The following is a 70,641-nucleotide window of genomic DNA, read 5'->3' on the forward strand; positions in this document are numbered from 1 at the left end:
GATTAGCGTGTCCTGACAAATGTACTTTGAATAGGACATGTTCCCCACAGATTCACATGTGTTAAATGTATGATACCCAAATGTTGGCACTGTTTGAGAAAGTTTTGGCACCTCTAGGCCGCTTCGGTGGCTGGAGGATGGGAGTGGGCCTTGAGGCTTAATAGCCTGATTGCCAGTGTCATGTGACTATGAGGCCTCCCATTCCTGCCACCATGATGGACTCTATCCCTCGAGACCCCTAAGCTGAAATAAGCCCCTCCTCCCTTATGCTGCATTCCTGAGGGTGTTTTACTACAGCAACAAGAAAGTAACCAAGACAACAGAGAATGAAATACACCCTCACTGATAAGAACATGAAAATAGAGTTTTATTTTAACAAAAAAATTTAACTTCACATTAAGACCTTAGATAAATATGCTTAAAAATACTAACAGTGCTTATTAGCTCTACAGCAAATTCAACCTTTTATCTGGCTAGATGTGGTGGGACATGCCCATGTTCCCAGCACTCCGGAGGCTGAGGCAGAGTGACTTTGAGTTCAAGGTTAGGATGCTCTCTACTCAGTAAAAACAACACTGTGTTCCTGTTTCTTGGATTGTGTCTCTTGCAGTTTTTCTCTGAGTCAGAGTTATGGGTGTGGCACTAAGAACTTGATAGGTTGGTGAATTGTCAGCAAAACTGATGATCTGGGATTGGGGTTGTCCCCTCTTTGTCAGACGGTGCAAATGGCTCCAGCTGCCACGGGAGAAGTCTTAAATGCCCTCATGAGGACAGAGCAAAGAGAGGAATATAACTGCCTGCTTGTTCCCTGCTGCCGACTAAGGAAAGGCACTTCTTGGGGTGGTCTCGGTGGTCCAAACTTCCCCATCAGCTTTGTAGAAGCGTCCCTTCTCCCCCCACCTTGTCCATCCTGGGAGAAGAATGGAGTGGCTCTTGCTTTGTTCTCCACAGAGTCTTTGGAGGGGGCAGTGAGTCTGGAAACCATGGTGGGCCCAGGCCCTGCACCTTTACACGGAGGGCAGAGGCCTTTGAGGTGTAGCAGAAGGCAAGGTAAGATGGAGGAGGTGCTAGCCTCAAGGACTCAGATGGTTCAGTGGCTCCTCCGTCTGCTGCAGCAGTGGCCGTTCTGTGACTCCTTTTCAAGGTCCTGAAGTAGGTCTTTCCGGAGCTGCCTGTGGTACAGACAGAGCAAGGTTGCCTGATGGAGCAACTATTACTTGAACCAACCCATTGCCCCAGGAAGCCTTCCCTACGGGGAGTCATCATCATCATCTCTCTCTCTCCAAGGTGTTTCCCGCAACCCCAGTTCCCTGTCTGTATGTGAGGGGTGATTTTTCTTTGTTGTTCATGTCCCAAATCCTCATAGGTTGGAGTTCTGGGTGGCTCCGGGCTGAGCCTCCCTGCCTAGCTGGGTCACCTGGGGTGGCATGGGGTTTTGGTTTCCTCACCAGCAAATGGGGATCTGGAGGAGGATTCCACCAGAAAATATGTCACATATTCAACTGCCCATGACACAGGACATCAGCGCTCACTTACAAAGCCTCAGGACCGATTTGTTCCACGCATGCCTGCTTTGGTAGATTGTTTCCTGTTTCCTGTTTCTCATGTTGAAAAACTGGGCTTTCTGACTCCCAAGGAAAGAGGAGTCACGTTCCCAAGACAGGTCCTGGGGCCACTTGACATTCCAATCCCCAGGCTCTTCCGGGTCCCTCCCAGCTGGAAGTTTTGGCAGAAGGCTGGGGATAGGAGGAAGGGGAATGGCTACCTTGACATGGTCAACCTGTTCCCAGCTTGGAATTGTAGGTCCTCAACCTCCTGCCGCAGGGTGGTGTTTTTCAGTGCTAAGATCAGATTTTTTTCTTTCTGTAACAAACCAAGGAGCTTGGAATGGAGTGGCTCACTCACTCTTGGCACAGTGGGCACCGTCACCTCTCCCCTGGGCACTGCTTTATGGAGCAAGAAGTTAACTGGAAACAAGGTCAGAGTTAAGATGGACTGTCCACTTGGCTTTTGCAACTGAAGAATGTTAAAAAACAAAACAAAACAAAAAAAAACCAACCTACTACTGGTAAGATGGCTCAGTCAGGCCTGGAGAGAGGGCACAGTGGCTAAGAATGCTGGCTGCTTACACAGAGGACCCCAGGTTGGTTCCCAGCACCCACATGGTGTCTCATAACTGTCTGTAACTCCGGTTCATTGGTCCCAATACCCTCTTTTTAGCCTCTGTGTACATGTAGTGCACAGACATACATAAAGGCAAAATAACACACATAAAATAAAAATAAATCTTAAATAATTTTTTAAAAAGGTTTTTAAAAAAAGGTAGCTGGGGGCAAATGGGGCAAAAGGAGCAAAGAGTGTTTCCTGCCAAGGTGGGCAACCCCAGTACAATCCTACCAACCAGCACGGTGAAAGGAGAAACTACTCCTGCAAGTTGTCATCTGACTTCCTCTATGTCTATGGAAAACACCCACCCACACATACATACACACACAAAATCAATCAATCAATCAATCAATCAATCAATCAATCAATCAACCAACCAACCAACCAAACAACCAATCAACCAACCAAATAAAAACCCAAACAAACCAAATCCACAGTTTGACGGATTCTAAGGGTAAGGCTGCCCCAGGGTTCTGAGACCTCAGTTCTGAGTTGTCAAAGGGCCTTAACTCTCCAGTTCCACCTTTACCAAGGCTAGCCTCCCTGTCTGCCTGCAGGGGGACAGCTGCCACTGAGGAGCCAGGCTGCTGGGGCCCAGGGCTGCCCTACTTACAGCAACCTGAGGGCCCAAGAAAAGACAGGAGTCAGGTGATCCAAGAGTCACTGCCTGACTCCTACAGGAGGGGCAGAGCCAAGCTGGCAGGAGTGGGATGGAGGGATGGGGGTGGGGGATAAACCAGAACCGGAAACGCCCAGAAAGCAGCAGCAGCAACAAGCCGTGGGCCCAGCACTGACCAGCATCTCCAGGAGGAACAGCTGCTTCTCAAGTTCGTGAATTCGTTCATTCTTCATCTCAATAACATGGTGTAAACTCTCCAGCTCTTGCTCCCAGAATGGGCCAGGACTCCCATAATCCTAGAGAAGGACACCAAAGGGCCCCATCAATCAGCACGGAGGGACATGAGTCCTCCCTGTTCCCCATCCTCCCAGAAGCTCACTGCATCAGTCTTGTGTGATTTCACGGCCACGATGCATTTATTTTCTTGGCTCCCCTTCTAGGGGCACTCTTTGAGGCACGTGCCTGGTGGGTACACAGCTGTAGTTTGGTAGGCAGCTGACATGCTACCTGTGTCAGGTTGGTTAGTTGCCCCAAGTTCTCTCTGGACTCAGAGCTGTATGCTCCACCATCTGTCTGCCTCTCTCAGTGTGAATTGAGGACCCTCTTGTTTCTGGGCTCTTGTAAAGGGGAAATTGTCAGGTTTGAGGTTTGTTCTCTAGGGTTGCCTGCCCATGCCCTTTCCATAGCATCAAGGATAAAGGTCTGCAAGTGTTCTGTACCTACCTGGATGTGGTTTCTATAGAGTCGGCTAAGGATGGACCCGTCCACCTTGTTCATCTTGGCTTGCGTGGCCTCCTGTGGTGAGACATGACTTGCACAGGTGTTCTGGGGAAGGGAGCAGGAAGGAGATAGCAAAGATAGCCTGTCAAGGTGATTTTCACTATACCAATAAAAACCAGGAGGGCTAAGGTTCTTCATTGTGATTCTGGCCTACGCCATATACTGCACAGCAGAGCAGGCTGAAACCATTGCATCTAAGGCTTGAAACACTCCAGGGCTACTTCTCGCTGTAGAGCTTTTAACGGCACCTGTGATGGTTGATACTGATTGATAATTTTACAAGAGCTAGAGTCAGCAGGAGACAAACCTCTGAGCATATTGAAGAACTTTTAATGACACCCGTGATGGTTAATACTGATTGATAACTACAAGTTCTAGAGTCGTCAGGAGACAAACCTCTGAGCATGCCTTTGAGAATGTTTCTAGATCAGGTTAACTGGGGTGGGAAGAGCCACTTTTTTTTTTTTTTTAAATCTGGGTGGCACCACGCCATGGCCCAGGGCCATGCACTGAATATAGAGGACAGAGCAAGCTGAACACCAGTGTCTGTCACTCTCTGCTTCCTAACTGGGTGCAACTCGACCCGCTGCCACATCTTCCCACCACAACGGAATGACTCAAACCGTAAGCCAACATGAACTCTTCCTTCCCAAAGAAACTTCTTGTCAGGTATTTGATCAAAGTTAACTACAACTGATCCCCAAACTCTTGGGATGACATCCTGGTTATTTAAGACCAATGTCAACCTACATTCAAAGCCCAGCCATGTCCTGCTCTACCTGCCTATGCAGTGGCTCAGCATCACACCCAACCCCAATCTCAGGACATGTTATTTCTGTGCCTTTCCCCTGACAGAGATCTCCTCAGCCATTCCCCTTGTGGCAGAGTCCAACCTCTTCTTATGATCCTAGGCTCAGTCCCACCCTCTGGGGCTTGCTTCCCCCGGCCTTCCTACACCCCGGCATCTTGGACGTCCTTAGGCAACCTGTTTCCCACCCCTTCCTCCATGACTTTGAGCAAGTTGCTTGAGTCTGCTTAGGACTTGCATCCCATGATTCTTCACTGAAGCAATCCCAAGCACCTTCCGGGCTTAGACCTCCTCCCTCTGAACGCCTGCAGTCCGTGCCATCTCTGAGATCCCCCTGACAGTCCTTGGTAAGTGCTCCACTTTCCTCTCTGTTGCTCTGGGATAAAACATCCCAACGCAAAGCAACTTAGGGGCAAAGAGGATTCATTTCAGCTTCAAATTCCAGGTGACTCTCCATCATTTTGGGGAAGTCTACTTCCCCACAGGAAGGAACTTTAAACAGCTAGTCACAGCACAATCACAGTCAATAAACAAACAAATAGAGAAATTAGTGTGTACATGGTCACTTGCTGGCTTGGTTGTGCTCAGTGTGCTCTCCCCACCCTGGCAGAGTTCAGGACCCTCTGAATCCCCTGGGGGTTGGGTGTTGCCCACATCAGGCTGATCTTCTAGGTTAGCTTAATTGAGATAATACCCTACAGGACAATTCCATGCAGATGATTACTCATTAAGACTTTCTTCCCAGGCTACTCTAAGTTATGTCAAGTTAACAAAGAACAAAAAAGCTGATGGGTTGGGGATATGGCTCAACACTGCCTTCTCTTCTAGAGGATCTCAGCTCAGTTCCCAGCACGCACACGATGGCTCACAACTGCCTGTCTACAGCTCTTTCCAGACATACAAGTGGTGCATAGACATACATACAGAAAAAAAATACACATAAAATGACATAATAATAAAATCAATTAATTAATACCTCCCCCCAAAAAAACAAAGCAGAAAACCACCATAGAAAAGGAGGCCAATCTTAATTGCAAGCCAAGGGCCCTTAACCAACTCTCTGGTCACTATATCAAAGGACCAGGGTACATGGAAATCTAGCACTTCAGCCCCCTATCATCTAGGCATCATTTTTTTGGCTGCTTTGGGGGTCCACATGGCTTCCTTGTCATTTCTCCACCTCCCACAACCAAATGGCCAGGCCCGTCTCACCTGCAACGAGGCTTTGGCCTCTTGGATGCAATCACTAAGAGAGACTTTCTCCTGTGCATTCGATGTCTGCGGGACTGTGAAGAAAGGAGAGTTTTATAAAACACTTTTCCCCCAAGCCTCTGTCGAGTTCCTTAAAGTATGGAAGGTTCTGATGATCACGTGGGGCCCAGGAGCTGAGCTATAGTCTTCTTCATCCTTCTCTCTCCCACTCTGGCTCATGAGCTGTGCTGGTTAGAGTCTATTGTTAACTGGATACAGTCTAGAGTCACTTAAAAGGAGGGAACTTCATCTGAGGAGTCGGCAGGGTCACACTGGCCTGTGGGTATATCTGTGGAGCACTGACTTCTAATTGATGTGGGAGGGTTCAGCCCACTGTGGTAGGGCAGATGACCTGGGCCATGTAAGAAATTAGCTAAGCATGGGTAAGTGAGAGCCAGTGAGCTCGCAATTGACATTCTTCCATAGATTCTGTCTCCAGGTTCCTGCCATGAGTTCCTGCTCTGACTTCTCTCAATGATGGGAGTGTGACCTAGACGGTTAAGCATTTGTAGGGCTTAACAAATCCCTGGGTAACAGAAACATCTTCTCCTGGGAGAGAGTGAGCCCCACCAGAACAGGAGGGTACTATATCCCTGAAGCTTAGATGCAAGGCATGATGGGATCCTGCTACAGCATGCTAGGAGACAGGTGTTCAGCTGAGGCTGGGTCATGGAATCACAAAAAGGACAGAGCACCTGTGGCAGGAATCCCCAAAGTCCTGCCTCCTCTTCTTCAAGATGGAGAGACTGTTAGAGGATGACAGCAAGTGGCTCAAAGTCCATCACCCTCAGCAGTGAGTGGAGTCAAGAAGCTACACCAGGTTGTCTGTAAGGGCAGGATCCAGAGGAAAGAGACCAGGCTTTCTCAGAGGGGCAGTGCAGAGTGCTGAAGATCGGCCCATCCCACAATGGGTCTGGTGAGACTTACCGTAACTCTACATTCCCCCAGACCCAATTGGAACCCAGTCATATTTGACCGATCACTCAAAAACAGCCAGTCAATGACTAGCCAGATATGTGCAACAGGAGTGATGGAAGAGTGATAGCCAAAGGCCAGGGTCATAGAGAGCAGCATCATAGGAGAGAGAGCTCACAGCCAGATGTGGTGGCTCACATCTGTAATCCCAGTAGTTGGAAGGCTGAGATAGGGGGATTACCAGAAGTTCAAAGCTAGCCCAGGTTATAGAGTGAGACCTTGTCACAAACAAAACAAAACAAAACAAAATGAAACAAAACCAAAATACCAACCAAACCAAACCAAACCAACCAACCACTACCACCACCACCACCACCACCACCACTACCACCACCACCACCACCAAAAACCGAAACTGGGTAGTAACATACATCTTTTATCCCAGACTTGGGATGCTGAGGCAGGAAGTTCTCAGGGAGTTTGAGGCCAGCCTGGTTTACATAGCAAGTTCCAGGCCAGCTAAGGCTACATAGTGAGATCTGTCTCAAACAATGATAACAACCATCAGCAACAAAAATGCCAACCAGATCTTTATTTGCTTGGGTTAAGTAACGTGTCACTATGATGATCTGAGTTTGATACCCAAGACCCATGTGGAAGGAGGAGAGAACTGACTCAAACAAGGAGTCCTCTGAACTTCACACACGTGCTATGGTATGCACTCAACTATATACTCATACACACATATACACACACAAATAAATAAAATACACTTTATGAAAAAAAAAAAACAGAAAAATAGGAAGAAATTCGGACTACTGGGAAGATTGAATTGGCACGCTCCTGGGCTTCTCAGTGGGTCACTCAGCATCTATATATTTATTGTACTAAATATCATTAAACCAATGCCCACAGATTTTCCCATGTAGGTAGAGAAGGCGGCTTTCAGACAGAAACTGGACAGACGCTGAGCTTGCTGTTTAGCTGCTCTCTGGGGGCTCAAAGTCTATTGCCAAACATTCTGTACCAACGCTACAAGGTTTCAAGGTTTCAAAACTCGTTCAGACCTCTGTCCTAGTTACTATGTTTCTGGGAAGAAGGATTAAATGCTGCGGGAGAAACAAATCTTTATAAAAAGATCACTTTTAAGGACCAAATCTAGATTTCTAGACTTCCAAGAACTAAGCAAACACACTGGTGTTATTGTCTAAACCTGCTTTTTTGTTGTTGTTTTTGAAAACATTGTAGCCCATGCTGGCTTTAAGTTCCTAGTCATCCTTCAGCTTCAGCTTCCTGAGTGTTGGATGATAGGCAGCCTTCATTTTTGTAGCTATACATGGTAGCATGTTTGCTTCAGTGTTAAATGAAAAACAAACAAACAAACAAACAAAAACAAACAAACAAACCAAAAAACACAGGGGGCTGGCGAGATGGCTCAGTGGTTAAGAGCAGTCAGTGCTCTTCCGAAGGTACCGAGTTCAAATCCCAGCAACTACATGGAGGCTCACAACCATCTGTAATGAGTTCTGGTACATCTGAAGACAGCTATAGTATACTTATATATAATAAATAAATCTTTTTTTAATGAAAAACAAAACAAAACAAAAAACAAAACAAACAAACAAACAAAAAAAAAAAACCAAGGGCTAGAGGGAAGCTCAGGGTCAAGAGCATCTGCTGCCCTTACAAAGGGACCAGAGTTCAGTGCGCACAGCTCATAATCTCCTGTAATTCCAACGGCAGGGAATCTAATGCCCTCTTCTGGCCTCTGAGAGTACTGCATATACATGCACATACACAAATATTTTGAAGAACAAGATATAAAATTTATACATGAATGCTGTATGATCATGACAGATTACAAAGGAAGCAATTTGAAGCCAGGTACGGTGGCTCATGCTTTTAATCTGAGCACTCAGAAGGCAGTGGCAAGTGGATCTCTGTGAGTTCAAGGCTAGCCTGGTGTACAGAGTGACTTCCAGGACTTGTTCAGACCTCTGTCCTAGTTACAATGTTTCCAGTTGCTATGTAGCCAGAGCTACATAACAAGACCCTGTCTTGGAAAAAAAAAACAAAACCAAAAAATAATAATTCTGGAATTATTATTCTGTGTGTTCATTTTCAAGATCTATTTTAATGCTGTTAAAACATACATAACTTTCCCAAAGTATCTATATAAATGCTAACAGTACACAAAAAGATTTCAACCGGTGGTTGGGCTGAAGAGATGGCTCAGTGGTTAAGAGCACTGACTGCTCTTCCAGAGGTCCTGAGTTCAATTCCCAGCAACCACATGGTGGCATACAACCATCTGTAATGGGATCTGGTGCCCTCTTCTGGTGTGTCTGAGGACAGCAACAGTGTACTCTTATAAAATAAATAAATAAATCTTAAGATGTCAACCAGTTAGTAGTTAGGGAAATGTAGATCGAAAATTTAATAAACCAAGCATGGTGTCACACCCCTGTGACCTCAGTACTTAGGAGGCTGAAGCTAGGCTGCTTGGCTTAGTGAGATCCAGTCTCAAAAGCAAACACTTTGGCTGAGTGTGGTAGTACATCCCTTTAATTCCAACACTCAGGAGCCTGAGGCAGGAGGATCATTGCAAACTGTAAGTCAGGCTGGGCAATTAGTAAGTTCCAGGACAGCCAGGGTTACACAGTGAGATTACGTCTCAAACAATTGCAAACAAACAAGAAAACCAGACAGGCACCCACAATGAGATGCCACTTTGTGCTCACAACAGTGATGACAGAAATGGACAAGCAATACACATTGACAAGGTTGGGGAGCCACTGGGACCTTCACACCTTATTGGGAAGAGCATGAAGTAGTACAGTTGCTATGGAAAAGAGTTTGGGAGTTTCTCTGAAGGTTAAATATAGAAATGCCATATTTTCCTTCTACATGTAAAGTGAGGTGAAATTGAAGTAAGTACTTGGGCTAATGGTTCCATTCACAGTGGTTGGAGGTAAAGACAGCTTGAATATCCATGATGAATAAGTAAAGTGTGGTACGTCCATTCAGTCATATTACTCAGCCACAAAAAAGAAATGGAGTCCAGATGTGTGTTGTAACACGGAAGCATCTTGTTGGGTGAAGTAAGCTGGGCTGTCTAATGTCATTTATATGAGTCTGATGCCATGAAATCAGAGAACAGGTTAGCAGTTGCCAAAGGCTGGTGGGAAGATCAGGAGTCACTGCTGCTGGGTGTTTCTTTTGGGGGTAAGGAGAATGTTCTTGCACTGAGTGGTAGTAATGATCACATTTACAATGCATTTAGTGGCTTGTAAGTGCACTAGATGTCACCAGTGTCACACATACCAATGTTGTATGTGTGCTTTACCAATCTGGAAAAATAAGTATGCATGAATTTGGTCATTTCAATTCTAAGCTATTTAAAAACTATTAATGTGACCAAAAAAACCTCCTATTTAATTTTTAAAAACCTAATTGTATGTGTGTGTGTGTCTGTCTGTCTGTCTGTGTGTGGGGGTTATGTACATAACTGCAATACCTGTGGAAACCAAAGAGAGTCCTCATAACTGGAGTTACAGGTGGTTGTAAACTTCCAGATGTGGGTGCTCCGGTCCTCTGGAAGAGCAGTGTATAGTCTCAACCGCAGAGCCATTGCTCCAGCCTTTGCTTAATTTTTTTTTTTTTGAGACCAGTTTTTGCTGTGTCTCTCAGTTGGCTTTTAACTCACCATGTTGCCCTAGACTGGCCTCAAACTTAACAGTTGCCCTCTTACCTTCAGCCTTGTGTGTAATGGGATTACATGGCCATGAGCTATGCCTGACTATCCTAGACATAATTTTTTTTATATTTGTGTGTGTATATGGTGAGTGTATTGTGTACATGTATGTGTGTGTTGAGCACAGACATATGCAGAGGTCAAAGCTGACCCAATGCTGACCTTGTGTATCACTGCACACAGTAAGTTAGTTGGCCAGTGAGATTCTGGGGATTTTCCTGTCCCCACCTCCCATCTCACCATATGAGAACAGAATAGACACACACTGTGGTCCTTCTTTACATGGGTTCTGGGGATCTGAACTCGGGTCCTCTCACTTGTACCACATGTGTTTTACCCACTGAACCATCTCCCCAGCCTCATCCGAGACATAATTTTTAGGCATCATCACTGTATGGCTTGAAGGTGGTTGATAAAAAGTGATTTCATTTGTACAGGTTTTCTAGTTCCTGACTCTCTCCCTTTTTGAGACATGGTTTGGAGTAGCCCAGACTGGGATCCACTTTGTAACACAGATTTGCCTTGAATTCCTGACTCTCCTGTCACTGTCATCTCCCAGCTGCTAGGATTAGAGATGTGTGCCGATATGCCCCACCTACGGTGGGTAGACTTCCAGGAGATGCTTTCAAAAGGAAAGAAAAATGGGTGTGGCGGGATGCTCAAATAAAGGGAAGCAAAGCATGGTGGCAGAATGTTAAAGGCACACCCCAAGGAAAATCCCATCACCCCTCTGAATCCGAGAGGCCCATGAGGAGCCGCCTGGAGCCTCTCCAATCCTCACCTTGCCCAGCCTCCTCATGCCTTCCTTCCAGGATCCTTCCTTCTTTGTCCAGTGCCTCCAGGAGTTCTGTCTGTGTCTCTTCCACCTAGAGTGAAGAGTAGGTCAGGCTTGAGATTGGATGGGTAAAGCACACTGTCTCTCAACAACCCACTACATACAGCCCGGGGCTTCTTGAAACTCAAGGGGGCTCCTGGGTGATTAGCTCCCCACCTCCTCTATGACTGATGGGAAAGATGATGAGCCAGGGCAGAAACCCTCTGAGCCATAGCAAGTCTCAGAAATCCTGTCATCCTTAGGCTCAGATAAGCTACCAGAAGACTGCCTATATAGAAGGGTCTTAGGGGTCTTTTATTGTTGGTGTTCCATCTGCAGGGCAGGACTGGCCTCTCTCTACTGGTCTACATGAAGCACCCCACCCTCTTATTCATGCTGCTTCAAGTTCTAAAGGCTACAGGTTATTTCTGCCTCTTGCTCTCAAGTTCCTGATCTGAGGTCCCATGAGTCAGGTCCCTGGCGTGCCCACAGAGACCAGAAAATAGCAGCAGTCCCCATCTCTCCAGGCTGGCCACTTGCAGCCGGTCTCACTGTCTCACACCCAAGATGTGTGGCAGATCCACTGCACTCTGAGGGCATGATTCAGACAACAGAGTCTATGATAGATGTCCCAGTATAGCCTGTGTGTCCGCGGGGCAGCTCCTTTCCCCTTAGGCACTGGTGCCTGGTCATACGAAAGAGTCCACAGTTAAAGGTTCTGCAGGTCAGGGGTGGGACCAGCAACATCTAGACAGCTATGTTATCAAAACACACTACAGCCCCACAGATGCACATATCTGACTCACCCTCGTAGAAGAAGTGGGTTTCTGGTAAATTCATCTAAGCAAACGGTATTTTGGTGCATTCAAGGGGGCTCCTGGAGGACTTGAGTCCCTGTCTTCCTGGCATTATCTGAGGCAACACCCTCATTGTCTACAGTTTCCTGAAGCTTGTCTGCCTAAACCATCAGAGCCCAACAGATATTCTTTTAAAAGAATCTTCATGGGACTGGAGAGATGGATCAATGGCTGAGAGTCCTCCCTGCTCTTCCAGAGGACCTGAGTTCTGTTTCCAACACCCAACCCTGGTAGCCCACATGCTCCTGTATCTCCACTGTAGAGGAGCTGGTACCCTCTTCTGGGCCTCTACAGACAGCTATGCATGCATGTGCGTGCAGGTGAGTATGCACACGAAAGTAAATCCTATTTTATTTTATTTTTTTGGTGTGTATGGGTTGCATGGAGGTCAGAGGTGTCAGCCCTTACCTGTCACCTGGTTTGAGACAGGGCCTTATCTCTGCTGCATCCTCTGGGCTGGCTAGCCTACAAGATTCCAGAATTTCTTCTGTCCCTGCCCCCCATCTCACTATAGGAGTGTGGGATTACAGATGGTGTGCCACTAAGTGTGTCTTTACATGGGTTCTGAACTCAGGTCCTCACGATTGCACGGCAGATGCCTTTATCCATTGAACCCTTTCCACAGCCTCTTACTTTAAACTTTAAAACATCATTTACTGGGCTACAGAGATGGTTCAGCGGGTAAAGGTTCCTGCCACTAAACCTGACAACCTCAGTGGGATCCCTGGGACCCACATGGTGGAAGGAGAGGCCTGACTCTTGCAGGCTGTGGTCTGATTCCCACACATGCAGTGTGCCACACAGACCTAATGTCATTAAAATAAAATCACTTTAATTTATTTGTGCGCGTGGGTGGGGGTGAGAGTGTGCATATGTGGAGATCAAGCAGCTCGTGGAATTGGTTTTCTTCTCTTACTCCTTGACCTCCGGGAACCGAACTCAGGTTCTTCAGCCTCGGCAGCAGAACCTTCACCTACTGTGCTTTCTCACTGGCTCCCGCTACTCCATTTCAAAGCTACCCCGGGATCCTGGAGAGATGGCTACGTGGTTAAGAGCACTGACTGTTCTTCCAGAAAACCTGGGTTCAATTTCTAGCATCCACTTGACAAGTCCAGGGAATTGACTGGATTCTCTCTTCTGGCCTCTGTGGGTACCCATAAGCATGAGAGCATCTCCCCCACCCGCAATGCCCCAGATGAAAACAAAATAAACATTTATTCTTTTAAAGCCACCCATTTAAAGCCAGACATGTAATCTCAGTACTGGGGCAATAGAGACAGGAAGTCCAGAAATTCAAGGCCAACTTTGATAACACATTGTGATTGAGGGTACATGAGACCCTCTCAAAGCAACAAGAACAAATGAACAGAAGCCATTCAATATAATGAAGCAGTCAGTTTCAAATTGTGCAGGTTCATTTGCAGAGATTCAAAACTTCAGAACTTTGAAGATTAATTCTGGGTATATTTCCTATGTACATTTAAAGACAGCCGGCCGGCTAGGTAATGTTGAGAAAACACTCATACATCTGCCTAAGGTTTCCCCCACTGCTTCCACAGCTAGGGAGGAAACTGAGGCAGAAGGCAGAGGTGGGGGAAGGGCTCGAGAATGAACTGGGAAGGGGGAACAAGAAACGCTGGGCCTGGCTGCTTGAGTTGGCTTTAATCTGAATTTCCTGTACCACTTTGCTCACGATCCATGACCTTGACCCCTGACTAACACAGCCCGGTCATTGCATGAAAATTCCTGTGGGCTTTCTTTCTAGATAATTTTTCAAGCCTTTGTCAGTGCATTAAAGCCTCTGATCTCATACGTGTTATCTATTCTGGACCTAAAAAGCCCTCTGAACATTTCTCAGCATGCCAGACAAGTGTTTTACCAGTGATCTACACCCCAAAAGTGTTTCGTAAAAATCACTTGACACTTTATTTAGCAACTGTGGGCATGTGTGTCTATCGCACATGTGTGAAGGCCAGAGGTCAGCCTGTGGGAGCCAGTTCTCTCCCTTCACTGTGTGAGTCCTAGGTATTGAACTCAGGTCATCAAATGCCCTTAGACCCAGACTGTTTATTTTTATTTATTTGTGTGTGTGTGTGTGTGTGTGTGTGTGCACACGCACCACATGCATATGGGTGCTTCTCGGGGCCAGAAGAGATATTTTATTCCCCAGGAACTGGAGTTACACACAGCTGTTAGCTGGCAAATCATCTCTGTAGCCCCCATACACTTTTTAAAAAGATGTGGTCTCGAGCCAGGCGTGGTGGTGCATGCCTTTAATCCCAGCACTTGGGAGGCAGAGGCGGGCGGATTTCTGAGTTCGAGGCTAGCCTGGTCTACAAAGTGAGTTCCAGGACAGCCAGGGCTATACAGAGAAACCCTGTCTCGAAAAACCAAAAAAAAAAAAAAAAAAAAAAAAAAAGATATGGTCTCATTAGATGCTGAAAACACCTTTGATAAAATCCAACATCCCTTCATGACAAAAATCTTGGAGAAATCCGGGATAAACAGGACATACCTAAACATAATAAAGGCAATATACAGCAAGACAATAGCCAACATCAAATTACATCAAATTAAATGGAGAGAAACTCAAAAGCAATTCTATTAAAATCAGGAACAAGACAAGGCTGTCCACTCTCTCCTTATCTATTCTAGTACCTGAAGTTCTAGCTAGAGCAATAAGACAGATAAAGGAGGTCAGGGGGGATACAAATTGGAAAGGAAGAAGTCAGAGTATCACTTTTGCAGATGATATACCTAATTGACCCCAAAATTTCTACCAGAGAACTCCTAGCTGATAAACACTTTCAGTGAAGTGTCTGGATACAAGATTAACTGACAACAACAACAACAACAACAACAACAACAACAACAACAAGAAGAAGAAGAAGTCAGTAGCTTTCCTATAGACAAAAGACAAACAGGCCGAGAAAGAAATCAGGGCAACAACACCCTTCACAATAGCCACAAATAATACAAAATAATCTTGGTGTAACTCTAACCAAGCAATGGAAAGACCTGTATGACAAGAACTTCAAGTTTTTGAAGAAAGAAATTGGAGAAGGTATCAGAAGTTAGAAAGCTCTCCCATGCTCATGGATCAGTAGGATTAACAAAGGAAAATATGGATTACCAAAGTGGCTGTACTCCCACCAGTTATGAAGGAGTGTTCCCCTTGCTCCACATCCTCGCCAGCATAAGCTGTCTGTCACTTGTAGTTTTGATCTTAGCTATTCTGACAGGAGTAAGATGGAATCTCAGAGTCAGTTTGATTTGCATTTCCCTGATGGCTAAGGATGTTGAACATTTCTTGAAGTGCTTCTCAGCCATTTGAAATTCCTCTGTTGAGAATTCTCTGTTTGGATATGTACCCTATTTTTTAATTGGATTGTTTGGTTTGCTGCTGTCTAGTTTCTTGAGGTCTTTATATATTTAGAAATTAGCCCTCTGCTGGATACGAGGTTGGTAAAGATCTTTTCACATTCTGTTTTGCCTACTGATGGTGTCCTTTGCCTTATAGAAGCTTTTCTGTTTCCTGAGGTCACATTTATTAATTGTTGATCTTAGTGCCTGCACTATTGGTGTTCTCTTTGGAAAGTTGTCTCCTGAGCCAATGCATTCAAGGCTATTCCCCACTTTCCTTTCTATCAGGTTCAGTGTATCTGGTTTTATGGCTGAGGTCTTTGATCCACTTGGACTTGAGTTCTGTGCAGGGTGATAGATATGGATCTATTTACATTCTTCTACATGCAGACATCCAGTTTGACCAGGACCATTTGTTGAAGATACTTTCTTTCTCCACTGTATAACTGGGTTCTTTGTCAAAAATTAGGCATCTATAGGTATATAAATTTACGCGTGGGTCTTCGATTCCATTGATCAACTTGTCTGTGTTTAGGCCAATGCCATGCTGGTTTTATTACTATTGCTCTGTAGTACAACTTGAAATCAGGGGTGGTGATACCTCCTGAAGTTCTTTTATTATACAGAATTGTTTTAGCTATCCTGGGTTTTTTGTTTTTCCATATGAAGCTGAGTATTGTTTTTTCAAAGTCTGTACGGAATTGTGTTCGAATTTTGATGGGGATGGTATTGAATCCGTGGATTGCTTCTGGTAGGCTGGCTTTTCAGAAAATGAGAATCAATCTACCTCAAGACCCAGCTATACCATCCTTGAGAATATACCCAAAGGACACTTTATTCTACTACAAGAACACTTGTTCAACTATATTCATAGCAGCTATATTCATAATAACCAGAAACTGGAAACAATCTAGAAGTCCCTCAACTGAAAAAAGGATAAAGAAAATGTGGTACACCAGGAGTGGTGGTGCACGCCTTTAATCCCAGCACTTGGGAAGCAGAGGCAGGCAGATTTCTGAGTTCGAGGCCAGCCTGGTCTACAGAGTGAGTTCCAGGACAGCCAGGGCTACACAGAGAAACCCTGTCTCAAAAAAAAAAAAAAAAAAAAAGAAAGAAAAAAAAAGAAAAAAAAAGAAAAGAAAATGTGGTACATGTATACAATGGAGTATTACTCAGCTGTTAAAAAAATCATGAAATTTGTAGGCAAAGGGATAGAAGATAGTTCTACAAAAAAAAAAAAAAATCATCCTGAGTGAGGTAACTCAGACTCAGAAAGACAAACATTACCATGTACTCACTGATAAGTGGATATTAGCTGTAAAGGATAAATATACTTACAATCTATAGACCCAGAGAGACTAAGTTACAAGGAAGGCTCTGGGGTGGGGGGATGCATGACTCTCCCTGGGAAGGGGAAATAGAATATATACTGAGAGAGGACCGGATGGGATGGGATGGGGTAGGTAGAGAAGTGGGGACAGGAACAGGAGGAGTTAAGTGAGAAGTTAGAAAGAGAGTACTGGGAGAGACAACTGGGATTTGGGGGGGGGGGTATCTTGAAGATGAGCTTGAAATCCAGTGCAATGGAATTCCCCAGAAATCTATGAGGGCGATCCTAGCTAAGACTCCTAGCAAAGGGGGATACAGAGCTTGAGCCAGCCATCTCCTGTAACCAGGCAAGACTTCCAGTGGAGAGACTGGGACACCAATCCAGCTAAAAAAGCTTCAACCTACAATCTGTCCTGTCTACAAAATGTGCAGTGATAAAAGTGGCACAGAAATTATGGGGATTGTCAACCAGTGACTGGTCCAGCTTGACAAGGACACCAGAAGAAAACCCACAGAACCTGGGCTAATAGGGCTCACAGAGACTGACAACCAGGCAGCCTGCATGGGACTGGCCTAGCCCTCTGCACATATGTTAGTTTTATAGCTTGGTCTTCTTGTGGGACTCCTAACAGTGGGAGCAGGGACTGTCTCTGACTCTTTAGCGTGCTTTGGGACCCTTTCCTGCCTAATGGGTTCCTTCTAAGGCCTCACCCAGCCTTACTTCAAGGGGATTTAATTACTCTTCCTGAACCTTACTGATCTGCCATGTTTGCTTTAGATCCATGGGAGCCTGCCCTTTTCTGAAGAGGAGGAGTGGAAGGGGGTAGAGAAAGGAGGGACTGGGAGGAGGTGGGGACTGCAGTCTGGATGTAATATATGAGAGATGAATATGTTTAAAAAAAAAGATATTGTCTCTTGTAACTCTGAAACTCACAATCCTCCTGCCTCTGCCTCTCAAATCCTTGAATTACGGGTAAACACCACCATGCCCAGCTGTAGTTGTATTTGACATCTGATCTCTTGTCTCAGCCAGAAGAGATTAAACGATGTGGCCACGCCCACATGGCAAAAGGGTTTCACACCAAACACTCACGATATGTCTTCTTCAAATGTGTAGGTGTCACCATGGTGACATGCAGTGAGGCAGGGGAATGGAATGGCTGTGACTTTAAACCATGCCAGGCCCCAGCTTAGACTAAGAGACCTAGAGTGTCTTGAACCAACTACTAAAGATAAGTCAACAGGCCAGAAGTGATGTGTCTGGAAGTGATTCTGGTCTTTCTCTCACAGTTCATCCTCTAGTTCAACATCCCAATCCAGCCATGCTCTGGGTGTAGAAGGGCACTGAATCCCTCAGCACCAGTGACAATGGCCAGTGTGCCCCAGAGCAAATGCCCCGAGAGCATGGGCTCCTTCCCTTTTTTTAATACATGTATTTGTGTGTGTGTGCGTGTGTGGGAGTGCACGCATGCGCACCATAGTGCATGTGTAGAGAACAGAGGACAACTTCGGGGAGTCAGTTTTTCTCTACCAGGGGTCCTCGGAGTCATCAGACTTGGAGGCAAACACCTGTACCCCCTAAACATCCTCACCAGCCTCAAAGGCTCATTTATTTTTTAAAAATTTTAATTAAAATACTTATTTGTTTATCTATTTAATATGTATGAGTGTTTTGCCTGGATGTATGTATTATCCTTATACCATATGTATGCCTGTTGCCTGAGGAGGCCCAGAAGAGAGCATCAGATCCCCCTAGGACTAGAGTTACACAGTTGTGAGCTGCCTTGAGGGTTCTGGGACTTGAACCCATGTCCTCTGGAAGAGTAGTCAGTTCTCTTAACCACTGGACCATCTCTCCGGTTGTCCCAAAGGTTGTCTTCTTGGCAAACGGATTATGAGATGTTTATAAAAAATAGCCAAAGTAGGACAGGTGAGATGGCTTAGTGGGTAAGGAGTTTGCTACCAAACCTAGCAACCTGAATTCAATTCCCAGGACCCATATGATGGAAGAAGAGAACTGATTGCCATACAATGTCCTCCATCCTGCACTTGTGTGTCATGTACATGTACACGCGCGCGCGCGCACACACACACACACACACACACACACACACACACACACACACAGAGTAAATAAATAAACAGGGGCTGGTGAGCTGGCTCAGTGGTTAAGAGCACCGACTGCTCTTCCAAAGGTCCTGAGTTCAAATCCCAGCAACCACATGGTGGCTCATAATCATCCATAACGAAATCTGATGCTCTCTTCTGGAGTATCTGAAGACACATGACAGTGTACTTACATATAATAAATAAATAAATATTTAAAAAATAAACAGTATTGTGAAGCTCTGGTTATGACCTCATGCTATATGAGGCCTCATGGGAGGCATTTCAAATTGGGTTACACCTTGACAGATTGGTGCTGTGGGCCTATAATCCCAGCACTCAAGAGACTAAAGCAGGGGAATCGCAGGTTCCAGGCCAACCTAAGTTACACGGAGAGTTCAAAACAAAAATAGGACCAACCCAGAGCCGGAGAGAGGCTTGCTGGTTAAGAGTACTTGCTGCTCTTCCAGAGGACCAAATTTCAGTTCCCAGTTCCCACATCAAGTAGCTCACAAGTGCCTGTAACTCCAGCACTAGGACAGCCAGGGCTACACAATGAAACTGTCTCAAAACAAAAAACCAAAAACCAAGCCAGGCGGGAGGCAGAGGCAGGCAGATTTCTGAGTTCGAGGCCAGCCTGGTCTACAGAGTGAGTTCCAGGACAGCCAGGGATACACTGAGAAACCCTGTCTCGAAAAACCAAAAAAAAAAAAAGAAACCAAAAAACAAACGAGGGGGAGTGGGGGTGGACATATGCTTCAGTTAGAGCAGCACCACACAGATGAAGACCATGTAGAGTTAGCGATGATGAAGGCTGAGGTTCTTGATGCACCACGCTCTGGGTTTAAACCCTAAACTCAGCACTGTGCTATCACAGGAGCTCCCAGATCTCAGTTCCCTCAGAATGGTAGAAAGCACCTGCACTGTCTAGCTCCACCCGAGAGCTCAGACTCAGGAGGTTCTTGCTTTGTGGCTGAGACACAAGGCAGAGCTGTGGCAGACCTCTCAGCCTGCCTCAAGTCTCCCCTCACTGCACAGTGACACAGTCAGCTCCTCCCCCTCCCCTCCCATCCCCCTCTTTTGCATTCCTGGTGCCCTGGGAATTCAGCCCAGAGCCTTGTACATTGTCAGGCACTTTGCCACTGAGCTACATCACACTTGAGGGCCCTGACATTTTCTTATACTTAAACATTAGTACACAATGCGATTTTTTCTCAGTTATACAGGAGTCAGGATTTGCTGAAGAAAGTAAAATCCTGTGATCCACAGATAAGCCTGGGATACGGCACTGTATATGATATGATATACCTGCCTAAACACATTTGGAGCTGGGATATTATGTATGGTTTCTAATATCTTAATTTCTTAGATACCATGCATATTTATCTCATATTAACTGGTCTGCAAATATATTAATAATAGTGACTTAAATGAAATATCCTGGGTAACTTATTGTGAGGTGTCTAGATTGTTTCTTTCTTCAAAAATTATTTTCTAGGAGCCGAAGAGTGGCTCAGTGGTTTAAAGCACTTGATGCTCTTTCAGAGGACCTGGGTTTGATCTCAGCACCCATATGGTAGCCCATAACCGTTTGTAACTCCATCTCCTGGAGAAGCCAGCATCCTCTTCTGACCTTTTTGGGCACCAGGCAAACATATACATACATATACACACATGCAGGCAAAGCATTCATATACATAAAGTAGATAATATAAAAATTTAAATATATGTATACTAATGCTTGCTTGCACATATGTCTGTGCACCATGCGTGTATCTGGGGCCTAAAGAGGCCAGCACAGAGCATTGGATGCTCTGAAATTGAAGTTACAGATGGTTGTAAGCCACCATGCAAGAATCAAACTTGGGTTCTCTGGAAGAGTGCTCTTACCAGTGAGCTATTTCTTCAGTCCCTTACTTCTATTTTTTTTTATCTTTTTGTTTTGTTTTGTTTTAAAGACAGGGTCTCGTGTAGCGTGTAGCTCAGGCTGGCCTTGAACTTGCTGTGTAGCTGAAGATGAACTTGCATTCTTGATCCTCCTGCCTACACCTCCCAAGTGCTGGGATTGCAGGTGTGAATGGCCATATCCAATTTTCTTCCTTCCTTTCTTCTTACTTTCTTCTTTCCTTTCTAAGACATAGATCCTGGCTGACCTGGAATTCACTGTGTAGACCAGGTTTGCCTCAAACTCACTTTCTACCTGCTTCTGTTGTGTATAAAGTGCTGGAAGTAAAGGTGTATGCCACCACGTCTGACATTATTTCTGTTCTGTTCTGTTCTGTTTTGTTTTTTTCAAGACAGGGTTTCTCTGTATAGCCCTGGCTGTACTGGAACTCACTTTGTAGATCAGGCTGGCCTCGAACTCAGAAATTTGCCTGCCTCTGCCTCCTGAGTGCTGGGGTTAAAGATGTGCGCCACCACGCCCGGCTCTGTTTTTTTTTTTTTTTTTCTAATGTATTTTACTTTTAAGTGTGTGTGTGTGTGTGTGTGTGTGTGTGTGTGTGTGTGTGTGTGTGTGTGTGCCTGTGTCCATGGGTGCCTGAAGAGGATACAGGATCTCCTGGATCTAACTGGAGTTACAGGCAGTTGAGAGTTCAGAAGAGCAGTACATGCTTTCAATCACTGAGCCATCTCTCCAGCTCCTTTATTTCTATTTTTAATGGTCAAATTATGTTTTATGAGTACACTGGTTTATAAAGGCTTGAACAAGCTTGGGGCATGGCTCAATGGTAGAAATTGTATGAGACCCCGGGCTCAACCATTTCTTGGGTGACTTTTCTCATTGTGGTAACTCAAATAACACGGCAAGAAGCAGCATAACCTAGGGACGATAGAGTTCCAGAGCCATAGCCCATTTTGGCAAGGGAGGCACGGTGGCAGGAGTCTGGGATGAATGGTTCCATTGTTTCTGAAATTAGGAAGCAGACATTGGACCATAGGAAACCCGAGAGCCCTTCCAGGTTTGATATGCTGTAGGTGGGGATAAAGTTGTTATCCCACCCACCGTTAATCTTGCCCTGTGTTTGCTTTGAGCAGGAAAGGGGCTAAAGGTGTGACATACTTGGATGTTCAAGCATCATGAAGAGGTATCTCTGGGGTAGAGGATGCGGGTGGTACTTGCTTATCTGGAATCCTTCACAGCACCCTGCCTCCCAGCAGCCCAGGTCAGAACAGTACACAGACAGTCAAACGCCTAGGGCAGTGGCTCTCAACCTTCCTAATACTTTGACCCTTCACTACAGTTCTTCATGTCAAGGCGACCTCCTCCAACCATAAAAATTATTTTTGTTGCTACTTCATAACTCTAATTTTGTTACTGTTAGGAATCGTAATGTAAATATCTGCTTTCTGACAGTCTTAGGCGACTCCTGTGAAAACATTATTTGCACCCAGAGGGGTCCCGACCCACAGGTTGAGAACCCCTGGCCTAGAAGAAGAGGATGCCCCCACAACCGCCACCTCCTATCAGAGTACTCCCTGGTCCCTGCATGCAGGGAGAAGTCATTTTATTAGGAACACAGAGAAGATTATAGGATGCCCAGGGCAGGGCAGTTGCAATTGGAAAATGTAGAAGCCAGCATAAAGGACATGCATGGTTCTCTAATGGCGCTGCTATCACACATCTAAAAGAAGCAGAGCTGGGAGTGTCAGTCAGCCAAGGCTGGAGGCTCTCATGTTCTAGACCAACCTGGATGACATGGTGAAACTGTGCCAAACTCTGGTGGAATATAATCGTGGCCAAGGCACTCACTGAACAGTGGGAGGAGCCCAAGGACCTGGAGGGAAGAGTTGAGGAGTGGGCCATATCCCAGGTCCTAAGAGGTGCTCCATGAATCCCAGGAAGACAGCTCTCAGTGCTGAGGACGGGGCCTTGAGGATGGAAAGCTAAATCCTTGTGAAGTCTGAACATTGGTCGCTCAGCTTTATAGCACTGGATCCCACACTTCTAAGACAGGCTTTGCTTAGTTTCTTTCCTTTTTTCTCTCTTTCCTTCTTTCTTTCCTTCTTCCTTCCTTCCTTCCTTTCTTTCCTTATTTCTTTCTTTTCTTCTTCTCCTTCCTTCCTTCCTTCCTCCTTCCCTCCCTCCCTCCCTCCCTTCCTCCCTTCCTTCCTTTCTCTTCTTTCTTGAGACAGTTTCTCATGTAGACCAGGCTAGCCACCAACTTGCTATATAGTAAAAATGACATTGAATTCTTGATCTTCTTGTCCCCTTCTATCCCCCCAGTGCTATGACCATTGCTGTATGCCACCACGAGCTTCAGCAACTGTAATTTTGAGGCTACCCCAACAGCTTCTTTCCAGGCAGTTTGCAGATTTCTTTTCACTGTATGACCTATGAACACAATGTCAGGTGTAGTCTCTACCACCCAACGGTGCAGAAGCTGGGCTCAAACAGCTCCCCCGTGCAGTTAACTTAAACTTTCGGCATTTTCGACTGTAGTTACAGAATCTATGAGCCGGCAGGAAGCACAGGCTCAAGCGTTACACCCACCGACAGAGGCAAATGTGGGTACATTTACATGAGGCTGGGGCATGTTAGGCTCTTAGGGAAAGATTCTAGCTTCCTGTAAGTTCAACCACAAATTTCAGAAGCAAAATTAAGAACATGTATAAGCTCAGAAGGCACGAGGCCAAAGGTTGTGTCTCAAAGGCAATGATCTTAGGGATTTTTTTTCCTGAGTCAGGTTGTTATACAGTATAACCCAGGCTGCCTTCAAAATCACTATATAGCTGAAGATAACGTTGAACTCTTTTTGTATGTTTTTTGTTTTGAGATAGGGCGTCTCTGACTAGCACTGGATGTTCTAGAACTCATTCTGTGGCCCAGGCTGGCCTCGAACTCAGAGAGTCACCTGCCTCTGCCTCTGCCTCCCATGTGTCACCACATCTATTTCTATGCAGTCCTGTGGATGGAACCCAGGGACCTGTGGGCTCTAAGTAAGCACTTTCTGAGATGAGTTGCAACCCCAGGCCCTAATTCCCGGCATGTTTTCTAGTGGATTCTAGGCTGAAAAGTTTAACTGTACAACGCAGCAATGTGGCTAAACCTCATGAGTCTTTGAGATTACTCTGTGTACGGAAGCTTGCACGGATCCATCCAGAATGAGCTATGAAGCATTATTTTCTGGGTTAAAAACATGAGCTCAGGGGTCATGTGAGGGCCAGTGCTACTGTGATGGCTGGAACTGAGACCATGCGCACGCTGGTGTGATGCGTCCGTGCTGGCTGGGGCAGAAGGTGCAGCGACAGCTGCTGCATGATCAGGCAGGCAGCTCTTCTCACGCTCCCCGACTAGCATGCCTTTGGCAACCCCAGGAAAAAGGTCAAATGTGCCTGGGTCACCCCTGCATGTCACAATTATCCAGTAAAGCTCTCATCACTACCCACCTTCAAGTCCCAGCCAAGAGACCACTGCTTACTCGACTCTTTCCAATCTAGGGACAAAGTCACTGTGCTCCAGGTTAGGAGGAAAACACAGGAAGTTCATAACTAGCAAAGGTGGAGGGCTACGAAGAACCAGTGCACACACACGAACTGGCTAAACAAGAAAGACAATGGCCAGGACCGTAGGCAGCCATTAAAAAAAAAAAAAGTTTCCACAGACTGTTTCACGTGGGAAAATGCCCCTGGTAGAGCACCAGAAGATAGCCATAGGCAACATGGTCTCAGATTTAGGGCTGCAGAGATAGCTAAGTGGTTAAGAGCACTTGCGGGCTTTCCAGAGAACTGGAGTTCATTTCCCAGTATTCATGTCGGACAGCTCACAATCTCCTGTAACTGCAGCTCCCGGGGACCTGATAGACGTGTGCGCAGAGTGCTGGGATTAAAGGCATGTACCGCCACCGCCCAGCTTAAGTTTGCTTTAAAAACAAAACAAAACTATCATATTAATCCTTTGAAAATTTCATCCGCTGTTATTTTGCTGAGGCTGTTTCTTACTGGTGAGCTTAGAAGCGATTTCCAAGTTTCTTCCCACCTTCTTAAACTTTTAAACTTGACATTAAAGTGCAGTGATCAGATTTCCAAAAGGGACTTGTACATATCTGGGGCTTGTATCACCTCTATTAGCCTTACTCAGATGGCCTCTGCTTGAACCCTCTAGAAATGAGGAACTCACTACCCGTATTTATTTATTTGTTTGTTTGTTTGTTTGTTTGTTTATCTATCTATCAATGACTTCCAGACAAGACATGGAAACATGGCTCCTTTTTAGCTTTTTCCTGTGAACAAGATCCTTCATCCCAGCTCAGCAGAGAACAGATCTTAACTCCTTGTTAACAGAGGTTCCAAAGCCAGATCTGGGCTGTATATCCCTGCGCCCGTCCACCTAAGTGACGGCATTTGTCCTGGTTGTCCTCACAAACTCCTTTGCTTCTTCTGGGGAACTGTTAGGCAGTGACATCCTTAAATCACAACTTTAGTTCTATGTCTTGCTGGGTAATGGTGGTGCACGCCTTTAAAACCCAGTGCTTGGGAGGTGGAGGCAGGCAGATCTCTGAATTAGAGGCCAGCCTAGTCTACAGAGTGAGCTCCAGGATAGCCTGGGCTATCCCTGACTTGAAAAGAAATTCTGTCTCATTTTGCCCCATTCAAAGTCACACCGCCTGCCAGTCAGGTCTGTAGTAGACTCAACCTTTCATCAACACAGCAGCCAATACTGTGACTGTCTCACACAGAGCCAGAGAAGCTAAGTCTCTGGTCAGGTCACTCAGGAGCTCTGTGAGCGAAGGCAGACTACAGGAGCTCTGAACCCACTGGGGTGGGAACACACACGTTTTCCAAGTTCTTTAAAACTGCATTTTATGTATCCATTACTTGAAACATTTTTACTATGTGTATTTGAGATGGCTCAGTGGATAAAGGTACCTTTGACAAGACTGACCACCTGAGTTTGATCTCGAGGAAGGAGAGAACCAACTCCTGAATGCTGTTCCCTGACCTCCATACATGAAGAACATGTGTGTATGCACAGACGCATAGACAGTTAGATACACACACACACACAAAAAAAAAACAAAACATGAAAAACATGGATGTACATAGGCCATGAAATAAAGTAGCCAATATTGGTGTGTAGGGGGATGGCCTCACTATGTAGCCCTGGCTAGCCTGAAACTTTCTGTGTAGGCCAAACTGGCCTTAAACTCACTGGAGCAATGACCCTGAGCTTCTGACCCTCCCCCACCTTCCAAGCTCTGGAATAAGAGGCATGCACAGTTTATGTGGTGCTGGAGAATGGAAGCAGGTCTCTCCCCACTGAGCTACATCCCCAGCCCCTATTCCCAGGATATCAGTATGTTCTGTCCTGAGATAGCAGTGACTTAGCCCTAGGCTAGGCCTCTCAGTAAGGTCTGGAGTGTCCGGTCACCCAAGCCACAGAGCACAGAGGTCGTCAGATCCTAGGACCAGTGCAATGGAGGTACTAGGGGGATCATTGACATTGAGATACTGTTCCAAGCCTGGGGAGTTCTTATGAAGGCTCAGCTGCCCTCACTGCTGCTGGTCACCCCACTCTGCACAAGCCTCACATCCTGGCCTTTCTGAAGACTTTAAGCCCTTGGCTTTTATTGGGGGGAACTGCTGCCAAACTTCCCCACCCAAGAAGCCTTCCTCTCAGTCCGGGGAGGCTCTCCTGCAGCATGCCAGGCTAAATCTTGGCCTGGCTCCCAGTTGGCCCTCATTGCATTCCTAGGCACCTGCTCCATGCTCTGCACAGACGGCAGGGGGTTGGGTGGGAAGGGAAAGGCTAGATGTCAATGGAAGGAAGAAAACCAATCTCATATATATATTTATATATATATATGTAGTCCTGGTTCTCAATATGTAGACCAGGCTGTCCTCAAACTCACAAAGACCCACCTACCTTGGCCTCCTGAGTTCTGGGATTAAAGTTGTGTGCTACCATACCCAGCAAGTCTTCCATATTTTTTTAATTAAGAAAAACATTAAAAATTTGTATATATATAGGTGTTTTGCTTGCCACGTGCATGCTGGCTGCACAGAGACCAGAAGGTGTTGGATCTCATGGTACTGAAATTTCAGATAGTTTTGAGCTGCCATGTGGGTATTGGAAATTGAACTTGGGTCCTCTGGGAGAACAGCCAAGGCTCTCAACTACTAAGGCACCTCTCCAGCCCCCTAGCTGCCTCTGAGCAGCCATCCTACCATTCGGCTCTCATAGCCTCTCTGAGCCTTAGGGGCCACACCTGTAATGCGTGGAAGCTTCATTCTACAGCTCAACCTGGTCCCCAGGACCTTCCTGGCACAGAACAGGAAGTGAAAATATTTAGGGAGTGTCATTATTGTGGTCTGACTCTTGTGACCTCCTGAACCTCTATTCTAGAGTTCTATCTCCCAGGGGTATTGGCAGACTGTGTAGATATACCGGGTGCTCACGACTTGACACCCGCATTGGAAATTAAGCAAAAAGCACCAACCAGGAGGGTTAGGAACAGGTGGGAACTTAGCCAAAAAGCAGCCCACTATCCAGCTCACAGGCACCGTGAGCAAAAGAACCCAACGAAGCTGCACAGGCCCAAGGCAGACATGGAGGCCCTTTGAGGCAGCAAAGGTGAAGGGCTTTGCAGTTATCAAGAAGCCCTTAGAAGCCAGGTATGGTAGCCCAGGCCTATAATTTCAACATTAGGGAGGCTAAGTAAAATTGAAAGTTTGGGGCCAATCTAGGCTACATATTGAGAGCTTGTCTAAAAAATCTGAACAAAAACATCCAGCCTGCTGTGGTGGGGAGGCTGGTAATCCCAGCATTGGAGAGGCAGGTGAATTAGCAGTGCAAGGCCAGCTTTGGCTACACATTAAGTTTAGGACAGCCTGGGCTACACCAGACCCTGTCTCCAAAAGTGGGGATGGGGAGAAAAATAAAACAATGAAAAGTTAGTCCAAGTGCAGGGGAGGGTTCAGAGAACACACACACACACACACACACACACACACACACATTGACAAAGTTAGGGGTAGATAAACAGAGGTAACAGGAAGACTAATGAGCTGAAGTTCCTTGCAAAATTAATCATTTTCACAGTGGGGACTGATGAAGTTCACGGGCTGTCCATCCCCACAAGGGGTGGAGAGACTGGCAGACAGGAAAAAACGACTAGGACTCTAGAGTGCCTGTTTCCTTCTCTGGGCCCCCGGCTGTCCTCAGTGGATTTGGCCCTGAATCTAGGCTCTGACCTCCTGACGTTTCTCAGACCTCAAGGGGCAGAAACCTGAGTCAGTCTCTTGGGCTCTAACCCAGCTTCAGGGCTCTGGGGCGGGAGGGACAGGAAGGAGGAGAGAGCTGCAGGAGACTACAAATCAACTCCCACTTTGGCTCCTCCCAGCTACCCTAAGGGCAGCCCACGCACCGCTCAGTTCCCGCAGGAAGCCCTGACCCGCTTCCTAGGCTCTAAAGGGTGCAGTGATCCCAGGCGAAACTCGTTAAGAGGCAGCCTGTGTCTAGCAGCCCTTGGGCAGACCAGGGAGTTGAGGTTTCCAACAGGTCTCAGGTGATGCTGGTGCTGTCCGGCTGTGGACCTATCAGAGATTGCCGGCCTTAGACCTTAGCTCAAGGCGCAGAGAGGTTAAGAACTCTGTCCTCTACTACACAGTGACAGCCCCACACTGAAGGCCACCTGCCACGGACACACCAGTCACCTCCCCGCGGGGACAGCAGGGTCAGCTGCAGTTTGTCTGGGACTGAGTGTGTTAACTCGGCTTCTGATTGCCGGGTCGGGCGGAGACAGAGCACCCCCACCCCCGCACCCCAATCTCCATGACTGCCCCCCCCACTGCTGTCCATCTGGTGTCCTCTGCTGTCCCTCTGAGCGCCCCCCAAGCAGACCTCCGTGTGCGGGCTCCCGGTACCTTCTCTGCGCGCTTGCCGCGGCTGTGCCGGCTTTGCCTGCAGCCCATCCTGCTTCGCGCGTCCCGCTGGCTGTGACTCTCAACCGCCCGGAGCTGCAGCCGCGCCGGCTGCGCGCCTTAAATGCCGGAAGAGCAGGGCCTGCGCGGGGCCCCGGCCGAGCCGGGGCCGGGCCAGGGCAGGTGCCAGCGGCGCTCCACGCCAGAAGTACCTGAGGCCGGGGCAGGAGAGATCCCCAGGAGCCACAGATGGTTCTCAGGACCCTCTGATGAGAAAGAGCTGAGAGGGAAAAGAACGAAAACAATTAAACCAGGCGTTGTGGCACACGTCTGTAATCCCAGTTCTGAGGAGGTGGAGGCAGGAGGATCACAAGTTCGAGGACAGTCTGATATATATAGGGGGTTTAAGACCAGGCAGGGCTACATGATAACCTGTCATACAAAGGGAACGGGGTTGGAGAGAGATCTTAGCAGTTAAGAGTATTTTTCTGCCCTTCCAGGGAACTATGGTTCAACTCCAGACACCCACATCGGGTGGCTCAAAGATGCCTGTCCGGCTCCAGCACATGGGCCTTTTAACCTCTGAAGGCACTGAGGGTGAGTGCCTATAGACCCAGCACTTAGGAGGCTGAGGCTGGAGTTTCAGGAAGAGGCTACAGAGTAAGTAAGAGCTTATCTCAAAAACAAAACTAACCAAGCAAGCAACCAAAAGAACAAGCCAGCTGCAGGCTCAGTGGGAAAGGCAGTTGCCTGTGATGCCGACTTGAGCTCCATCCCCAGGCCCCACTTGGTGGAAGGAGAAAAGGAACATGCATGCCAAGGCTCACACACTGCATTACCCATTCATAACTAAATCTACATTTCCTGAGCTGAAAAGGCCAATCAATTTGCAGTTCCAGGAGCCTGAGGCAAAAGGACAACCACAAGTTGGAGGTCAGTCTAGGCTACAGAGTGAGCCCTTGTCTCAAAAGAAAATGAATTAAAATTATCTCAGTGAGTAAAGGTGCTTGCTACTAAGCTGATGACCTAAATTCAATTCCCAGGAAAAAGAGAGCCAACTCCTGAAATTTGTCCTCTGATCTCCATATGTAGGCCATGTGCACACATGTGTGCACACACACTCACTCTCCCCTCTTCAATAAACAAATGAATAAATGAAATAAAAGTATACTTCAGAGAGGGACAATGCTGGTAGCAAGGCCCAGAGCCCAGGTCAAATGCTCCCCCAAACCTGGCTTTTGTAACACCCCTGCAAATAAATGACACCCACTTTCATTGTAAGCTTTCCACAAGGCTGGGCCAATAGCTTTCCCCAGCTCACAAGATCTGTGTGACATAGTCTTCTCTCCTCAGGACAGACACTGCAAGCTTGCCAGATGCAGTGGGAATGGGGACAATAGGGTCAGAATCTAGGACAAGAGACTCCTTTCTATCTTCTTGGAGTGCTCACTGGGAGCTGCACGTGGGAAGGCGATAACAGCTTTGAAAGTCAGCGCTCCAGAGTACTGGGCACAGGTTAGAAAATCCGTGTCAGGGTCACAAACTCTCTGAAAGTTGTATTGAAGAAAGAGACCCAGTGCAATGAATAACACATTCAAGGCAATGACCCTCCAAAGAGCAGAAAACAATATTGAGCTGGGCATGAGGGCTTATATTTGTAGTTCAAACAGCAAGAAAGCTGAAGCAGGGGGTCACTGTGAGTTCCAGGCAAGCCTGGACTACATAATGAAACCCTGTGTCTTAGTCACTGTTTTATTGTTATGAAGAGGCACTATGAGTAAGGCAACTCTTAAAAACAGAAAGCATTTAACTGGGGGGTGGGGTGGGGTGGGCTTCTTACAGTTTCAGGAGCTTAGTCCATTATCATGGCAGGGAGCATTTAAAGGCACTGGAGCGATAGCTGAGAGTGTTACATCCTGATGGACAGATGGGGCGGGGAACAGGGCTGGACATGGGCTTTTGAAATCTCAAAACACTCCCCCAATGACACACCTCCTCCACAAGGCCACACCTCCTAATCCTTCCTAAACAGTTCCACCAACTGAAACCAAACATTCAAATCTTTGAACCTATGGGGCCATTCTCATTCAAACCACCACAGAAATGCTTAGTAAGGCAGCCAAAGTGTGGGGCAGGTGAGAAGGCTCAGTGGATTAAAAGGGTTCACTACTCAATTCAATCCCCAGAACCCACATGATGGAAGGAGAGAAGTGACCTTCCCCTGCAAGCTGTCCTCTGACCCACACATATATGCCATGGTGCAGAACATCCTGGGGACTGATCTTCCTCACCATGCTTTTTTTGGTTTTCTATTTATTTAAAAACATTTTTTCAGCCGGGCATGGTGGCACACACCTTTAATCCCAGCACTTGGGAGGCAGAGGCAGGCAGATTTCTGAGTTCCAGGCCAGCCTGGACTACAAAGTGAGTTCCAGGACAGCCAGGGCTATACAGAGAAACCCTGTCTTGAAAAACCAATAAACAAATAAATAAATAATAAAAATATTTCAGATGTCTGTTTTATGTGTATGGGTGCTTTACCTGCATGTGTGTATATGATGTACTGTCTGTGTGCCTGGTACCTGGGAAGGTCAGAAGAGGACATCAGGTCCCCTGGAACTGGAGATAACAGTCGTGAGCCACATATGAATGCTGAGAACTGAGCCCAGGGCCTTGGTTGGAGCAGCAAGTGCTCTTACCTGCTGAGCCACCTCTCAGGCATCTTCCTTTCTTTCTACTAAAAAGCATTATAATTGTCACCATAATCATAATATTATTATAATAGTTATTTTAATGAAAAAAATGCAACACTTTTAATAAGTATAATGATAGTTATTATTGTGTGTGTGTGTAGGTTATAGTTCAATTCTCTCCTTTGTTATATGGATTCTTGGGGTTGAACTCAGATTCTCAGATTTGGTGGCAAGCTCCATTACCCAGAGAGCCATCTCACTGGCCCAGGGTTTGTTTTTTGAGACATGTGTTACTGGCTGGCCTCAAAACCACTATGTAGCCAAAGAGGACCTTGAGCTTCTTTTGCTCCTCCTGCCCCTACCTCTTGAGTGCTGGGATGACTGACAGGGAGCACGTCATCACATCTGACTTCTGAGTCTTCTAGTTTTCAAAAGAAGCTGGGAGTTTTTCATGCATAGTATGAAACCATGGTCACTGTCTGTCTATCTGTCTGTCTGTCGCATGCACAGCCCTTTCTCTACTTCTGTCCCTACCATGCAAGCCGAACAGAAGACTTGGAGGAAGTGTCACAGCATCTGGTTCAGGTGACAGGTGATGGAGCTGGGCATGAAGAAACACTGTGGACGCTGAGGGCATGACTAAGTCCGTGTGGGAGCATGAAGGTTGGCCAGCTGCCCCAGCGTGTGATGGCTGCACAGGCTTCTGCAGACTGAGTATGGCTTCTTCCTGTCCGTATGGAAAAGAACATTTCGCAGCCAGTTGCTGTGAGGCGGTTTTAGGGGTCTTAGTGGCTCGGTGTGGCCAGAGTAGCTGGGTAGAGGACGTATATGAGACAGACACATGCAGACTCCCAATGGCCTTGGTGATCTGAGCAAGCTTTTTGATTTTATCTTGTAAGCAAGGGTAAGACGGGACAGATGGGTATTATGCAAGGTCACTGGGGAAGAGGGGACCGAAGGTGCTGGCTGTGAGTGGATCTAGAGAGTTGGTGAGGGCACAGAAGAACTACCTCCCCCAGACCCTGTCCTGGCTGCTGCACTCCCAGCATGCATGGCGCCAGGGCACTTCTCTCCTTTCTCAGCCTGGGAGACGCGGTCAGCCGGGATGTCGTGGTTACCGGGCCCTCTGGTTACGACTCGTTTAGTTTTAAAAACCATCGCAGTATCTCTTAAAATCAGGGCCCTGGACAGGATCCAAGGACAGTAGCTGGGACCAAACCCTTCGGGGTGTGATTCTTAATAAAGTAATCTTACAGGGAGGGAGCCTTGGCGTCTCTGGTGGCTCGGGGACCCCCCTGAGTTCAGGTATGAGTTGAAAGCTGGGCAGGGTTGCAAGGAGAGGATGCCCAATTCTGCTTTTTCCAGGCACTTTGTATGTGTGTCTGTTCACATGTGTGCCGATATGTGGAAACCAGAGGGCAACCTGGGCTGTCGTTCTTCAAGCTTCCATCTTGCTTTATGAGACAGGGTCTCTTACTAGTGTAGAACTGCCAAGGAGCTGGGCTGGCTAAGATCCACCCATCTCCACCCCCTCAGTGGTAGGATTATAGAATAACCCACCTGTCTTCATATGGGTTTTATTGCTGTGAGGAGAAACCATGGCCAAGGCAACTCTTATAAAGATGAATATTTAACTGGCGCTGGCTTACAGTTTCAGAGGTTCAGTCACTCATCATGACAAGAGGCATAGTAGCTTGCAGGCAGACACTACATTGGATCAGGTTTTCTCTGAGGGACATCTGATGACAATGCAGTGTCTTCCAAGCTGTCTGGAAGATCTAGGAGCAGAAGGTAGTAGGAACCTGAATATGACTCTTTCCCAGTACCTCCCCCCACACCTCTCCTATCCCTTCCACCCCCACCCCTTGCTGCCTGAGACTCTTCAACCTGTTATTGGTTCAGGGGTGTGGTGTAACGGAGAGTAGTGTCCACTGAGATGTGCAAGCAGAGGTAATGAAGGAAGGACAGTTTCTAAAACTATGCAAGGGGCTTCCTGGGGAGGGCTCCCCAGGAAGTGGATAATCAGAGGCATCTAATTGAGATGGGACAGGGCTTTTTGTTTGGTCCTTTTCTGGAGTAGATATTCCTCCCAAAGTGTTGGGGGTGGTCCTGATGCTGTTTGTATACTGATCTTATTTCTGCTTCCTCAAGAGGGGCTCCCCTCATAAGTAGATAAGCAGTCAATCTCATGTGAACCTTCTCCCCATTTTAACTGGTCAATAAAGGCCTGCGATTGGGCAGTGGAGGAGAAAGGTGGGACGGCAGGCCTTTGAGAGTGGGGGTACATAGAGGGACTGTGAGGACAAGAAGGGAGGAGAGAAGATGGAAGAAGAGGAGGAGAAAGCCATGATGGAGCAGAGCCGTGTGTGGCAAGGAGAAACCGCAAGTAGCAAGTAGTCTTACAGCTGGGGAATAAGTTAGTAGGGTGTTAGATCTGCCCAATCAAGGCTTATAGCTTACGATTATATAATAACTGGATTGCATGGTTTTTATACAGGTTTAGTGAGGTTGGAAGTTCCAGTAACAGCACTGGGCCTCCAGAGAGCTACATTCTTCGGGTTATGAAGATGGCTCAGTGTAGAAAGCCCTTGCCATGCAAGCGTGAGAACCAGAGCTTAGATTCCCCAACACTCATGTCCTAATTTGCTCTCTATTGCTGTAACAGAGACCATGACCAAAACATCCCGGGGAGGAAGGGTTGGTTCCTTTGGCTTTGGCTTACATTTTCAGGTAACAGTCATAAAGGGAAGTCAGGGCAGGAGCCTAAAGCAGGAACCGAAACAAAGGTCATGGAGGTAACTGCTTACATGGCTCCTTAGTCTGCTTCATTATACAACCTGGGATCACCTGCATCGGGCTGTGCCTTCCCACATCAATCAGTAACCAAAAATATGTCCCCACCGGCTTGCCTACTAGCCGATCTGAGGGAGGCAGTTGTTCCCCTTTCCCAGATGACTCTAGTTTCTGTTAACTTGACAAGAGCTAACTGGCACACATGTAAATGCCTGGCGAGGCATTTACACAGCTGCCTGGAATTTCACTGCTTAGAGGGTAGAGACGAGGGATCCTCAGAGCAAGCAGGCTAGCCAGACTACTGAATCCATGTGCTCTGGGTTCAAGGGACAGACACTACTTCAGTATGTAAGGTGGAGCGTGATCAGGCAAGATGCCTGATGTGTACCTGTGACCTCCACATGCATAGGCACTGACATGCACACATGGGAACATGCATCCACACACTATACATGCACAAACACTCAGGTGTGCACTCACGAGCGCGCATGCACCCACCCACCCACACACACACATCCCTACTAGAAGTCTGCTGTAAAGCAGAGACAAGTTAATAACACTTTATTGTGTGCTTAATTGATATGATCTTTGAATGTCCTTTTGTAAAACAAAACGAACCCAAGCCCTCCAAAACTAAGCAGAGAAAACCAAAGGTACGGACAAAGGCAACCTGGAGGTCTTGGCATTGACTGGTGCCTTGATGTGGTGGTTTGACTGTGGGCTTATGTGCATACATTAGATGCATGCAGCTTTTCATGTACCGATTACACCTCTGTAAAACGGTGTGTCTGCTGGGCAGTGGTGGCGCATGCCTTTAATCCCAATGCTCAGGAGGCAAGAGGCAGGCAGATCACCTGTGTTTGAGGCTACAGAGCAAGTTCCAGGTCAGCCAGGGCTACACAGAGAAACCCTGTCTTGAAAATAAGAGTTATTATTTCATTTTTTTTTAATTTTAAGGTTTTTTTTTAAACTTATTTTATGTGTGTGAATGTTTTGTGGATGTTTTGCCCACATGTATGTCTGTGCACCAGGTACATGCCTGGTGCCCCCAGAGGCCAGAAGAGGGAGTCAGATCTCCTGGAACTGGAGTTAGAGGCACTGTGAGACACTATGTGACTACTGGGAATACTCCCGATGCTCTGGAAGAGCACCCAGTGCTACTGACCCCAGAGCCACCCCTCCAGCCCCCGTACTTTCATGTTAGACAGTGATGGTGATGGAATTCATCATACCAAGGAAGGGCACAGCAGATTTCATGTTGGCTACAGTCCTCACATGGGGACTGACCTGGCAGGATTGCAAGCTCTTGCAACAAGTGGAGCCAGGCTGTAACCCTCAAGGCCTGTCACCCAGCTAGCCAATCCCTCTAGGCCGCACATCCTGGATGATCTACAACTTCCCAAAACAAGACGTCCAGCTGGGGGGCAAGGTTGCAAACATTTGATCCTGTGGGGACATTTCATATTCAAATCAGAGCAGCCTCCAAGGACTGGCTCTCAGTTAGGTCTCACTTTCCATGCCCACTGCCTTCGATAAGCAGAATAAGAACCCATCGGTGGATTTTATCATTGATGAGGTCAGAGCCTCATGTTCTAATCACTGCCCCCTTTTTAGCACATTGCTGTGTGAATACACAAGTCTTTGGAGGCCTTGGGGCTATAACTCAGTTGGCAGAGGGCTTGCTTAACATGTGTGAGGCTCTACTATGTGTGACCCCCAGCAGTCTCTGTCTCATATTTAGAAGAAGAGGAGGAGGAGGAAGAAGATAAAAAGAGAGGGTGGGGCCAACTTGTATTTGTATTTCAATGGTCACTTACAAATCCAGGGGATTTGAATCCAGATCTGTAATAGTTACCATTCAAAACCACTAGAACAAGAAGGGACAGTACCCTGTGTTCCTCTGAAAGTTTCTTTGTGGGATGGTGGGGGAAAGAGCATAGTCAAGTGTCAGTGGAAAAGCAAGCCAGGCTGCAGAACGCCATGGCACTAAGGACAGCCAGCAAGGGCTGCTATTTCTAGCCTCCCAGAGAGGATGGTAAGCGGGGGTGGACAGGGCAGAGTGATGGCAAGAGGAGCTGGAGACCCCTCCAGCCTGCAGCTTCCAGCTCACCCTGTTGCCCGATGTCTAAATAAGGTTGAGGCTCAGTGTAGGCAGCTAAAAATAAACTCTCTGCTCCCCCTCCCGCCTGGCGACCTCCCCAGCCCACAGGGCTCCTGGTGGTAGTGTTAATCCCAAATATTCAAGGAGAAAGACCAATTCCACAACTGACCAAGCTTTATTTTGGAGCTGCAACCTAAGTCAGGAGCAGCTTTGGGTTAGGTTTTTGAGGTCCCTTTTATGGGGAAGACCCATAAGGTTAAATGAAAACAACTCTAAGTGTGTTTACAGGGGTGAGATAACTGGCTATTAGAAAAAAAAGACATTAAAAAAAAGCAAGAATAAAAGCAAAAATAGCTGGGTGGTGGTGGCACACACCTTTAAACCCAGCACTTGGGAGGCTGAGGCAGGTAGATCTCTGCGAGTTCGAGGCCAAGCTGGTCTATAGAGCAACTTCCAGGACAGCCAGAGCTAAAATACCTCATGGTTTACTTGTTTTTTTTGTTTTTTTTTTTTTTTGTTTTGTTTTTTGAGAAAAGGGGTTTCACTATGCAATCCTAGCTGGTTTGTAATTCCCTTCATAGACCAGGATGGACACAAAACACAAACTTACAGAGATCTGCTTGCCTCTGCCTTCCAGGTGCTGGGATTAAAGGCATGCACCACAGCAGTCTAGCTTAAAAACAGGTTTTGCGGACTGGTGAGATGGCTCAGTGGGTAAGAGTACCCGACTGCTCTTCCAAAGGTCCAGAGTTCAAATCCCAGCAACCACATGGTGGCTCACAACCATCCGTAACGAGATCTGACGCCCTCTTCTGGTGTGTCTGAAGACAGCTACAGTGTACTTACATATAATAAATAAATAAATCTTTGAAAAAAAACAGGTTTTGCAGGGCACATCAGGTTTAAGAAACAGAAACTCTTAACTAGAAATAGAATGTTTTAAAAAATTATTTATTGGTTTATTTTTATGTGTCTACACACACACATACACACACACACACACATACACACACACACCACATATCTGCAGGAGCCTGAGGCAGTTCAAAGAGGGCATTGGATCCCCTGGAATTGGAGTTACAGGTGATTGTGAACTGCTATGTGGGTGCAGTTTTCTGGATAAGCAACCAAAGAGCTATCCTTCCAGCCCAAAAAAAACCTATTCTTGTCGGAGATGGGACTTAGCAATAAGGTATCCTTAACAATGTGCCTCCTGTTCTGGTTTCACAGTACGACTGGCTCTCCGAAGCCGTGCACTCTGGAGCTGTAGAGGCAGGTCTCCTTGGGGACCACATAGGCATAAGGACCAGAGGACCAGGATCAAAGTCAGGAGTTGAGGGTCTCTTCCCAAACCTGAGTGAATGAACATCTCTTTCTTTCCCTGGGATTTTTAGGACTCGTCTGTCCTACGCATCTATTTTAGTTCATGAAGTTTTTCATGAAGATTGCAACTAGCTGCTTACCCTAAAGTTTGGAGAGTTCAGGTAAGAATCCAGTTTTCCTTCTTAGTCTTGGAAAATCCAATTAGGCCATAGTGTTTTTCAACCGAGACGAGCTGGGCCTCGGGCGCCCTCTGCTGGAAAGTAACGTGTACTGATGATGGCTGTGAACAGGCTTGAAATCCCAGCAGCCCTGAGGCCAACAGCGGGTGAAGTTGCTGAGGCACAGTCCGTAGTGCAATCTCAGAGCTGGATGCCCTGGTATTGCCCTGCCTGGCAAATGCTAGAGGAATGAATGAATGAATGAATGAATGAGCTTCATAGTGCTCCGGAAACTGCAGAGGACTCGCCAAGGGTTTATTACTATTGGTAGGTAAATTGATGTGGTTCGTCTCAGAATCCAGCTCTCAAGGCTTAAGAAGGGACTTCTTAACTCTCAACCCAGCTTTCTGTGAAAGCAGCTGGATCAGGGTTCTGGGAAGAGGAGAGTTAAAAATGGGGACGGGGTTGGGGATTTAGCTCAGTGGGAGAGCACTTGCCTAACAAGTGCAAGGCCCTGGGTTCAGTCCTCAACTCTGGGGAAAAAAAAAAAAAAAAAGACAAAATAACCCGCCTCTTCTTGGGCAACTTGTCAGAGCTCGATTCCCGATCTGATGTAACAATACCGATCTGATGTAACAATACCGACCTGGACCCCTTCTGAGGCACAGAGGAATCCCTTCCCCTCATCCTGGGGAGGACTGAGGCATGATCCTTCCTGCTTGTTGTCCTAAGCAGAGGGGGAAGGGACAGTCGCCCAGTGGTTTTCTTTGGAAAGAAATAGTGACTTTACCCAAGGACGGCAAAGTTAGCTGAACCTGGACACCTGCTACTGCCTGGCCAGAATACTGTTCTAGTCCACCATAAAAGTCAGAGTCTACACTCCCATGTCAAAGATGACGGATGGCAGGCGGGTAACTGAGGGCCTGTGTGACACACTTGAGGATCTGGGTGTGATCCCAAGCTTTGCTTTAAGTGGAGTGCAAGAAGTTCACAGGTCTGTCACTCCCAGCCAGTGCAGAGCTGAAAACTGGGGCATAAGGGGCTATCTCAGACCACCCTAACCTGGGCTGCATTAGACTGTATCTCAACATAACAAAGGAAGAACTTAGATCCCACACTGAAAGTCACGTTAACAAGAGAAAAGCAAGGCTGGGATCCTAGCTCAGGGGGCACACGGGTGCTGACCGTCTGTTCCTCTAAGTGGTGACTTCTCACAGGGCCATAGAGACCAGTCAGCCGGACATCTCTTCTTTTTCCTGCCTGTCTTCTTTACTGTGGCTGAAGTCCCAGAACGACATCATTGTCCTAATCTTCCCTCAGAGTCACCGTGGATCCCTGGATGAGGGCAACTGTACACAAAGGCAGGGGCATACCCTGAAGCGGTAGCCATCTTGTGGGAGCCCAACTACTGCCTCAAGGGTGACAGTTTTGGACCACCCTGAGGAACAAGAGCTGAGACAATGTCAACACCTTGCCCAGGATGTCACCCACCCCAGCTCTTCCTCTCCTTATATCTAAAGTTCGTTTAAGTACCCCCAAAGTGGAATTGGGGCTACTGGACCCCTCTATCTTTTCTTCTAACAAGTGTGGCCATACTGAGTAAATCTGTTTTCTCTCTTCTCTCTTCTCTCTTCTCTCTACTCTCTTCTCTCTCTCCAGGGTTTCTATGTGTAGCCCTGGCTGTCCTGGAATTCACTCTGTAGACCAGACTGGCCTCCATCTCAGAAATCCTCCTGTCTCTGTCTCCTGAGTGCTGGGATTAAAGGCATGTGCCACTACTGCCTACCGTATTATTTTTTTCACTACTGGTGAGGCAGGTGGCAGAGCCTAGGTAGATGGGGCTGCTAACGTTGAGTTTTTGCCCTAAAAACACCTGCAGCAAGACCCTGTCTCAGGGCTGGAGTGATGGCTCAGTGATCAAAAGCACTTGCTGTTTTTCTACAGGAACAGAGTTCAGTTTCCAGCATCCACATTGTGAGGCTCACAACTGCCTGTAACTCTAGTTCCAGAGGGCCAGGACAACCTCTTCTGCCTGCTTGACCACCTGCATACAGGCGATACTCCCAACCCTACACACACATCCATGTTAATAAAAATAAGTCTTTTTTTTTTTTTGGTTTTTCGAGACAGGGTTTCTCTGTGTAGCCCTGACTGTCCTGGAACTCACTCTGTAGACCAGACTGGCCTCAAACTCAGAAATCTGCCTGCCTCTGCCTCCCAAGTGCTGGGATTAAAGGTGTGTGCCACCACGCCCGGCATAAAAATAAGTCTTAAAAACAAAACCCTGTCTTAATGTCAAAATCATAGAAGAGGGCTGAGTGTGGGATTCAGCTCAGTGGTGGAGTGGTCATTTGGCATGTGAGGAAGGCCTGTGGTCAGTCTCTGGTACCAAAACCCCTCATCCTCTATAAAAAGATCCAAGGACCTTTCTTTCTTTCTTTTCTTTGACTGGGATAAGGAATGGAGAGCCAGGTAACCATATAAAGATGTGACTGAACAAAAATGGAACTACCTACCCAACTGGAATGTCAGCAGGACCTTGCCCTGGCATCTCGTTGGCTCCTTGGTCTATAGAAAGAATTCAGATGAAAACCGTGACACAGAGCAGTGTAGAAGACCCAAAGTGAGGCACCTTCAAGACCTGAGAGTAGACTGACTAAATAGAGAGGAAAAAAAAAAACCCACAAAGACAACCGTAACTGAAATTTTTGCAACAGGTACTCCGGGGTGGGTGGGTGGGTGGGTAGGTGGATGTTTTTCTGTTTGGATGATTTATAGGCCTATTTGGAATAAGTCTCTCAAGGGAGGGGACAATGGTATGTCCAGAGATGCTTGGTTAGATGGTAATCATTGGAGGTAGTTTAGAAAGTCATGCCTCCATCCAGAGCCAGAGATAGGACCTAAAACTCATTATTTTGACCAGCAATCAAAGTCCTGCAGATTGGCTTCTGGCTTTACAAGCAGCTGCTTATGAGGGGATGGGCCCAGCCTCGTGACCTTCAAGCCTGACTCATTTATGTAGTTACTTAACAGTAATTAGACAGAGATCGGACAATCTGCAACACCTGCTCAGATGTCCCCTCTCCCTCTCTTTATGTATCTTTCTGTCCTCTCAAGTATGGGACAAGACTCATTTTGGATGAGTCCCATACTTTGGATGAGGGTGGAGGGGGGAAGGGGGAGGGGAGAGAGGGGAAAGAGGGGAGAGAGGGGAGAGAGGGGAGAGAGGGGAGAGAGGGGAGAGAGGGGAGAGAGGATCTTATGATCCCAAGGATCTTATGATCCTCAAATAAGATAGGTGGTAGAATTGTGTGTTGTCTGATCTGCTCCCCAGGAAGGTGGGAGAAAGGGTCAGTTGCATTCCTAGGTTTTAAGGCTAGCTTTGGTGGGAGATGGGTTCTGGTTCTAGGATTGCCTTGGGTAAGAGGTTATTCTTAGGCTCTATAGCTTGGCTTTGGACAAGATGCTGAGCAGAAGGGCAGGAGAGCATCAAGGCAGAGCTGAAGTTCTTCCAGTGTCCTTCAGTTCAAAGTGCCTAGCATTTCAAAGTGCCATACCTTGGGGTATAATTTCCTGAGTCCCAACACTACTGAAACTGTGGAGTTTAGTATTAGATAGCAGCACTGGCTCATGGGGTAGGGGGATATTTATATGTTATTTGTTGGCTTTTTGAGATAAGGTCTCACATAGTCCAAGTTGGCCTTAAACTCAAAATGTAGTCAAGGGTGTCCTCAGCTTGGGGTCCTCCTGTCTGCAAGCTTCCACCACCTAAGTGTTGGGATTACAGGAATTACAGGTGTGACCTGCCGGGCTGAGCTAATTATTGGGCTCCATTCAGATAGCTTGATGGCTCCCTGCATCTTTAATGTGATCATGGGTGCTATGCACACACTTTAGTTCTATAGACAGTGGATCTTCAGGATAGGAAACTGTTGGAATCTTCCAGGGGAATTAGACAAGGTGTCAATCTATCATTTCCATTCCAAGGTACAGCTTGGGCAAAGGAACTGTCTAGGGCTCCCTAGTTGGTGACAGTATAGCCTGAAGTAAGTATGACAGTGTCAGAGAAGGCCCTGACGAGATGGGAATCTTTGTGAATCAAAGCAGTGTTCCGTGGCGTGGGCACCTTCCAGCATGGCTGCTGAGACCAAGGGGACACTCTTCCCAGGGCTCCTTCCCCTCCCTGTCTGGTCTTCTCAACTGGTCCCAACCTTGCTCCCAGTGACACTGTCAGGCCTCAGTTGCTCTCGGGGTTCAGGTTATTTTTTTTGAGGAGATGAGAGGTTTGTATTTCTGTATGCTTTGTGGTGGCTCCCAGATGTGTCAGAGGTGGGGAGACCAGAACTTTGGGCCATGCTGCTGAGAGATCCTGGGCAAGCCTATTTCTGTTCTGTTTCTTTTTCTCTAAAACCGGATAGTTACAGGATATCCCATTAAAATAAATCCTAGTAGTCCTTCCCACCACAACCCATACCATGCAGAAACTCTACCACTGAACTATACTCCAACTCCCTTCTAGTGTTACAAACACACACAGGCACCCATGCCTGCAGGAACGAATGTAACAGAAACTCTGGAAACAAAATGTCCAAAAGTGATTAGATGGCTAAGTGTGGTAACTCCTATATCCAGTGCTTGGGAGGTTGAGACAGGAGGATTGCTTCATGTTTCAGCTTGGATTCTAGGCTAGCTAGAACTATGTCTTAAAAGCAGGAGTGTACCGGGTGTGGTGGTGCACGCCTTTAATCCCAGCACTGGGGAGGCAGAGGCAGGCGGATTTCTGAGTTCGAGGCCAGCCTGGTCTACAAAGTGAGTTCAGGACAGCCAGGGGCTATACAGAGAAACTCTGTCTCAAAAAAAAAAAAAAAAAAAAAAAAAGAAAAGAAAAAAAAGAGTGCGCTGGGTGGTGGCATTCAACCTTAATTCTTTCACTTTGGAGGCAGAGGTATGCAGAGATGGGTGAGTTTGAGGCCAGCCTGATCTACATTAGTGAGTTTTGGGACAACTAGAGTTACATAGTTACACCTGTCTCAAAAATACCAGTACACACACCACCACCACCATCTGTTGTTTTTGTTTATATTTTATGGGTGTGAGTGTTTTGCCTGTGTGTCTATACGTGTACCAGGTCCGAGTTCAGAAGAGTTTCAGATGCCTGGGGGACACCATATTGGTGCTCCTCTGCAAGAGCTGCCGGTACCCCTAACCACTGAGCTGTCTCTCCAGCCCATGTTCTGTTTATTGTTGTTGTTTTAGGATTTTGTCTTCTTTTGGGGACAATATTGATTATAATTATCTTCTTATAAATGTGAAAATCCAAAGGATGTTTCCTCACCTCTCTTTTATTTATTGGCTCTTGTGTGTCACAGCATACAAGTATAAGTCTGAGAACAACTGTGAGAGTTAATTCTCTCCACCAGGTGGGTCTTGGGAACCAAACTCATGGTGTCCCGCTTGAGAGCAAGCACTTCTAATCACTGGACCATCTTGCTGCACCAACCCTGCTTTTATGCTGCTGCTGTTTGTTGTTGTTGTTGCTTGTGGCAGTGGTGGTGATGGTGGTGATTGTGGTGTGTCTGTTGGTTTTTTTTAGACAGGTCTAACTATGTAACTCTGGTTGTCCTGAAACTCACTAAGGTAGATCAGGCTGGCCTCAAACTCACCCATATCTGCCTACCTCTGCCTCCAAAGTGCAGGGATTAAAGTCACATGCCACCACCCAGCCGCACTCCTGCTTTTAAGACAGGGTCTCGCCATGTAGTTCTAGCTAGCCTAGAATCCAAGCTGAAACATGAAGCAATCCTCCTGTCTCAACCTCCCAAGCACTGGATATAGGAGTTACCACACTCAGCCATCTAATCACTTTTGGTTATTTTGTTTCCAGAGTTTCTGTTACATTTGTTCCTTCAGGCCTGGGTGTGTGTGTGTGTGTGTGTGTGTGTGTGTGTGTGTTTGTAACACTAGAAGGGAGTTGGAGTGTAGTTTAGTGGTAGAGTTTCTACATGGTATGGGAACTACATGGTATGGATTGTGGTGGGAAGAAAATACTTTAGTTCCGGACTTTGCTTAATGTTGGCGGTGACAGAAACACCATCGATACTGAGAGAACAACTCTGATTTAGTGAAGTAACCATTGTCTAAGGCCTGGAACTCACTACGTCGGCCAGGTTGGCTTCAAATTCCTGGCAATGTGCCTCGACCTCTGGAGTGCTGGGTTATAAAAGTACACCAACAGGTGATGTGGAGATAAGAGCTGTTATCTCATCTTAAACCAAGAGGTAAACAACTTGAGTGGAAAGAAAAGCTGGATGTGGTGGTGCACACCTTTGATCCCAGCACTTGGGAGACAGAGGCAGGTGGATCTCTGTAAATTCAAGACCAGCCTGCTCTACACAGCAAGTTCCAGGCCAACTAGCGAGACCCAATACCAGACCAAAACAAAAAACCCAAATAAACATGTGAGAATATGGAGGCAGGAGGCTCATGGGGGTATTGCTACAGACATACACCACCACACCCTGCATATACATTTGTGTATTTCTCTTTTGTGGGGCTGTAGATCTAAGCTAGGGCTTCAGGCAAGTGTGTGACCACTTACCTATATTCCATCCCCAGTTTTTATGTTTGTTTGTGGTGCTCAGATCAGACCTGGGTTCCCAGGCATGCTAGGTAGCTAGCTGCTCTGCCATTGAGCTGTGTCCCCAGTTCTCCTTTATGTTAATGAAGAAGTCCCAGCTCTGGAGATGGAGATGCCTGAAGCTGTCCTGCAGTAGCGCTCTGAGAACAGCTTCCCAGAGTGGTGTTGTGCAGCCTTGGCTAGAAGCCACTGCCTGATTGTCAGGATACTGGCTTTCAGGTCTGCTCATCTCTCAATGATTCTCGTTTTAACCAAGAAAAGGCAAAGTCAACCTCCACAGATGCTTCCCCGCTGACTCAGGAAGGCACGCACCCCCACTTTATATTGCTTTAATGGAAGTTTTCGTCTTTGGGGACTCTTGCTTGGTCTCGTATCATCTGTTGATTTCTTTAGTTGCTACTGCTCATCACTAAGACTCCAGATGTGAGGAGGATGGGATGAGCCTTGAGGGGTGTGGACAGGGCCTTTATTTTGTCCAGTTGTCAAATCTGTCAGTGCATAAGAGAGCTTATTACAGAATCATCTTCCTTATGATATATTTACTTGCTGATATATTTAGCTGTATCAAGGTCTCACACACTCCAAGCAGACTCAGAACTCCACAGGGAGCTGAGGTTGACCTTGAACTTCCGATCCTTCTGCTTGTACTTCACAAGTGTTAGAATCACAAGCAGGTACCACCATGCCCAGTTTATATGGTGCTAGGCTGGAACACAGAGCCTTGTGCATACTATGCAAACACTTTATCAAACGAACTACACCTTCACCTGCATCCTTATGATTTTTAAATCCTCATTTTGCAAATAGAAAATTGAAGTCAGAGAGCTGAGGCCCCTGACCACTCTTCTATAGCAGTAATGGGGCAGGGCCAGAATACAGCCTGCTGAACAAGCCTGTCCCATCTCTCTTTCCATTGTTGTTATGGCTTGCTTTCCAGTCATGGCGTCTGTGGGATTCTAGAATTTCCTTCAAAGCCATTCATGTGGGAGTACCAACCTGAAGGAATGTGTCCCTTCACCTACCTGTGTGATGCTGGAGGGTTGTCAGGCAGAGAAGATGGAGGGTTAGGGGTCAGGAGGAAGTGAGTGATGCGGGTGAGGGGACTTGGCAACTGTGTAAAAGAATGAATAATATTCCAGCATGACCAGTGGTTTTTTTTTTTTTTTCTTTTTAAAACAAAATCTCAATTGTTCAATTTTTACCAATGAAGAGATTCGGGAGCCAGATGTTGGGGTGAAAGCCTGCTCAAAAAACCTCCTTCAAACTGAACGTTCCTCCTTTCTATGTCCTGTGCCTCTCTCTGTCCTCCTGACTCCCTCTTACTCTCTGTTTTTCTCTTAATAATATAAGATGCTTCCTCTTCATCAATTGGTTGCTTGTTCAGTCTATTAACCTGTACTTTACTTTATTTAATCCTGTTTACAATATTCAAGCAGAAACCTCTTTGATTAAAGGTATGTGCTAAGGTTGTGCCCCACCACAACTAAAACAGGTGTTTCCAGCAAATAACACAATCTCAGGGTTCACAGTGTGATCAAATATGCTGTAACAGTTCAGAGCTAGGACTGTAGTCCTCTCTATCTAAGGGTAAGGCCACACAGACAACCCCTACAACCTGTGAGACCAGCCACAGTATGAATGACCTCTCTTCACTTTGCTATGTGACAGTGGGAAAGGGCTTCTCTCTTCTGGTCCTTGACTTGCATCTGTGCGTGATGAAGGAGAGAGTTTAGTGTGACAGAACCATTGGGTAAAGTATGCAGCCTAGTTAATAGAGATGAACCAATGTCATGTTTTTAATGATATGAAATGTATTCTAATATGAACAAAGGGGAAACTAGACAGGCACACAGAATGAATAAAACAAAATGTAGCTTAGGACACATTAAAAATTGACAGTCTTGCCGGGCGTGGTGGTGCACGCCTTTAATCCCAGCACTTGGGAGGCAGAGGCAGGTGGATTTCTGAGTTCGAGGCCAGCCTGGTCTACAAAGTGAGTTCCAGGACAGCCAGGGCTACACAGAGAAACCCTGTCTCAAAAACCCAAAAAAAAAAAAAAAAAAAAAAAAAAGACAGTCTTGTCAGGTGCTGGCTATTCATTAGTAACTAAAAGTTATAGTCCCACATCTAATTTTAGGAATATTTTTGAGGCAAGAAAAAGGAGAAAGGAGAACCAAGACCCTCACTCTATAACTAATCAAAGTCATGAAAATGAATCTTTATTTATTTATTTTTTAACATTCTGCAGAAAGGGGCATAGAGAAAAAGCAAATCTAGCTGGCTTGTTGAACTGATGAAAGACAGTGGTTTTAAGTCCTGATGCAGAGAAGTTCCTTCCCTTTCTCTCGCGTAATTTGGGACTCAGGTACAATCATTGCACCTCCCTGAGTTGTTCATCCTGTTGGTTTAGGACAATCTTATCTAAAATTACCATCTTGGGGCTTGAGAATGCCCCCTTTACTAAAGATGAGCTCAGAGGACTGCCTACAGCTTTTCAAGGTTCAATTTTTTTCTTTCTTTCTTTCTTTCTTTCTCTCTCTCTCTCTCTCTCTCTCTCTCTCTCTCTCTTTCTCTCTCTCTTTCTTTCTTCTTCTTCTTCTTCTTCTTCTTCTTTTTTTTTTGAGACAGAGTTTCTCTGTGTAGCCCTGGCTGTCCTGGAACTCACTCTGTAGAGCAGGCTGGCCTTGAACTCAGAAATCCGCCTGCCTCTGCCTCCCAAGTGCTGGAATTAAAGGCGTGCCCTACCCCACCCCCTGCTCAAGGTTCAGTTTACAACATGTGACAGCCACCTGCTAAGTGGAGAGAGGTTCTTTGAGCCTCTTGCTTAATCTGTAACTCTGACAGGTTCAGTAGCTCAGACTTAAGGCAGAACAGTGATTTATTTTTTTCCTTTCCTTTTAAAAAAAAGTTATTTATTTATTTCATGTATGCGAGTACACTGATTGCTGTTTTCAGACACAGCAGAAGAGGACATCGGATCCCATTATAAACCGTTGTGAACCACGATGTGGTTGCTGGGAATTGAACTCAGCACCTCTGGAAAAGCAGTCAGTGCTCCTAACTGCTGAGTCATCTCTCCAGCCCTGTGATTTATTTCTTACAGAAGGAAGATAGGGAAAAAATCATGGGTGATAAGAAGGAGCCCCTTCACCTGGAATCTGGTTGGAGCAGAAAAGCAAGAATCCCTGCACAATTAAGTATTGCTTAAGGCTCCCACATTCCCAGTTGTTAAGTCTACAGTTTTCTAGCAATCTTACTAGAAATTCCATTTACCAAGAAGCACAGGCACTCAGCTCCCTGTGCAAGTTCAGTGGTTTCTGGTTTCAGTTAACCAGCTTGGAACCCTGCTCAAGGTACCTTTGGAGCCAATCCATAACCGTAGTTATTGAATAAAAAAACAGGGATGGGCTTCTAAAATCTTGTAGTCAGAATGAGAACTCTAGGACCTAGAGTCTTTGAGAAGGCCACAAACCTACTTTCCAATGTGACTTAACTTTGTTCCGGGCGCTATTTTGTCTCTTAAGTCTCATGTCTTAAGCCTATATTTTAAATAAAATCACTAACTGTGCTTCACCGTGAGGCTAGTCCTCAAATTCTTTTCAGCGACAAAGCCCAGTTTGGCCTTGGTGAAGGTCTCGAACTCCTCCTCGGGCCATAAGGGTGACAGTTGGACGTTCTTTCTGTCAACGTTTCTGGTATTTTGTACTTTGGAAAGTAAACTTTGGTGTCTAACGAAAAGACTGCGGACAGCGATAAGCACCACCATCTCCTAAACTCATCGTTAGGCGCAGGCGCTTTCCCAGGTCTAAAAGCCTCAGGACCTGGCAGCGCTTTAGATGCTGTTAAATGCCAACAACCACATGCCAGGAGTTACAATATGAGCAGGAAACTGGCAGGGAGCTTTCTCTCTGTGTAGAGAGGAACCTAGGAAGGAAAAAACTGAACCTTGAAAAACACTCCAGAACTTCGCCCCGCCCCGCCCAACAAGCCCCGCCCATCTCGCCTATCATCCTCACCCAACCGCGTGTGGAGCCCTGCTTCTGCATTCAGCTCCGCCCTAGCACTCGGCCCTGTCCCTCCCGCCTCTTAGCCCCACCCCTCCCGCAGTCCCGCCCCTCGCGCTCCGCCCTTCTCCGTCCTCTTAGCCTCGCTCCTTCCCTCAGCCCCGCCCTCAATCGACCCCGCCTCTTTCGCAGAACCTTTTTTTTTTTTTCCTCAGAACTCAGCTCCGCCCCTTCCTCCGCTGGCTCTGCCCCTGCAGTAGGCCGTTGAGGGTGGGGCTGAAGCAGGTGGTGTTTGGGGCGTGGCCGGAGAAGTCCCGCCTAGGGCCTGCAATCTCAGCCCCGCGGGGCGGAGCGCTGAGCGCAGCCAGGCTGTGCATTAGCGACCTGCTGTCTTTAAAGGCAGCCGTGAGTCGCATTGCCTAGACCGACACGGAGGACCATCGCCATGCACCGTCTACCGCTGCTGCTCCTGCTGGGCTTGCTGCTCGCAGGCTCCGTCGCCCCTGCGCGCCTCGTCCCGAAGCGCGTGAGTGTCCCCGATCCTGGAGCAGGCCTTCAGCGACATCCCGGGACTGATGGGTCCAGACTGTCCTAGAAGGGCTCCTCTCCTCCGAATCGTCCTGTCCCACCCATCCTTTCCGGGTGCAGAGCAGTGATGCGAACGCTCTTGTCCTAAACCCAGGTTCTCAGTCTGTGACTCGCTGCATTCCGGGCCCTCTTCTTTCCCTGTTTTCTGCTTGGCTCTGAGGTCTTCCTGCTGGTAGGAGGGTTGAATGTTGGGCCCGGAGGTTCAAACTTGGCTACCAGGTTACTGAGGGCCAGCAGTGTGATTCCAAAGCACCTAGCTGTGTGCCACTGAGACCCTCCATCTCCTGACAGCCTTTTACTTCCCTGTCTCTAATTCCCTGCACTACAGACCACTGGGAAAGGGGGGTTCGGTCATTCTGAGGGGAAAGCCCAGTCCCATTGCCTTTTGTTGTGGCCTAAAAGTGCAGGTCCTCCAGACCCTTCCTGCCAGGACCGGCTGAAAAAAGGGGGAAAGTGTTGTGGACGATCTTAGCTTTAGTGTATAAAATGTATGTCATGTCAGCATAGGGTGAGGGCTTTCATGAACCGAGGGTTTGCAGAATGCCCAAGGAATAGGGCAGTTGGGGCCAGTATGGCCTTGGCCTTGTTTGGTCAGATGCAGGGAGATGTTACATGTGGGAGGAAGGACCTTTTGACCTCACTGTCCCAGAGGCTAGTCAGCTTGTCTCTTTTTTTTTTTTTTTTTTTTTGGTTGTTTGAGACAAGGTTTCTCTGTATAGTCCTGGCTGTCCTGGACTTTGTAGACCAGGCTGGCCTCGAACTCAGAAATCCGCCTGCCTCTGCCTCCCGAGTGCTGGGATTAAAGGCGTGTGCCACCACGCCTGGCTCAGCTTGTCTCTTGACGTCTCCTGGTGTGGGAATTCAGGTCTTGGTTCCACAGCCGGCCTTGTGAGGTGGAGCCCAGTTAGAGGCAGTAGGCCTGCAGATGACATCCCCATTTCTCCTGTATGCTTTGCCTGTGGGTGCCATTCCAAACTTTAGGGGCTCAGATAGGCAATTTGGAGGGACTCAGGCATTGTAGGCACCAACCTCCTTTTGGCTGTTAAGGACTTTACTCAAGATCACTCAGTGACATTTTTGAACCTTACTCTAGAGGCTTATGGTCGCAGAACTTGAGTCTGCAGTGACCAGTGAGTGACTGAGTCTTCAGAACCCTGGGGTCTTCTTGTATCACTGGTCCTGTGACCCTGGGCTGTAGTGACTCTGATATGACTGGCTTTGTGCTGGGCACTTACTAGACTCTATGTTGCATAGTAGGTGTCATTTATTATATACCTACTGTGTGCTGCAGATTGAGCTTTGTACTTTTCCTCTTTTAAAAAAAATTGTTTTTTGAGATAGGATCTCTGTTGTCCAGGCTAGCCTAAACTCTTCTAAGTAGCTAATGATAACCTTGAACTATACTGATCCTCCTGTCTCCATCTCCCAATTTTGGAGTAATTCATAAGGATAGCATAAAGTTCTGTGTATTTACCTAATTGCTTTTGTTAGTACCCCATATTATCAGTGTGCTTGTTAAAACCAAGCCAGTGTGGGTCCTTTACTGTGAACTAAATTAGGCTTTATTTGGGTTTCCCATGAATGTCCCTCTCTATTCCAGCACCTGCTCTGGGGTTCCCTATTGTCATCCCTGTCACATCGTCTCTCTCTTCTCAGGCCCGGGGCAGAACATTTAAATGAGCTTGGCTGCCTTCAGGCGCTGAGTCCTGTTGCTTTGTGTACAGACTTCTCCTCCTGCCATCACCCTGACAGAAGATATAGTTATGCTCACTTAATAAATGAGGAAGTTGAACCTCCAGGGGTTAACATGCCAGAGGTGTCTGCTAGTGAGACCAGGGCTTAATTAGCATCTGTTAGTGAGAGCAGTAGTGGTTGGTGTGTGATTTTAACCCATGCCTGGATCTGCCCCTATTCTGCCTATGTAGCCACATCTAGGCTAGGGATGGCATCTGCCAGGTTCGAGGTACATACTGCTGATCGCTATCCTCCCTTTCCCCAAGAGCCTGGACTCAGCTGCTGGAGTACCTCACAGCTGAAGCTGCCCAGGCCCTGCTAGTGGAGGACCACCTTGTGAAAAGTCCCCTACTAGGGCAGGGGGGAAGGGGTAATGGGAGAGGGTGGAAGAGTCTAAAAAAGGACACTCTAGAAACTTCCCTGAACCCAAAGTCCTCCTTGGTGTGAATCAGGCTGCTGAGTTGGAAAAAGTAGCCTCCTACCCTGTCAGCCCAGGTTACTACTTAGCCATTTTTTTTCATTTATCTTAGGACCAGCCACTCCTCCCCCAGTCCATCCTTCTCCAAGCGCCGTACTTTCTTTCGAAGGTGTTCTACTGCACATGGCCAGTTTGCTCTCTTTGACCTATGAGGGCTTATAATCAATGAGACTGCTACCCTTCTTCAGCGAGGTCCCTCATTCAACGTGTTTAGCCTGTTGGCCTTTCTGTAGTACTGGAACCAGCTGAGCTTCTACCTCAGGGCCTTTGCTTGTGCTCTGTGTGTATTGATGGCTAATTTCTCATCCTGAAAGAATGTTTTTAAGTGTCACCTTTCAACCACCCTAAGTAAGACCTGAGTTACTCTCCACACCACCTTCAGGCACTCTAATATGTGGTCGATCCTCCTTTGTTCCCTCCCTCCCTCCTTCTCTCCCTTCTTTTCTTTCCGTTTTTTCTGCCCCCTAGTACTTGGGTTTGAACCCAGGACTTTAGGCATGTTAGGCGAGCTCTCTACCACTGAGTTACACTGCCAGCCTGGGGAACACTTATTTACACTAGACTATAAGCCCCACAAGGCAGGGAAGAACTGCTTCCTATTGTTTACAAAGCCTCAGTCCAGGCCCTGAAATAGTCGCTTCACAAATACTTATGGAATGAAGTTTGAGCAAAATACCTGCTGGTACCTACCCTGGCCCTGCCTTTCTTAGTCACAGTGTGGCCTTTCATTCCAGGAATCAGAAGCCCATGCCAAGAAGCTTGAACATGGAGTTTAACAGGCTTACATGGATCTCACGGAGTTGGTGGCAGGAAACAGAGGCCAGGGAGGCACATGGCTGTGTTTTAGTGAGCCAGCTCATGCTTTGTGTCTGACACAATGTCATGAGTTGTCACATACGTGTTCTCACCTTGCAACAGTTCTGGGAGGAAGATATAAAATGCCTCTACTTAAAAGATGTGGAAATCAGAAATCAGGACTCCAATTGTATGTGTTCCAGGCTGGGATTCCAACCCAGGTCTGTTTGACTGGAACCTAGGCTTCCTGCCTGGCACTCCAAAGCCATACCTGTCCCAGGTCCCTGGGATGCTTGTTTTCCATCCCAGGCTGGTTATGAGCTCACTGTGTGTTTGAGGATGAGTTTGAACATCAGAGCCGAGTGCTGGGATTACAGGCATGTGCCCTGTGCTGGTCTTGCTGGTCTTAGATTGCCTTTTGTTCTTTTTTGAAGACAGGGTCTCACTATGTAGCCCAGGCTGCCTTCAAGCTTGAGATCCTCCTGCCTCAGCCTCCCTAGTGCTGGGATGACTGGTGTATGTCAGCATGCCTGGCTCCTTTAGTGCTGTAGTAGATCATATAGGTGACTGACTCTGTGTTCCTTTCCCATAGGACAGAGGGGCTCTTACTCTTGTCTCCTCAACTCAACTTGGAGCTGAGCCGCAAGTGTACGTGCTTGGAACCCACCTTAAAACTTTTGACCCAAGGCAGTGCCAGGCCTTGTGTCATAAGGGTCACATACATTGCCTCTGGCCATAGGGTCACACACACAGCTTCTTGTGTCATAATTCCAAGGCTTGGCAGAGAGAAGCTGTGGTCTAGCACGGATCAGGTGTTCTCTGGGTCCGGATGGTTATGAATGGGTTAAGATGGAGGCCAGGCTGGCAGATTTTCTAAGGCTGTGTGTGGATAATGGCAGTGCTAAGTGTCTTTGTAGGGGGTTTTGGGGGTGGGGCATGTGAGTGTGTTTTGAGAGGGAGAGACAGGCAGACAGGCAGACAAACAGACAGACAGAGGTGTAGAATGAATCCCAGATCCTAAGGTTCTGGGGGCTGGTGGTCACATTTGTTGGATCTAGGTCACGTGGAGGAAGATTTGAGAAGTTCCTCTGCAGAGGAGTGGTGGGTGACTCAGGTTGTGCCTATGGTGTGGTTCACGACAGGGGAGTAAGAATGTGGGTGTAAGGTGAGAAAGTCATTGCTCGTCACTGAGGGACCTCCTGTAGATCTTGTCCTGTGGGTCTTGTTCCCTGGACGCTGAGGCTTGGGTTACTGTTGTTTCTCCTTGTGTTCTTTCTCCTTGTTCCCCCTTGTTGCCGACCTAGGATTGGACAAGGGGTGGGGCATAATCAGGCTCATGGGCATGGAATACAAGGGTGACTTTCAGCAGCTTGTCTTGTGGTGACCTCCCAAAGCTAGCTGGAGAGAAATGGGTGGCAGGGTCAGAGCTCAGAGAAGGTACCCTCAAAGCTAAATGAGGCTAATACCATTATTAAATAGAGTATTTTCTGTATTCATTGACTTGTATACAATGTATCTGTATCGTATCCAATCCCACATTCCCTTTCAATCCAGCGCACCTGCCTGCCATTTTTATCTTCTCTTAATAACCCACTGAGTCCAATTATTGCTTCTCATATGTGCATGGGTTAGGACATGGCTATCTATGAGTATCACAAGCCCCCAAGGTATAATGACTCCTCCTCTCTGTAGCCACCACTGCCAATACTTCCTTAGCTAGGGGTGATTCCTCTCTCCCTCCCTCCCTTCCTCCCTCCCTCCCTCCCTCCCTTCTTTTGTAGCCTAGGCTGGTTTAGAATGACCACATCTTCCCTTGAGTGTTTACATTATGGGCTTGCACCCATACAGCTAGCTAAGTCTCTCTCTCTCTCTCTCCTGCCCTGCCCCAGAACAGGGTCTTGTGTATCTAGACTGGCCTGACATGGGCTATGTAGTTGAAGATGACCATGAATTCCTGATGTTCTACCTCCCAAGTGTTGCCCCTGCCACCACACTGGGTTTGTGTCATGCCAAGGATAGAGCCTAAGGTTTCCAATATGCCAGGTAGACATTCCACCAACGGAGCGACATCCCAACCCCCTTAGTTTTAAAGTTCAAGGTCTGATATAATGGGCCTAGGCCCTGCACTTTGGCATTTTGCCTGAAGAATGGGTCAGACAAGTGTGACTGTTACCATGGAGCTCAGAGGGGAATGGGCAGGCCTCCCTCCAACTCTTGTATGCTGAAACATTTCTTTTCCTCCACTTCTCTCCTTGCTGTCTCGTTGTCCCTAGCTTTCCCAACTTGGTGGCTTCTCCTGGGATAACTGTGATGAAGGAAAGGACCCTGCAGTGATCAAAAGCCTCACGATCCAACCTGACCCCATTGTGGTTCCTGGAGATGTAGTCGTCAGCCTTGAGGGCAAGACCAGCGTTCCCCTCACTGCTCCTCAGAAGGTAAGCCCCAGGCTGTGTGGACGATGGACGGGGAGTGGGCAGCCAGCAGGCGCCATGGAAACTCATGCTCATAGATTGTGAAAGACTTCAGACTTTGCAGACTTACCACAGACTTTCCCGGGTTCATAGAGTCTCAGGGTCAGGGGATGGAAGGGAAACCCAGGTCAGCTGGGATTCACCCATTCATGCACTTGGATATGGCGGCCCAGTGTTCACCATGGACTCCTCTGTGTTGTTTTGATGTATAGCCAGTAGCCAGGGACATAAGGCTATTTTCTTTTGTTTTGAGACAGGGTCTCACTCTGTAGCCTATGCTGGCCTTGAACTTGTGGTAGGCCTGCCTGCCGCAGTTTGGTTGTGGGCATGAGCCGCCACAATGTGGACTCTCAGAGCTGAATGAACAATGCTGTTTCCTTTATCCATACTGCATGCATTTATTTTTTAAAAAATACATATGAAAACAAGCAGTGCTTTGTATGTATGTTTTGAGGGAGGGCTTTATGTAGCCTTAGCTGGCCTTGAACTTGCTGTGAGCTCCTGGCTCTCTGGCCTCCACTTCTTGAGTACTCAGATCACAGGGGTACTACCACACCTGGAATGGACCCCGGGGCCTCTCATGCATATTAGGTGAGCACTCTGCCAAAACCACATCCCCAACTTTGTTTCTGTTCTTTTGAGCCAGGGCCTTCCTTAGGTAGTTTAGGCTGCCCCACAACTTAATGTAAGTACCTAAGGATAGCCTTGAACTTCTGCTCCTTCTGCCATCACCTCCCGAGGACTGGGATTACAGGCGTGTGCCACCATGAATAGCTTCTATTAAATGTCTTCTCCTAGCCTAATTCCTTAGGAGCTGCTCATTGTTGGCTGTTACGGATCCTCCCAGAATCTTCACTCATTGTTCTAATGAGACAGCGTGATTAATTTGGGAGACGCCATGCGGGCTAGAATTTGTCCGTATAATAATGATCTATTCATACTCTCCTGACTATGTACCTTCACATTAAATGTTTTTATTTATTATTCTTGTGTCTGCATATGGAGATGTGGGGTGAGGCCCACACGACACAGGGAACAGGGACAAGTTGTAGAGTTGGTTCTCTCCTTCCACCTTTTTGTTGGGTTCTGGGGCAGGAACTCGGATCGCCAGGCTTACAAGGCAAGCACCTTGTCCTGCTGAGGCAGCCCGCTGGCTCAGATGCACGCTTTTAAAGCTCTTTTGATAATCAATGCCCAAATGTCTCCAAACAGCCAACCAGGTTTACACCTACACTGACAGCTGTGTTTTCTTCCCCACACAATTTTTGACACTAAGAGTCCGAGTCTTGGCCAGTCTCTAATGTCATCCCTCATGAGGGCGAGCGATCCTTTCACAGTTCACTTGCTTTTTAGATCTATTTGGGGACATCAGCTTATTCCCACCCATTGCCCAACTTTGCATGTGTTTTTGTATATTTTCTTATTTTATAGTAAAGGCATCTTGTGGCACTGTTTATTGTAGCTCTTCACTCTCTGGTTAGAGTCACCACCTTTCTAAGATGTTCTTATATGCCCTGCAGTCTCTTTCTGGTCCAGACCTATTCTGGAACACGTTTAGATCATTTAAGAGATTTTGGGAGCCAAGCCTGGTGATGCATGCTTGTATATTATAGCACTTAGGGAGAAGTACAGGAAATTCAGGAGGTCAAGTCATGTTCAGTCTCACGGCCAGTTGGAGACCACCCTGTACTGTTGGGCTCAATTTTCTGAGTCTTAGGCATCTCTTGAGCAAGAACTGAGTTAATCAGTAATGTGGATGGTGCTTTACTCAGTGCCTAGCACACAGGATGTGCCCAGTTCGTGCTGGCACGTGTTGACATGTCAATCATTGTCAGTGATTGAGCTAGAAGGCCTGGAGAGATCTCAGTGCCTCTCCACCCCTGCCCATGGCTTCTCCTTGCTGATCTAGTACATTTTCTTCAGCTATTATCCAATAGGAAGAGGTCAAGTCCCGTGGATAAAAAAGGACAGAATTTGTCCAGATTGGAAAGGGAGACTGGCTGCTGAACTGAGTCTGCCAGTGTTGCCTGAATGCTATTCTCTGCTCTCAATGTTGAATCTGGAGTGGGTGGGTGTGTGCACATGTGTGTATGTATGCCTGAGCACATGTATATACATATATGTGGTGACTAGAGGTCAATGTTAGGTGCACCCCTCAACCTCTCTTCACCTTAGATGGGGTCCCATTGTGCCTGGAGTTCATCAGTTTGGCTAGAAAGATGGCCAGTGAGCTCCAGGGTCTGCCCAACTTTGCTTCTCCAGTGCTGAGCCTGTGCCAGCCACTACATCTAGATTTTTCTGGGATCCTGGCATCTGAGCTTAGGTCCTCATGCTTGCCTGGCAGACACTTTACCAACTGAGCCATCTCCTTAGCCCTGAGTGGTTTTAAACTTCTTTTTGTTTTGTTTATTTGCTTGAGACAGGGTTTCTCTGTGTAACCTTAGTTGTCCTGGAACTCATTCTGTAGACCAGGCTGGCTTCAAATTCAGAGATCTGCCTGCCTCTGCCTCCCAAGTGCTGGGTTTAAAGGCGTACGCCACTGCCACCCAGCTGATTCTTAGGTGTTTGAACATAGTGTATATTGTTGTGAGATCTAGACACAGCTCTATCCATGTGGCGGAGCAATGGCCTGTGTTAGGAAGGGGTTGCCAAGGGCCTTAGCAAGTGCCTTTACAGTGCATGTCTGTGGACTTTAGGAGTTGGTTTAGTTGTGCCAGGTGAACAAGCGCTGCAGCCGAGGATACATGGGATATACTTCTGAGCCCTGCTGGTCGTAAGTTTGAGATGGATAGGATTAATTCCCTAATGGCAGGTTGTGGCTGCTGCCTAGGGACTAGCCTTTGACATCACTGACTTCTGCCCTGGGCTTCCAATGCTGTGCTGATCCTGGGCTGGGGAGGAGCAGTTGTGGGGGAAGCTCCATAAACATTCAACTGTAAGTTGGTTACTTCTGTTTAGTTGGTGACTGCTTCAAGTTCCTCTTGGGGACCTTGGCTAAATGAGGGGAAGAAGAATGTGAAGCCGCTGGCAGTAGGTTTTGTGTCCTGAGGCTCCTAAGTGCTGGCCAGGTGCTATCTTCCTCAGTGGGACCTCACAAAAGGCAGAAGTACTGTGAAAACCATCCCACTCTTGACTGAGGAAGTAGAGACTGAAGGCATTTGACCAACTCCCTCAGGGGCAGAGCTACTCTCCAGCTCAGGCCCTCTGGCTGTTCCTCATCTGAGGAGAAATAGACTTTCTTAGCAGATGAGGCCGGCCAGAGGAAAGGTCACTGCACAATCAGGATGGATTCAGGTTAGCAGAGCAGGCCACCGAGGCAAGCAGCTTCAACTCCGCACAGGATTCAGGCTGTGTTGCCTTCACCATTTCCCGGCCTTGAAGAAGACAGCCTGTACCTCTTGTACTCGGTCATTTGAAGATTCAGGCAGCAGTCTGGGACTAGTGGAGTCTGGAGGAATGAGTACCATCCCCAGATTTATCTCTCAGAAGCAGAACCCCAGCCAGGGTGATGGCTCACATCTGTAATTAATCTCAGCATCTGGGAGGTCATGGCCACTGTCTGCTGCACAGCAAGTTTAAGACCAGCCTGAGCCACATACAAGCCTATCACACCAAGATCCAAACAAAGAACACAAAGGTGAAACCCCCTGATCTAGTAAGGTTGAGACGCAGAGGTCGCTCGCATGTCTGAGCTGAAAGGGTTCTGAGCCGGGCGTGGTGGCGCACGCCTTTAATCCCAGCACTTGGGAGGCAGAGGCAGGCGGATTTCTGAGTTCGAGGCCAGCTTGGTCTACAGAGTGAGTTCCAGGACAGCCAGGGCTAGACAGAGAAACCCTGTCAAAAAAGAAAGGATTCTGAGAACTGCGGCTTCCAGGCTGGGGAGATGGCTCAGTTGATAACATGCTTCCTGTGCAAGCACGAGGACCTAGATTCAACCCCCCAGGCATGATGGTCTACATACTCGGAACCCTAGGTCTGAGGAGGAAGAGATGGGAGGACCCCTAGCAGACCTGCTGAGTTAGTGGGAGACCTACTTAAAAAAAAAAAAACCCAAGTGAATGATGGACACACACACACACACACACACACACACACACACACACACACACGCACCCTCCTGTACCATGCTCAGGAATCATGTGGGGAGCGCTGATTTCCCGCTGACCACTCTGTGCACCTTTTCCTTCCTGGTTTTGGTGGGACACAGAGAGACAGCTGGCATGCACAGCAGCTGGTATAGTTAGTCTTCTGTATGTGCCAGTGAATCGGGCTTTTTGCTTGGGAGTCCCGGCTGCTTCTCCTCGGTCAGGTAGGCAGTGAGAACAAGAGTGGGGTTAGGCTGGCTTGGCAGAGGGAAGCCCATTCTAGGGTTCTCATCCAGCTCGGTCTGGAGAGGCCATTCAGCTTTTGGAACCAACTGCAATAAGGACCATAGACCAGTCTCAGAGAAATCTCCCTATCCATTTCCATCGGTTTGTTTATTGTTGCAGTCTAGATCTGTAGACCAGGCTGGCCTTGAACTCGCAGTTCCCCGCCTTTTCCTCCAGGCTACCATTATTTCAGATATTCATTGCTGTACCTAGCTACATTTCCATGTATAACTGTATCATCTGTGATACAAGAGAAAACGTATGTCAGGAGCAACCAACAGAAAGATTCTACAGCTAAGAATGGATAGCTTAGAAGGCCACCGAGGACATGTGCCACAGTCATTCAGCTAGTGTGATGGCAGTGCTTTGGTTCCTGTCATTGGATAGCGACAACTGGAGGATGGTGTGTTGGTCAGAGAGAAGAGACATTCACATTTGGTGATCAGTGCCCACCACGTGCTCAGGTAAGGTTGAATACTGGGACTCAGCCAGAACATCTCCCCAGCTAAACCTTCTGTTCTCACTATACCCTGGAACAAGAGACAATGGGGATGGCTACAGGTTCAAGGCCAGCCTGGTCTACATATGTAGCCCCCATCTCAAAGAATCAAACCAGTAGAGGTGTATGGGGGATTACTCTGAGATCCGTCTACAAGCCTTATTGCAGCGGGTTATGAGATGAAACTTCAAGAAGCAGGAGCAGGAATGTGTTCACGCTGTCACCTTGATGAATCCTGTGACAGGTGGAGCTCACCGTGGAGAAGGAAGTGGCTGGCTTCTGGGTCAAGATTCCTTGTGTAGAACAGCTAGGCAGCTGTAGCTACGAGAACATCTGTGACCTGATAGACGAATACATTCCTCCTGGAGAGAGCTGCCCAGAGCCCCTGCACACCTACGGGCTGCCCTGCCACTGTCCCTTCAAGGAAGTGAGTACCTGGGGTGTCAAGGTGGTAGAGTGGGTGTGGGTGTGGCCTTTTCATTCTGCATATTGTTTCTTTGGGTATATAAGAACCGCTATCTTGGGAGCTGGAAGCCTTGGTTTATCCGTGTATGAAATGGAGCAGCTTTACGCTTAGCTGTGACCATTGGTACCCTTCATACTGAGCCTAGAAAAGGGCTATAGCACCACTCTTGGCTCTTAGCAGAATGGGGACGGGGGGGAGATCACAGCTATGGCTGTCAGCAATAGGCCGCCCTGACCTGGCTTCACTTCTTCCCCTCAGGGTACCTACTCACTACCCACGAGCAACTTCACAGTGCCTGACCTAGAGCTACCGAGCTGGCTGAGCACAGGCAACTACCGCATCCAGAGTATCTTGAGCAGTGGTGGGAAGCGCCTGGGCTGCATCAAGATTGCTGCCTCTCTCAAGGGCAGATAACCTGGCAGCAGCCACCACAGAATGAAGGGGCACCAGCACGGCAGGCCTCTTCTTCTGTGTTCCGGTGCCCAGGCCTGCCTGCCTCTAACTCTATCCTCCTACGGTTCTCTACCCTCTCTGGAAATCATTGCAACCTGACCTGAGGGAGGATGGACCAGGCCCAACATCTGATGGGCTGTAAGCCATGCTCCTTTGCACCCCTACCAACTTTCTAAGAATTTCTTTCGTATCCAAAACAGTCAAGGAATGGGAACCAACATGTTTGGGAATCCTAAGGTCAAAACTGGCCCAACCTGGACCTCCTGGAGTTATGCTCACCCCACTTCTTTGTTTTAGTCACCAACTTTAAAACCAGGATAACCGTATTAATTTCTCATTCCATCCTGAGCCTCTCTTCCTGCAAAGAGGTCTAGGTAGTCAGTCTTGGGTCCCTCTATTAACTTCTGTGATTAACTGCATTCTCTTTGCAACTTAACTTGTCAACACTGGGGCTGACAGATCCTGAAGAGGCAGGGTGGTGTGTGACAGAAACCTGTGAGAGTTATTGTTGGGCATGCTCCAGTAACCCTTGGCAAAGCACAGGTACCTGTAGGGCCAAGCCGAAGACCTAGGGAGGCACAGCAATCACTTCTGGGAGCGATGCCCATTTTTCCTTTTTCCTTTTTTTTTTTTTTTTTTTTTGGTATGATGCCTTCAAGAATGGGATGGCATTCCTTATACCTGACAAGAAACAACCAAAAAAACCAATAGCACATGTGCTCTGGTGCCAGGTGGCCAGGGTCTGGAATGGCATATCTAGTTCTAAAGAGGTGCAGTCCCCTGCAAGTTCCATGTAAGGAATGTTGCCAGATATTTGCAACATTTTTCTTCCTTAGGCCCCAAACCCAGCCGTTTATATGAAATTGTAGAATTTTTAACTATTGGAAACAAATGGTTTTTTTATATATACTTACTATGCAGGCCAAAGGGGCCCCACGGACTCACCCAGGGACATAATCTGGCTCCCAGGTGGCTGCTTTTCCTCACATCTGTTCATCTTCTCAATCTCAAGTTATCTGGCCGCATCTCTTCCCCCTTCAAGGTCAAGTCCTTGGTGCCTGGCCTCAAAGAGGGCTCAGCCTGCACTAGAGCAGGTCTACATGGCTTCTGAGAGCTGGGCACTGTGCCAACTTCCGAGCCATCACCACCAGAGTAGAGGGGTTCACACTGGAGTAGATCCCACCTAGCAGCCACCACGTGGAACAGGGGTCCTGTGAAGAGAGTGGGTCCCACATCAGGTTGCACCATGACAACTTCCTGAGCCTCCTCGGACAGCCCAGGTTCTGGACTAGAAGACTGGTCTGGCAATAAATCTTTTTAACTTGCTGTGTGGGCTCCTTTTCTTGGCTGTGTGCTTCATTGAGCATGGCTGCATGTTTGGGAGTCTGTGATGGGCTGTGGCTGTGGAAGGGCTCAGTGGGTGGTCCAGGGGAGTCCAGGCATCTCTGGCCATGGGTGCTTGTGTTCATCTCAGCAGCAGCCGGGGCTTCCGCCTTGCTCTGTTTGGGCCTGAACGCCCAGGGTTGCTTTCAGATCCCTTAGCCTAGTTTTCTGCCATTCAACCTTAAAGCTTTCCACTACATATTTTTTTCTTTTGGTTTTGTGTGCATGTGCATGCATGTGAGAGAGAAAGAGGAGAGAGAGGAGGCTAGAAGACAACCTTGGGTATCATTCCTTGGGTGCTTTCCATTTTTTGTGTTAAGTCAGGGTCTCATTAACTTGGAACTGCTATGCAAACCATGCTGTCTGGTCAGAGAGTCCTGGGTATCCACCTGCCCCCACCTCACATCCCACTATTACTGGGATTATAAATGTGTTCATGGTTCTGGGGACCCGAACTCTGGTCCTCAAATTTGTAAGGCAAATCTGCTACTGAGAGGCAGGGTCTCATTCTATCTAGTCTAGGCTGACCTCAAACTCCTCTGTACATAGGACAAGCATGACCATGTCCTTATGCTTTCAGGATTACAGGCCTGTACCACCACGCCTAGTTCTCTTGATTTGTAGTCTGCACTCTGCTTTTGTTGTTTGGTTGGTTCTGCAAGGTGGTATAGGCTAGTCTGGAACTTAGCCCTCCCACTACTTGCTGGGATTGTATGCAATGCACCCCAAGTTCACAATCAGAACAGCACCTTACCAGCTCAGGAAATCTATATGTCATACTTGTTAAATGTGCCTTGTTGTCTCTTGTGGGTTGTGGGTAAGATTTGAGGTGACATCTCAGATCCATGAACAAAGAAGGATGGTGTGTTTTGAGGCCTAGAAAGAAGGAAATAAGGTCTTTGGGAGCGGGCACTTGAAGGTCTTGGCACACCATTCCTTTGTTTCTGCTTACTGCCCACAATGAGGTGAGCATGCCTGCATACATTCCACCATGATACCTTGCTTCTCAACCCTGTATATATCATCCCTCATGGTACTCGGTATACATCATCCTACAATGGAAACCAGTTTCCCAGTGCTGTATATATCAGCCTGCTATACTACTATGCTTTGCCATGTACCCTCCTGAAAACTAGGGTTAAGGGTGTGTGTCACCATGCCCAGTCTTGAGGGTGGGTTTTTTTTTAATGCTTAGTTTATTATTTGTGTGTGTGTGTGCCACCATTATATATAAATAATTTTTGAGACAGGTTCTCACTGTGTAGCCCTTACTGGCCTGGAACTCACTGTGTAGACCAAGATGACCCTGAACTCAGGGACCCACCTGCCTCTGGCTCCTGAGTGCTGGAATCAAAGGCGTGAACCTCCACATTAAGGGAATGGAGCAGACAACCTGAAGGGGTGTCTGATGATTAATCCCTGGTTAGTTTGAGTAACAGAAAAGATGACAATGCATTTGAGTCTTTTAAATAAGAACCCAGGATAGAGTCTACTGTGCACAGTGGAACCCCAAGGAAAAGAAGATAGAGAAAAAAGCCAGCAGCCTCAGGAGTAAATGTCACCCACTGACAAGAGTCTCATGTGGATGTTAAGCTGGGCATAAAATAGCACAAAAACCAAGTATCTGCACTGTTTAAGTCTTACCTAGCAGGGCGTGGTGGCTCACACCTGCAATCCCAGCCCTTATGAAGATTTTAAATTCAAGTTAGCCTGGGCTATAAAACTAACACTATAAAATGAGCAGTTACTGAAGGGTATGCGCCATTTCTCTGAGATGCTCTTAGTATGTCATCTCAATATAACTATGGTCAGATAATCCCAAGCAGCTCTTCAAGGTTGCCAAGGCCACGAATAATAAGGAATGATCTAGAAACAGCCACATGCATACCGGGAGAGAATACAGACACTGTCTGAGATCCTCATTTCAGATGTCGGATTAGACTAGCATTTCAGCTGTGTTGACGTGGGTGTGGCTGTGGAGGGTCTTAGCATTAATGACAGGTGATGTGACATTTGAGCTATTTCTGTCTTGCTTTAGAAGTTTTTCAAAATAAAAAGAGACTGTTTTGTGAAAGTTTCTGTTAATTTCTTTTACATTTATTTACTGTGTATGTGCGCAAAAGAGGAAAGAGTATTCAGGCACTTGTTCCATGGTGCATTTGTGGTCAGAGGATAACTTTGGGGAGGGAGTCAGTCTCTCCTACTGTGGCTTGGGAATTAAGCAGAGGCCAGTTTGGGTGGTAAGTACTTTTACCTACTGAGCCATTCCGATACCCATATCATTGAAAAATTATTTTTATTTAGCACACACTATTCACTTTTTGTTTTTCTTCTTTTTCTCTTCAAGACAGGGTTTCTCTGTGTTGCCCTGGCTGTCCTGTAACTTACTTTGTAGACTAGGCTGGCCATGAACTCACAGAAAACCACCTGCCTCTGCCTCCAGAGTGCTGGGGTTAAAGAGGAGTTTCACATTCTTCCTGCAATTATTCCATTACTTTGTTGTATCTTCAAACACAATTGGTTGATTCTTCCCCCTTCCCCGCCCCTTCCCTTTCGGTGCCTTTCCGTGTTCACATCACATGTAACTTACTGCCCTCCCCCACAGCACCCAGTTCTCCATTCTACAGTCCCCTTTTCTGTTTCATTCTCTGTACCCGCAGGACACACACAGAACCTTCTCAAGAGGAAGAAAGGCCATAGAGCTGAGCCTGCTCTTAAGTCACTTCAGCCTGGGAAGGAGATAGTACACAGATCTGTTTGCAACACCCAGGCTCTGGGGGAAGGAGGCAGCTGTCACAAGCTCTGAAGGGAGATTGGTCCGAATGGAATGCAGAACTGTACTCTCAGCACTGAGGTGTGGGGCGTTGGGCTATACACATACAGTCTGGTTTTCAGTCAAGTTGAGGTCTGAACCCTGGGACCTGGTGGTGATAATTCACCTACATGAGACCGAAGAAGTTCTCTCATGCTCCTGGAACCCTGGCTCCTGTCGAAGTTACCACCCCCTCAGCCCCCACAAGAGAAGCATGGCTAGAAGTCACGTAGGCAATAGCCCAAACTTCTGACCTTCAGGCTAAACTCCTCCCCAGTTACCTAGCAACAGTAAAGATACAGCATACCATAAGAGGGGCTGCTTGGCCTCACCTCGCTCTTACTCCTCCCTCCCCTCCCCTCCCCTCCCCTCCCCTCCCCTCCCCCCCCTCCCCTCTCTTCCTCTCCCTCTTACTCACTAGCCTTCTCTCTTCTTTCCCCCTTCTTTCCTCTTGGCCATGGCTGGCCTCTCTCTTTTACCTTCTCCCTTTCTCTGTGATCCTCTTGCTTCAGTTTCCTGAGTGCTGGGATTACAGCCATGTGCCACCATGCCTTAGAATGATAACTAATCAAAAAAGTCTTTGTAATCTTTGTGTTTGTGTGCTATGTGTGCAGGTAAGTATGGGCACATGTGCTACAGTGGATGTCTGGAGGTTAGAGGGCAACCTCAGGTGTTGGATGTCCTTGTGTTCCAGCTTGTTTGTGACAGAGTCTCTGTTGTTCAGCTCTGCATGTGCCAGACTAGCTGCCCCTGGACTTCCAGAATTCTGTCTCTGCTTCCCGACTGTCTGTAGGAGAATGGAGATTACAGACTCATGCGGTCATGCTTGGCTTTAAGTCATACTGGGGATTTAGACTCAGGTTATCAGGCTTGTGTGGCAAGTGCTTTTCCCATTGAAGCTTCTTCTCAGCCCTCTAAATATTAAAAAAGAAAATTTTAATTTAGTGTGTGTGTGTGTGTGTGTGTGTGTGTGCATGCCTGTGCCATAGGGGTTGTGTGGAGGTCAGAGGACAGCATCTGGAAATGGGTTCTCTCCTTCCACCATGTGAGTACTAGAGATTGAACTTGAGTCTTGAGTTGTCAGGTTCTGCAGCAGACCCTTTACCCGCTGAACCATCTCCCTGCTCTCTCTCCCCTAGAACTTTAAAACATTTATTTTGAGATAGGCTCTTGCTAAGTTACCCAGGATGGCCTTGAACTCACACTGTAGTACACACACACACACACTGATTTTTTTCTATTTGTTTTTTTTAACAAATAACACTGGGTCTATATAGCCCTGGCTGATCTGGGATACTATGTAAGTCGGGCTGTCCTTGGACTGACAGAGATTCCCCTGTCTCTGCTTCCTGAGTGCTGGGGTTAAAGGCATGTACCACCACACCCAGTGTAAAAATTTAAGCCTTAATCTCTTGAGTAGCTGGGACTTTGGGCCCTACACCAGGCCCAGCTAGACAGAATATATAAAAAATTTCAACCAGAGAACTGGGTGTCTGGTTTATAGTTGAATTACCACCATTGATGAATGTGACTTTTCTCTTAGCTTTTATCAACTATCTAGCAAAAAACAACTCAAGGACCGAGGAGTTTATTCTGGCTCACAGTTCAGACGAGCACGGTCCCTCATAGCCAGGCAGATGTGGTGGCAGGCATGACTGAGTTCATAATGTCTGCATTCCAAAGACTGTAAGATATGTTTTATTATTTTTGTATTTCTTGTGTAAAGTTATGGTTTAATAACGACCTGTCATTTGAGATCTCATGTACTAGAGTATTCAGTGATACCCACTTCTGCCTCCTCCTCTCTGTTTCTGCTTCTTCTCCCAAATACCCTTTCATTTCTCTCTCTCTCTCTCTCTCTCTCTCTCTCTCTCTCTCTCTCTCTCTCTCTGTGTGTGTGTGTGTGTGTAAATTCTAGATTCCACATACGAGAGAAACCATTTGGTATTTGTCCTTCCGAGTCTGGCTTCGTTTGCTCAGCAGCCTGATCCAGTCCCTGACACTGTCTATCCACCAGTTCCCGCTGTTCTCCAGAGCCATCTTCACGTGGCCCACGTCCCTAGCATACCACTCACAGGCTCATGGTAGTCAACCATTTCCACTATCTGTTCCTTTTAGTTTGGGTGGCCTTAGTTAGATCCAGACTCAGCCCAAATGGAACATCATTCTTGTGACTCAGAGTCCAGCTCCAAACCAATGACACCATCACATTTGCCAGTAGAAAAATGCAAAGGGAATAATTTTGAAAGTCTTGGGGTCATGACCATGTCTCATCTTCTGTATTCCAAATATCTTAGTTCCAGTATCAGGTTCCAGTTTTTTCCTAGAGAAGCACATGGTAGCAAGGAACAGAACCTGAGCTGCTGCTTCTAGAAGGACCCATTGGTTCCATGGTGACCTCTGAGGCTGTGTGTTCTGTACCAGTTTCTAATGGCTCACTTCCCTTATCTGCTCCTGTGGTGATTCATCTTCCATGCAAACCTTAGTGTGTGTGTGTGTGTGTGTGTGTGTGTGTGTGTGTGTGTGCAGCGAGAGGCCACGTTGAAGACTCCAAGTCCAGAGACTTAAAAGTCATCTGGGGCCGGGCAGTGGTGGTGCAGGCCTTTAATCCCAGCACTCAGGAGACAGAAGCAGAGGACTCTGTCAGTCCAAGGACTGCCTCATAGAGAGTTCCCAGACCAGCCAGGGCTACATAGACACTGTGTTTAGAAATGAAACTCAGGGGCTGGTGAGATGGCTCAGTGGGTAAGAGCACCCGACTGCTCTTCCGAAGGTCCGGAGTTCAAGTCCCAGCAACCACATGGTGGCTCACAACCATCCGTAATGAGATCTGGCGCCCTCTTCTGGAGTGTCTGAAGACAGCTACAGTGTACTTACATATAATAAATAAATCTTAAAAAAAAAAAAAAAAAAAAAGAAATGAAACTCAGCCTGGAGAGATGGTTCAGCAGTTAAGAGCACTGACTGCTCTTTCAGAGGTCCTGAGTTCAAATCCCAGCAACCACATGGTGGCTCATAACCGTCTGTAATGAAATCAGATGCCTTCTTCTGCTGTGTCTGATGACAGCTACAGTCTACTTACATATAATAATAATAAATAATCTTTGTGCCAGGATGAGCGGAGGTCCTGAGTTCCATTCCCAGCAACCACATGATGGCTCACAACCATCTGTACAGCTACAGTGTAGTCATATGCTTAAAATAAATAAATAAATCTTTAAAAAACAAAACAAAACCCCAAACTCTTGGGTTTCTTTTGCTAGAGGTTTCTTTGCCACCAAGCACCTGTTCACTCTGCGGGGTTGTGATGGCTCCTGAGCCTGCTTGTGGAGCCCACTCTGCATGTGAATTTTATGCAAGAGGACTACAGCTCTCAAAACCTCAGGGAGGTCTATTGATATTTCCTGTCAGAAAATCCTATCTTACTGTTACAGGCCAGAAAGTCAAACCACTGATAGCCTTTTCAGTTAGAGGCTGCTTGCTTGCAGAAGTCTAGGCCCGGATGCTGCTAACCATGTGTTCCCCCATGGGACTGGTTCAAGCTCACCCACAATTATTTTGTCATTCCAGATGACCTTGGGCTCATTAAACTCTCATGATAATCTTTATTTTTTTGGATTTTTTTGAGACAGGGTTTCTCTGTGTAGCCCTGGCTGTCTTGGAACTCACTCTGTAGACCAGGCTGGCCTCGAACTCAAAAATTCACCTGCCTCTGCCTCCCAAGTGCTGGGATTAACGGCATGTGCCACCACCGCCCAAGACAATCGCATGCCCTTTGGCCACGTTTCAGGCTCATGGCATGGCCCAGGAAAGCAAATATTTTATTATTGACATCTAGCTCTTGCCCTACTGCCTAGGGTAGATTTGAGATATAGTCTCAGATAACCCAGTTGGGCCACAACTCTCTATGTAGCCAGTGATGGCCTTGAACTCCTAATCTTCCTGCCCGTACCTTCCAAGTCCAAGTGCAGGAGCACAGGGCACCCCACCATGCTGATTTGCCAAGTCTAGGCAGATCTTGTTTTATTGTGTTGCCTAGGTACTGCTATTTTTCTTTACAAATCTAAGGCATGAGAGAACCCTGGGTCAAGCAAGTCCACCAGGGCTACCTTTCCAGCTGCAAGCACCACTCTGTCTATCATATTTAGTAATTCATACATTTTCAAAGTTCCTAATTATCACTTCTGTTATTGTGACCAGTGATCTTTCTTTTTTTTTTTTTTTTTTGGACCTTGATCATTTTATTTCAATAGATAGCAATACAGAAAGAGTTCTTCACATAGACTAGTTCCCATTTAACTCTCTCTGGCTATCACAACTGAGAAAGACATATTCAGATAATTGGCTGAGCTTGAGCCTTCTTTGCAAGCAGCTTTAGATCTTCAATGCACTTGGCAATGGTCTCCTTTTCCTGCTGTACAGAAATGCTCTTCACCACATGCTTTTCTACCCAGTCTATCATGCGTTCTTCCTCCTTGCGACGCATCATGTTCTGTACAGAGATGTGGTAGTCCAGGCGATTCTTTACCTCCTTATATGCTTTATGTAGCCGTTCCCGGTAAGTGACCTCCAAGGCCAGGGCAATGTTATTCCTCTGCACGTCGAAGAGGTAATGGCGGTTCTGAACCAGTGCCTGCTGTGCCTTCTCCATGTCGATTGCATCCTGGATTTGTTTCATGCTCGACTGCTTTACTTCTTCTAGTTGAGCAATTTTTTCCTCATTAAGTTTGTCAATAAATTCTCCAAAAGGGGCGCCATATTTCTTAATCACATAGACAATCAACCCTACTACTGATATGGTAGAGAAGGTCTCTGGGGTAATCACATATATTTCTTTGGATAGAAAATACAAGCTAAGTCCAGTTCCAAGCACATAGGGTCCTGTTACACAGTCTTAGGGTAAAGGAACTGGAAAAATTCCTCAGGAATCAGCCCAAGACGCACTTTTCCTCCATATTCAGGAAGAGGTGGTAGAGGGGCAAGGCGAGGCTGTCCTGTGTGAAAAGCCCTTGTTGCCTGTAATACCCCGCTGTGGCGGCGGCGGCAGAAAGCACCACCCGGGACAGCGGGCTCCGTGTCCCTGTGACCCCGACCCGAGCCTGTCAGGGCAGGAACAAGATGGCCGACCAGTGATTTTTCTAAAAGAGATCTTTATTTATGCATATGTGTATGTATGTGTGGTGGTTTGAATAAGTATGGCCCCCATAGACTCATGTGTTTGAATGCTTGGCTCATATGGAGTGGCACTATTAGGACGTGTGACCTTGTGGGAGTAGGTGTGGCTTTGTTGGAGAAAGTATGTCACTGTGGAAGCAGGGCTTTGAGGTCTCCTATGCTCAAGCTCTGCCCAGTGTGGAATACAGTCTCCTTCTGGCTGCCTGCAGACCCAGATGTAGAACACTAGGCTCCTCCAGCACCATGTCTGCCTACACATGTCTGCTGTGCTTCTGGCCATGATGATGATGATGGTGGTGGTGGTGGTGGTGGTGATGGACTAACCTTCTGAAACTGTAAATCAGTATCAATTAAATGTTTTCCTTTATAAGAGTTGCCTTGGTCATGGTGTCTCTTCACAGCAATGAAACCTCAAGACAGTATACAGGTGCACTTGCATGCAGATGTCTATGGAGGCCGGAATGGGGTGTAGGATTCCCTAGAACTGGAGTTACAGGTAGTTGTTGAACTGCACAGCATGGGGGCTTGGAACTAATCTCTGGTCCTTTGCAAGAAACAGGATGTGCTTTTAACTATGAGGCATCTCTTCACTCCCTGACCATTTGTCTTTTTCTTGTTTTAAAAATAAGGCTTGACTTTTGTTACAGTTATGTCTGTCTTCTGTCTTTTCTCTCTCTAGCAAGTTGGTGATAGGGATTGCGCTCAGCACGACAAGCTCTGCAGCTTTATCTGTCCAGCCTTCTTGCTGGTCCAATCATTCTTTTCGTTGTTCTTAGACAGGTCTCATATAATGCAGGCTGGCCTGGAACTTGCTGTGTAGTGGAGGGTGACCTTGAACCTCACCCTCCACCTCTCCAGTGCTAGGATGACAGGCCCAGGCCACTGAGGTCACTGTGCCTGCTGCCTGTGATCCTCTGTTTCTGTTGTGATTGTTTTAATTGTCCTTGATACTCATTCATTAATGAGTATGTTTTTCATCACTCTCCCTCAGTTCTCTGTTCTTTGATATACAAAGGTGTTATAATCGTGAGGACGTGAGTTCGAATCCCTAGAGTCCACATAAAGTTTAAGCTGTAGTATACCAT

The 70,641-nt window shown here is 47.1% G+C and overlaps 2 protein-coding genes and 1 pseudogene across 4 annotated transcripts; 1 reads left to right on the forward strand and 2 right to left on the reverse strand.

Moving 5' to 3' along the window:
• Positions 1 to 346: 346 nt before the first annotated feature.
• Positions 347 to 29,280, reverse strand: Ccdc69 (coiled-coil domain containing 69). Of its 3 annotated transcripts, XM_011249125.1 has the most exons (8): positions 29,065 to 29,259; positions 28,627 to 28,903; positions 11,075 to 11,159; positions 5,586 to 5,659; positions 3,509 to 3,610; positions 2,962 to 3,081; positions 1,766 to 1,863; positions 347 to 1,172 (listed from the first exon to the last, which is right to left on the reverse strand). In XM_011249125.1, exons 2-8 carry the CDS (start codon positions 28,672 to 28,674, stop codon positions 1,091 to 1,093), a joined length of 609 nt encoding a protein of 202 aa, XP_011247427.1. In that variant the 5' UTR covers positions 28,675 to 28,903; positions 29,065 to 29,259; the 3' UTR covers positions 347 to 1,090. The 3 variants fall into 3 exon arrangements, 2 of the variants coding, with proteins under 2 accessions (XP_011247427.1, NP_803422.2); NM_177471.4 differs by lacking the exon at positions 29,065 to 29,259 and having other exon boundaries at positions 352 to 1,172; positions 28,627 to 28,745; XR_003949477.1 differs by lacking the exons at positions 347 to 1,172; positions 1,766 to 1,863 and having other exon boundaries at positions 29,056 to 29,280.
• Positions 29,281 to 48,598: 19,318 nt separating this feature from the next.
• Gm2a (GM2 ganglioside activator protein) lies at positions 48,599 to 63,643 on the forward strand. The gene is made up of 4 exons (NM_010299.3): positions 48,599 to 48,858; positions 54,201 to 54,362; positions 59,512 to 59,694; positions 59,992 to 63,643. Exons 1-4 carry the CDS (start codon positions 48,778 to 48,780, stop codon positions 60,145 to 60,147), a joined length of 582 nt encoding a protein of 193 aa, NP_034429.1. The 5' UTR covers positions 48,599 to 48,777; the 3' UTR covers positions 60,148 to 63,643.
• Positions 68,608 to 69,506, reverse strand: Atp5pb-ps (ATP synthase peripheral stalk-membrane subunit b, pseudogene; annotated as a pseudogene).

This window comes from Mus musculus, chromosome 11 (assembly GCF_000001635.26).
Source record: "Mus musculus strain C57BL/6J chromosome 11, GRCm38.p6 C57BL/6J".
NCBI classification, from domain to species: domain Eukaryota; kingdom Metazoa; phylum Chordata; class Mammalia; order Rodentia; family Muridae; genus Mus; species Mus musculus.

What these genes read in the sequence shown, in the direction of transcription:
- Gm2a (NM_010299.3), top strand. Translation starts at nt 48,778, where the DNA reads ATGCACCGTCTACCGCTGCTGCTCCTGCTGGGCTTGCTGCTCGCAGGC. An exon ending in CGCGCCTCGTCCCGAAGCGC is followed by an intron (nt 48,859 to 54,200) that starts GTGAGTGTCCCC and finishes CGTTGTCCCTAG; the next exon opens with CTTTCCCAACTTGGTGGCTT. An exon ending in GCCACTGTCCCTTCAAGGAA is followed by an intron (nt 59,695 to 59,991) that starts GTGAGTACCTGG and finishes TCTTCCCCTCAG; the next exon opens with GGTACCTACTCACTACCCAC.
- Ccdc69 (XM_011249125.1), bottom strand. Translation starts at nt 28,674, where the DNA reads ATGGGCTGCAGGCAAAGCCGGCACAGCCGCGGCAAGCGCGCAGAGAAG. An exon ending in GCGGCAAGCGCGCAGAGAAG is followed by an intron (nt 11,160 to 28,626) that starts GTACCGGGAGCC and finishes TCTTCACTCTAG; the next exon opens with GTGGAAGAGACACAGACAGA. An exon ending in AACAGGTTGACCATGTCAAG is followed by an intron (nt 1,173 to 1,765) that starts GTAGCCATTCCC and finishes TCTGTACCACAG; the next exon opens with GCAGCTCCGGAAAGACCTAC.